The sequence below is a fragment of the Borostomias antarcticus genome (assembly GCF_949987555.1).
Source record: "Borostomias antarcticus genome assembly, chromosome: 10".
Lineage (NCBI taxonomy): Eukaryota > Metazoa > Chordata > Actinopteri > Stomiiformes > Stomiidae > Borostomias > Borostomias antarcticus.
Window position 1 is genome coordinate 19,579,675 of NC_140243.1, and position 71,449 is coordinate 19,651,123.

Genomic DNA, 71,449 nt, shown 5'->3' on the forward strand with positions numbered 1-71,449 from the left:
AACCCCCAGCCCCTGCACTTTCCCCTACATGTGTGCCTGTCCAGACCCCAAAACCCTCCAAAGTTGCCCCCTCCCAGACCTCAAAACCCTCCCAAGTTTCCCCTTCCCAGGCCCCAAAACTCACCGCACCCTTAAACACTGTTCAAACCTCTCCCTCCTCCAGCCCTCCACCCCCTGAGCCAGCCACAGCTGCCCCCTTCACCCCGACCCCCTACCCTGCACCCCCACCCGCCCACTCTGCCTCCCCCACGGGGGACAAGAATGACCCACAACTGCCCCTGGCCAGCAGAGACTCAGAGGGACTGAGACATAAACTGCCTGCCAACATGTGAGGAGAGGAAGATCTTATTGGACGATGGACTTGTTGAGGGGAGGGGCTATGAGCAGAACCAATGGACACGCAGCGATAACTGCATCTGTCCACGTTGGTACCAAACATTCCATGGCGGCGACATCCGTTTAGCTTTCAGAGTAGAATGTGATTATCTTATAACCTTCGGTGTCAGCTTGATGCTCATTTAAGATCATACATCTCAAGTGAGTTTGGCCGACGACTCCTCTCTCTTTGTGTATAAAGTAGCACTGTTGATTAGAGCAGACCAGGGTAGAAATCACGGTCGGCAGGTCAAAATATAAACATCTGTGTCAGTGATTGTCGGAGCAGGCCAGGGAGCTGTAGTGGAAAGATCCAATCACAGGGAGGGGTGTGAGAACCAGGGAGAGATGACAGCCACGTGGGGAACATAATGTCAGGTATTTGAATAAATATGTAAATACTGGATGTCAGGTATTTGCTGTCACCTGCCCCGGGTTTTCACATCAGAGAGCGGGAGTGAAGAGGAGCAAAACGACGACACGCTGATAGGACAATGTATGATCATGTTGGAAGCATCCTGCTGCTGATTGGAGGAGGGTCGTAGCCAATAGAGCAGGCACTTCCTGGCTTTCAGCTCCACCCCCCCCCCCCCCTGGCTCCTGCTCCTCACCGAAGTGTAATATTTTGTCATCTGAACTTCAGTCATGAAGATAATGAGATTAATCATTAATGTAAAGTTGATAATCATATTGATCAGAGTAATTAGGTGCATCCACCCATAGTTTTCTTGTCCCAGGTGTGCAGTGTTTAGCTTTGGACAAATACAAACTCTTAAAAGTAAATGTTCACACTGGCAACTAGTGAAACTGAATTGTTTTCTTGTGTGTGTGTGACTTAAACTCCTCCCTTGTACACCGTGGTTACCGGTTTATTTGTCCCACTTTGCTCCCTGTAAATATGTGCCTCTCTCTCTCTCTTTTTCTCTCGTTTGCTGCTCTCACTCCTCTGCTTCTCAGTCTTTTATCTCTGTCCGTTTGATCATCTTTCATCTTCTCACAGAGACACTAACACTAACTAATTTCTCTCCATTTCTCACCATGAATTACATCTGTCTGCCATTGTGATCTCTTACTTTCTCTCTCTCTCTCTCTCTCTCTCTCTCTCTCTCTCCCTGCCCCTCTCCTCTCATCCTGGTGTTCTGTCCAGTGATGTTAGATGTTTCGTGTGGGTAGCGACTCAAGAGTTCCTGTTTTAAACACTGATACCATGTTGCCTAGATTGTATATTTAAGGACCAAGGACCAAGTTTTATTTTCTATTTATCACAGCTTAAGCTTTTGAGCAAAATAAATAAATATGAGATGTTGTTGAGGATGATCACAGTGTTGACGATGATGCTGATGACAACCATGATGGTGTGTACATGTGATTGCAAGAATAAAGCAGATTTAGATATCAGTTTGTTGAGCTTTAATTACTTACTTGAGTGTGTTCATGTGAACTTGTGTGTGTCTCTTTATCCATTAGTCTGGGGCTGTAGCTTAGGAGGTAGAGCGGGTCGCCCAATGATCGTAGGGTCGGCGGTTCGAATCCCGGCTCCTCCTGACATGTTGAAGCGTCCAAAGACACTGAACCCCAAACTGCTCCCAATGAGCATGCTGGCACTTTGCATGGCAGCTGGTGTGTGAATGGGTGAATGAGAGGCCTTCATTGTAAAATGATTTGGATATAAGTGCTATACGTATAAGTGCAGTCCATTTACCATGCTAGTCTCTGGCTCTGTTCTGTCCTGCTATGCAATTATTTCCACTGCTCTGTCCTGTGACCCCTGGATCTCAGTGTTCTGTACAATCCTGTTCCTCTCAGCCGAGGTGAAGCAGGTCTCTGCCCAAGGTTAAGCCTCTGAATGGGGGACTCCTGGATCACTCCTCCTCCTGACTCATGAATATCCTGCATGCGTGGGGATTAAATGCTATCTAATACTGTACACAGCCCGCACCCCTGCCTCGCCCTCTCCGCATCTCATCGCTGTTCAAGGGGCTTCCGCAGTCATCCTGCCTGCATGGTTGATGTACTGTTATAATTATAGTTACCTTTGAAGGATTGAGAAGGCATTGCGGTGCCTGGTTTTCTCCCATAATCATTTGCTTCCCCACTACCTAACCAGCCTCTAGCTTCTCCCTAGTCGCCGTGAGACTCCATCTGTGTTGAATGTACTAGAGCCCGCCGGTGCGAGAAAGCGATCGGCGCGCCGACAACCCCTCGGGAACGAAGGATGAGACCAGCAGTCCACAACATTATCGAACCCAGAATCTGATCTTGGACTACTGTAAACTGTAGCCTAGACATAACGCTGCCTTATGAATTCTGATATACTGTGAGTGTGTAGATGCTATTTTAGGACAGATTCCCAACAACTACTCTTCATAGCAGCTGGTGTGTTCCCTTCGCCTGAACTGACAAAAACGTCCTAGTTTAAACAAACAAAATGCTTTGTTGTCAACCTTAAAATTAGTTTACTCGTTTTATATAGGCTACTACTTCCACATGGGTGCAGATTAAGTTGCAACCGCCTCTGTACCTACTGAGCTGCACCCATAGACATGATAGGACATAGCTTACCAAGAGAGCTAGGCCAAGGAGGTATTACAGTAGGAGGGCCAGGCAGGCCCATCACGAAGTATAGGCCTACATGGTGAAGTCCACATCTACCACCACTAGATGGCGCTCAACACCCAAACCTTGACGGGTCTCTCAAAGAAACGTTCCAGGAAGAGGTAGCAGTTTAGATAACCACACAGTTGATGTCATTACAGCGTTTATTACCTGATAGCCAAGTGAGCTGGGGGGTTTGTCAATAAACAAGATAATGGCTGAGCTGACTGGGCTAGCTGGCAGATATCTGGAGCGCGTTACAGCATGTAAGAGGTTAATGATGACAGCCTGGCGGATTAGCGCTCGTGAGGTGGGAATAAATAGTGCTGTAATTGCTGCCTGTCACTCTGACTCTGAAATGGCCTCCCAGGGAAGCCCTATTCTGGGGACCACGGGCTTGCTTGGAGATCCTCCTAGGGTTAGCACGGCACCGGGAGCATAAGAGGAAATACGTGATCTTCTCCTTGTGTGGTGTTATTGTTCATACATTAACAGTTGCTACTGTAACACATACTGTAGGCCCACGTGTGGTCTATGAATAATGTCACTAAACAAATTGTCATGTTGAGACTGTGAACTGAAGATTTTCTCTTCCCGACACTAGGTCTACATTCTTGAAGTTAGGCCTACGGAAAAGACTCCTGATTATACTGTTGCCAGGAGGGCGTGTGTTTGTGTTAATGTTGGCCTTTGACCTTAGTGTTTTATGTGAGTTACACACACACAGACACACACACACACAGTAGCCAGACAGGTAGCCAGACCGCAGAGCATCTAGGCTACAGAGTTTAGGGGGTAACAGCAGCAGGTGGGCTGGGTGGCCAAACCACAACGTGTTATATTTAGACTTCCTTTGCCTTCAAACCCCACCATCTCCTGCTTTCAAAACACTTGCAGGGGGAGAGGATCAAACACTACAAAGTATGAGATTCAAATTCAGAGTGTGTGAGGTGATTCCTAGGTCTGCTATGTAAACCACTTCAAACAGGAAGCGCGTGTGTGTGTGTTACGTAGCTTGCTTGGGGGAGGGGGGGGGGGGGGTAGTGCTTGCGTATGTACTTCTCTGTGTGTGTGTTTCTGTGTGCACCTCTAACCGTCCTCTCCCTGTTGTGAGTCTCTCTCAGGAAGATCTTGCCCACAAGCACTAGTTCTTGTGCGGAACTACAGTGTTTTCTCCAATTCCTTGAAAAGAGACAGTCTCTGAGGCTTTCATCTCATAATTCTGGGGCAAGTCTGTAATTTATCCATTACAACCTATTTTGCAGCACAGAAACTCAGTAATTTGACATTACTGCCAAGGCACGAGTTAACTGTAAGAAGCTGCTGCAGATGGAATAGCTATAAAATTGCACTCAAATCGGATTCTTCTGTTCTAATCGGGCTGTAGTACTCAGAACTGGCTAGGATTTTTTTTAAGTGTCATGTAGTTTGCTGATACCTCTCTCCTTCCATGGTCTGGTCACCTCTAGATGGCCATGTGTGTCATTTGGAACTGCTGAGTCACGTGTGAGAGCTGAGCGCATGAGAGAGAGAGAGAGAGAGAGAGAGAGAGAGAGAGAATGGAGGAAGAGACTAATCATCTTTGAAGAACAGCCCAGTCAGGCAGTGTTGGGCTACGTCGCCTTCCAAGAAAATGTTCCTGTGCAATTGCAGTATCCTCACACAGTCGCATCTCTCTCTCTCTCTCTCTCTCTCTCTCTCTCTCTCTCTCTCTCTCTCTCTCTCTCTCTCTCTCTCTCTCCCTCCCTCTCTCTCTCTCTCTCTGCCTGTGCCCGATGTACCCACCCAAGACCCGCAGTGATGCCCAGACACGCGGCTTACCCTGGGAGTCACACCTGCCCACCCTAGCCTCCCACCCTGTCCCTCCCCCAGTGGAGCGACAGACAACGCAACTGGCCTATCGCACCGGGCCCGAACCCCCCAACCCCCCCCCCCTCCATCCCCCTCCAGTGCCCTGCCCACCCCAGCGGTCCCTCTCCAGCCCCGCCAGAGCCAATCCGCGGCTGGGTGTAAGTAGGGCAAGCCGCTTCCTGGTTGTCAGTGAAGGAGGAGCTGGGAGTTGAGTGGGCCAGCGGAGTCAGAAAAGGGGGGAGAGCAGCCCAGTGAGCCGGCGGTCTGCGGGAAGAGAGTCAAGAGAGGGGATCAAAACGCGCGGTCGGTAAGATACGGAGGAGCCGGATAAATAAAGACGAATCCGGTGTTACTCGGTTGGTCGGGAAATAGTTCGAGCTTCTGGACGAGGACTAGAGAGCGGTGACCCCCGGGGAGCGACGGGGGGGCAGGCAGGGTGGGAGGAATATAGAACAGTTCCAGGAAGCACAGACGCCGGTCAGGTGGGAGGCGACGCGACAACACAGGTGACACCGGCGCTCAGGTAACTGCACTCTATCGCCATTCTCTTGTTTGCAGGAAAACTTTAGAATATAGCCTAGAGAACGATTTTTTCCGCTTGTATTCTCCCGTATTCTCTATCCTGCCCATCGGTTCGACACACTCCCTCTCGCCCTCCCTTTCGCGTCTAATCGGGGTCACGGGAGGACTAACCACGTCATGGGTATTCGGTAACTCCCGTGTGACGTGTCGACTGTTTTATACCCTATAATTTCCGTGTTATATTGTGTCCAGTAGAGCGCTTTTGCCGGTCGCACGCGGTGTTATGCTCCTGCGTTTTGGAACGGGAGTTTTATTTTAGTGCAGGTGCTGCTAGCGCAGTGTGCGAGGGCTACCTGGGCGCTGTGGCCAGGTGAGCGAGCAGGGTCGACGGGTACGCTTCTGGAGGCTTGGCTGCTAATTATAGCCGTGAACACCGGCTGATATCCAAAACCTAACCTGCTCTCACGCACATCACCGATCTACCTCTGTCGTCCAGCTACATGTCAGTGTTCGATCATTAGCCTATTAGAACGCGGTTGTTCGCGCGTGCAGAAGGCTACTCGAAAGACCCCGCGACATGCCTCTCATTAGGCTAATCATAGGCTATATTCGACTGTTCAGTTCTGTCATTACAGTGTAGTTTATATTCTGTTAAGAGTGATGTAGATGTGTTGAAAGTAGCCTATATTGTTTAACGCTTTAGTCATTTATTGAGAGGGGGGCTGTCACGTCAGTCGTGTGTGTGTGTGTGTGTGTGTGTGTGTTTGTGTGTGTGTGTGTGTGTGTGTGTGTGACTTAGCAGAGGTGTGGGCTGCTGACTCGCCCCTCTGTGGTTTAGGTATAGACCGGCTGAACTCGCTCAACTGGCTTGGGATAGGTCTGCAGTCTGGGACATAGTTTGTTTGGTTTAGATACTTAGCCTACTGTCCACGAAAGCAGTTATTAATAATCCTGAAGCTTCCAGGCACATTGATTTTGGTAGCCTACTATGAAACCTTTCACACACACACCTCTCTGGACTTTGTAGGCCTACTGTTGTTGTCATAAGCCATATGCCATCTGCAGGCTGTGTAGGGAACACTTTTCTCTCACACACTTCACACACACACATTCTGGCTCCTAAATCGAAGCGGCAGCATCACCCAAACTGACTCGGTGACACCTGAAAGTCAGTATGATGCCGCCTTTGTCTGTGGAACCGGATCCATCCCGCCTCTTTCTCACCTGACTCCCTCTCACTCCTAGTGTCATGGTTACTTAATTACCACTGTCATTTACGTGATTGGACTGCCCCCCCCCCCGCCCCGTGCCCCCCCCCCCCCCATCTGCACCTGGGTTGCCGTCCCGAGGCGCCGCTGACGTCAGCGTCCTCCACACGCACGTCACAGCGGATGGTGAAGACATATTCGTGCGGTTGCAATAAATATCTTTTGTGTTGGTGTGTGCGTGCGTGTGTGTGTGTGTGCAAGCTTATGTTTAGACTGTCTACAGGTATGTGCTCTTACACAGGTGTGTGTGACCACCTCAGTTGATTGTTAGTGTACTTCTGCTCTGAGCCAGGCTGAGATGGGATGTGGTCTCTCGTTGATCCCCTCTTCATTCTGCTCTCTTCCCAGATCCTGTGTGTGTGTATTGTTTATTGTTTATTATGGATCCCCATTAGTCAACGCACAAGCGACAGACTAATGAAAATTAAAATCAGTACAAACAAATATGGTAAAAACATTAACAACAGGTTAATTCATATGTGTGTATGTATGTGCGTGTGTCTGTGGCGTTTTTGTGTGTTCCCCTCATGTCCCCTACACACTGTGGCAATCTGAATGCAGCATCTGTCTCACTAAATGAAGTAATTCAGTTTAATCTAATTCAAACGGTTCTAACTTTCTAAACCTGTCATCCCTTCAGCTTTATACTGCTGCCGACCTGTGGTCTCTCGTCTGGCGAAGAACCGAAGCCGAGGACAGAGACGAGTCAGGAGTGGGAGAGAGAAGCCACCCATTTTCTCCGGAGTTTATGGACTGGAGGTGAGAACCGGGACATCCACACTGTACCTGTGATGCCTCAAAGCCACACCGCATGCGGTTCTAGCCCATCTCATTAGAAACACAGACTCGTTGGTTCGGCCCACTGCCATAACTGGACGCCAGGCTGGTTTAGTCAGCGAAGGCGTGTGTGGAGATCGTAGACTGTGACACACAGAGAATTGCACAACTCTGTATGTGTTACTTTCTTGTTTATGTGTGTGTGTGCGAGAGACGAATCATGTGATGGGTACTGTACATACAGTAAGTGTGCGTGAGGACTGGATCGAGGGGGTGGGGGGGGCAGTCAGCGAGTGGTCTCTCTGGGGAAGAGGACTCCTACCCCCCCCCCCTCGTCCTACCCTTCCTCCCACACATACTTGCTTCCAGTAAGTGTGTGAATTAGGGCATGTGAGCCCATACAAATTCCCCCTGTTTACACATTGGGGGTTTCAGTTTCTGATACATCGTCTGAGTAGGAGGCAGGGGCTGAGAGAGAGGGAGGGAGGGAGGGAGGGAGGGGAGAGAGCACAAAGTTAGCAGTTGGATTTTGCAAATTTTGTGCCCCCCCCTTTCTATAATACGTTTATATCTCCTAACTCTCTTTCTATAATACGTTTATATCTCCTAACTCTCTCCTATAATTTTCTCGTCATTCCCTGCGTCCGCCCTTCTCCTTCGTCGTCCGTTTATTCCTTCCCCTCATCCCTCCAACCGTCCGTTTATTCCTTCCCCTCATCCCTCCAACCGTCCGTTTATTCCTTCCCCTCATCCCTCCCTCCCTCCGTCGCCGGTAGCGGCGTTGCCGTCAGTCAACCGACGAGGTCCCAGCGCGCGACGGCTCTGTCGAGTTCGCCCCTCGTCTGTCTGTGTCAATAGAGGAAGTTAGGAGTTGAACCGTTTCCCCATTTTCAGTCTTGAGTTTCTGTGGTGTTTGACAGCCCTCCCCCAGTCTCGACCACCAGCCTACCGCCCCCACGCTGCCCGCCACCAACTAGAGGGGGGATGGGATAAAAGGAAGTGGTCATACTTTACTTCCTGTAAAGAGAGACAGCAAAAAGAAGAAGAGTCAGAGAAGGGAGTGAGAGTAATCATGATTCAGCCTTTCTGGTAAAGTTCTTAATGTTACTGTACGCATTGGGGAGGCGTTGTTCATAAGCAGGTACAGTAAGCAAGCGCTTCAGGGAAAAACAGACCACACAGTACACACTCTCTCTCTCTCTCTCTCACAAACACACACACACACACACACACAAACAGAAGCATTTAGTCTGACAGTGTCCCTGTATCCCCAGGTCTCTGAAGGGGAGTTCCATCAGCAAGTGAATAATGAATTCCGTTTTGATCATACTCTTGGATCTCTTCATCATCGAGTGCTCGGCTATCAATGTGCTCTGATACTCTTGACGGTCACATTTCTCCAGTGAACGGCAAGAACTAGACAACCTTTTTTTGTTGGTATTAATTAGATTGCATGCCTAACGCTGCCTCTGCCCAGGGTACAGGATTGTCAATTGGTCCATCCCCCTGTCAATCAAGATACTCCGTGTCTTAGTCCCCCCCCCCCCCCCCCAGACAGCAGAACCGATCAGATAGACACGGTGACGGACCAATCAGCAGCGCCGGAAGTAAGGTTATGGTCTTTGACACCCTCAGAAACACTGTTGTTTTTTTGGTTTACTTAAATAGTGGTTAAAAATATACGATGTCCTGTCGAGTAAAAACTGCCACGGTATCGTTCTGTTAGTCTTGTTTTTGTAGGAATCAGTGACACGTTAGAGAATCCACTGAGTCACAAGCTCTCAACAGACCTAGAGAAACATCTCGGCTGTGTTTCTCATGTAGCTACTCTGCATCAAGGCTGCTTCTCTCCCTGTCCCCCATCACGTTGTGAAGGATCTAGACTTTTTTCCCTTTGGTTTTCTGAACATCGTTTTAATGCCTCCTTTTTGATTCCTTCTCTTGGTGCTTTCTGTCTCTATCAGCTCGCTCAGCTCCACCATTTTGTCTGGTCCTGTTCTGCACCGCCTGCTTTATCAAGGGTCCATCTCAGCTTGTGGTCGTACGTCCTTATAGAGCAGAGGAAGAGGAAGCTGATCAGGATCAGTTAGCTTTGCGACATTTCTGTGTGTGTGTGTGCGTGTGTGTGTGTGTGTGTTTTGCGACATTCTTCTCTGAATTGGGAGGTTGTGTGTAACGAGCGGCTGCCGAGACCCTCCCTCTGATGTAGCAACTCAGCCCAAGCAGACACGCCCTAATCCTCAACACACACACACACACACACACACACACACTGACAAGCTAAACACACGTGTGCAATGCTGAACAGTGCTACCACCCGCCCCTCACTCACACACACACACACACCGTCCGTGTTTTCCCACTCACTCAAATACCTAATCTCACAAGTTTACTATTGAAGTCGCCCACACAGTCACACACTCCAGCTTTCTCACACACACACACACACACACACACACACACACACACACACACACACACACAGATGCACATGGTCTTGGGGGTAGACTGAAACTGCTGACCAGATGAAGAGGCAAAGAGAGGGCGACCAATGTGTGAAACCACTTTGTCAGCATGCCTTTGAACAAGTGGAGCCCTGTGTGTGTGTGTGTGTGTGTGTGTGTGTGTGCACGCGTGTGTGTTCTCCGTCTTCGCGCATGAAACTCCCTTTCACTGATGCTAATGATAGAGCCACCACATCTCCCCCTCAGACATCTGCAGACACACACACACACACACACACACACACACACACCTGCAAGGACTCTGTTACTTCCTGTCTCTTTCTCTCTCTTATCTTTCTCTCTCCTTCTCTCTCTTTCTCTCTCTCTTTCTCTCTCTTTCTCTCTTTCTTTCTCTCTCTCTTTCTTTCTCTCTCTCTTTCTTTCTCTCTCTTTCTCTCTCACTCTTTCTCATTCTCTCTCTCTCAATCTTCACATTGCTGCACCTCTACCTCTCCCCTCTTTTTCTGCCCCCCCCCCCTCCTCCCCACCTCTGTAACTTAACCCCCTCCTCTCTTCTCCTCTTTCATTTCTTCTTGCTGACACAGATTGTTAGAGGTGAAGACTAGATTTTCCTGTTAGATTAACCCCCCTTCTTTATCTCTCTATCTCTTCATCGCTACACCCACCCTTCACTCGCTCGCTCACTGACACTCGTTTTTACACCACGTTACTCCCACTCTCTCTCTCTCTCTCTCTGTCTTGTTTGTTTTCGAAGAACACAGAGTGTTTTTAGAAATCCAACCTCCCTCGCCTTCCCCGTCTCGCTCATCTCTCCTCAAATCTCAGACCCCCTTCCTCTTTCCAACCTCAGATTTCTTTGTTCTTTCTCCCACCTCCTCCTCCCCCCTCTCCCCAGAAATCACGACTAAAACTGGGGTCTGTGTGCACCTGTCGAAAATGATTTGACGACGCGGTCGGAAGCTGACTGATGTGTGCTGAGCAGTAAACGGGTCCGTATGACGTCGGGTCTGCCGGTCTCTCCGCGTCTGTCTCTCCGTCTCTCGGTATACGTCTCTCTCTTTGTCTCCCTGTGTCCCGTGGCCGCTCGTCAGATCCAGATGACCCCCTGAGCCCTGTAGCAGATAAGCCCTGCGCCCCGAGGAGGGTTGGGAGTTAAGATGGCCGATGTGCAGCGTGAGTCGGTGTGTGTGTGTGTGTGTGTGTGTGTGTGTGTGTGTGTGTGTGTGTGTGTGTGTGTGTGTGTGTGTGTGTGTGTGTGTGGCGTGGGAGGGCTTGGATAAGGGCCTCCGCTCTGCCAGTCAAATGAATAATGTAATGTTCTTGGAACCAAGACCTCAACGCACACACATACACACACATACACACACACACACACGCACACACACACCGAACGCACACAAAGACGCCGCTGCCCCAGTTAGGCACAACAGCAGAAGGTTGGTTGCAGGGGCCTAGAGTTGTATAGTCAGACAGGACCCCATTTCCCCTGCTCTGCTCTGCTGTGTGTTTTTCTCACCACAGGAACTTTACAGTGATAATAGTTCCTCTAGCTCAGCGCAGCACTTAAACATACGTCCAAGCATTGTTACTCTCTGTTCTGGGCAGGTCTTTATTGCATGGTTAGCTACAACCTGGGGCTTCTCTGTCCCTTTCTCAGAGGTTGATATTACTGTACGGGTGAAATGTGTGCATCTCCTGCAGAAGGATTACAGCCACCTCCTGGACGCGAACGTCCTTATTACCATGCTGTTGTCTTTAGTCTTGTCTTTTAACGAATTCAAATGACGATTCAAATTCTCTCGCACTGTGTCTGTTTTTATATCTCTTGGTAAGATGCAAATGCTTTGTCCGGTGGGAATTATCAGTGGAGGGAGTGGACAGGCTTTGCCTTTCACAGCACAGTAGAAACTGCAACGCAGAGTACTGAGGCGATGGTGGTGGTCATGATGATGATGATGATGATGATGATGATGATGATGATGATGATGATGATGATGGCCTGCCAAAATTGTTGTCAAGTCATTGCCCCAGTTTCTTGTTGGAGCTTTTGTATTTCAATGCGAGGCAATTACACCCAGGTGATCCAGAGGGCCCCGCCGGCCTAGACAGAGAGCGCGTTTGGCTGAACAGGGTTCTATGAGGGTAGGAAACGGTTTGCTCCTCGCATCTCATCCCATCCCCCTTTTTTCCTCTCCTCATCGTGTCCTGGCGTGGTTATTTCAGCCCCCACAGAGAGGTAAAAGCACGTGTGAACGAGGGAGAACAGAGAGAGAAAGGAACGCAGAGAAGCGATGAGGGGAAGACGAGCGCGTGGAGGAGAAACGGTACGCGCGCTTGACTCTAACTTTCCGCCGCTTCGCTGTTGCTGTTCTTGGGAACAGCTGCGGTTCAGTTTTCAGTGTGCTGATTTCATTTTTAGAACATCATATAGGCTACATTTCATATATTTTCAGTCAGTGCGCTGTTTTCAAATTCGGTTGGTTTATTTTTTTCTGTAGCTAAGGTGCAGTAAATGTTGAAATGCCGTATTCTGTCAAGTAGCCTAGTCCTAGTTTACACTTAACAACATTTCTATAGTGTATTTCGTTAAATAGGTGGTGTGTAGAATTAAAAGTAGAACTGAAGGCTTGTAGAATTTAAGATAATGGCTGGGACCTTTAAAGGCACTAGGAGTGAACTTAATTTAAATGTAGTAGCCTATGAATGAACACACACACATACTCTGGAAAATAACTGACATCAGAATTCATAAAAGCATTTTCTCCTTTGCTTCTGGGCCACGGTTTTCTGTGAGTAGTGAAAAGTCATATTTTCCCTCCTGACTCCGAGGAACTGATATAATTGAGGTGGATTGGGAAAAGTTACAGACCTTAACGGAAAATAAGACCCAGAATAATAATAATAACACACATTTCACATCTGAGGGGGAACTCTGGCGATGACTGGGCCCTCTCGCTCTCTTCCAGCGGATCCAGATGAGTAAACTCAGAGTTGAAGTCAAAGGCTGTGACAAAGCGAGGGTATTAAGCTTTTATTGTAAATGTGAGTAGCCTACGTCTTAACTATTCATTCAACCTTGACGTTTCTCTGAGATGGCTTGCCAGCTGGAGTGGCGTAGTAAGGTCAGATTAGGCTCTCCTGTCTGAACAGTCTGAAACCTTATCAAACTGTGCCCCTTGGACGAGTTGAACACATCTCTTGGCGTGATTAGTGTGAATAGCTTAAACGAGAGTGAAGTACAGAATGAAAGCGAGGGGTGAGGAAACTGTATTGTCGCAGGGGAGGAAAGGTACTCAACTGTCGACAGAGTGGGAGGTGAGAGGATGAGGGAGAGAGAGAGAGAGAGAGAGAGAGGGAGGGAGAGAGAGAGAGCGAGAGGGGGGGGGATAAAGCAGAATGAAACCTTTAAAAGAACAAAGACTGCAAGTTGAGCAAATTAAGATTTTTCTTTACTGGATCTTTCTGGCAGTCTTCTTATATGTTTTAATGGTATACATTGATACAACAATGATGCTACTGTAAGTCAGCTGTTGCAAGTTTGGATGTTCTAGCACACATTGGTTTGTCAGAGCTCTCACTTGGCTGATGAAATGTTTTCTTTTTCCAGAAAGCTTTAGCAATGTGTTTATCTACATGTTTTCTGAACATGGCAGTATGACATCTTTTCCACAATTACTTTGCCGTTTTTGGTTTGAGTTTTTTCCCTAGTGCTGCTAGGAAACATTTTCTTCCATTCTATTTCCATTTGTTTTATTAGTTGTTTTTTTTCACGCTGTGTACACAGTGTGCTTTTTGAGTGTGACATTAGCTGAAAAGTGTTACAGGAGTCAGCAACTTGTCCTGCAAGTTGGCGGCAAAACCATCTAGAAACAGGGTGACGAAGACAGACCGAAAAAACAGCATGAGAGGAGGGGAGGGAGAGAGAAACAGACAAAGAGTAGGAGACATGTGGTGGAGGAAAGGGTCTCTTACTGTAACCACTGCTACTTGTACCAATTTAACATTAACCATTTTCCGTCTTGGTCTTTGTGTGCAAGTGTGTGTGTTTCAGGGTGTGCCACTATTAAGTGACTCACGGTTCGATTAACAACAATATGTGCTTATTTCCAAAGAGCATGCCCCCTTCCCTCCAACCCTTTCCGAGGAATCGGCATGAAATGACAGCAAGCTAAAACACCAACCACCCGTGACAGATTTTTTTCACTTGCGCCGGAAACATCATGCAAGTTGAAGTGCTTTGTTCTTAACCTCCACTCTACATGTGTCTTTGCCCTGTTATAGCTTCTCTCTTTCTCAGCTACTGTATGTATTTTTCCACAACAAAGACATTTGTACTGTTTCATACAGTTCTTAGTCCATTTCTCGGTACTGTGATATGACCATGTCGAGTTCTTTTTTTAATGAGGTGTTATAACACATTTATAAACAGTACACCTGTTCGTGCCTGAGGTAACAGCCCTCCAGGCCCTGTCCTGTCCGGCCACCTGGCAGGCCACACTGTGACTCTCCTCCTGTTCTCTCAGAGGGCATATGACCTTTCTTTTAGCCTCCGCTCTGTCCTCTCGTACTTTTTTCCGTCTTTTAAATGGTGCGTACGCGCGTAGGAGACGCCTCAGACAAATACCCCTGAACACTTCACTTCCTCCCTCGCTGGCAGCTCCTACGCTCCCGCGCCAGTCGACGGCTTAAGGTTGAGATCTTTCTGTCTACAATATGCAACTGGGATCACATTTAAACGGTCATATGGCTTGTCCTGATTCAAGTTAATTTGTCAACCCCTTGTCTTCATGACCAGTCGCCACAGACGAGCTAGTAGTTCAGGTTTTACTACTGTTCGGTGCAATATGGCGCTCTGGTTGAGCCTTTCATATAGAGCCTACCTGGATGTCTGTGTATGGGTTCATTATGACTCAGCCGACCAATACGAAGTTTGCATTTGTGCGTATTTGAAATAAGGTGCATGGTGAATATATTCAGACAAAGGTGCGCCCCGAATGCTCCTGTCCTTACGTCTGTACTGAGAGTGAAGAGCTGGAGAGGAAGTCACAGGAAGGTCATCGTCACTATTAACGTCAACCTCGGTGTGTTTTTCAGATCATTTGGATCTTGCGAGATCATAGTCAGACCACCGCGACACCCCCTAGATACGGCCGTCCCTACGACAGGTCAGAGGTCACGGCAGAGCTATGCAGAGGGGGGACAAGAAGGCCAGGAAATCGTGTTTATCGGAAAATATCTTCCGGAAAAGCAAAAAAACGGCCCGATGCATTTTGGAGAGAGGGGCGCGTAGGCGAGAAGAAGGGAGGGGTATCTCTGAGTCTCTCTCCACTGCCGTGCACCCTCTTTTCATACAACAGGAAGAGAGCGGGCGAATGAACGAACGACAAAGAGAGAACGAGAGAACGAGGTAGACGTCCCCAAAGATGAACACCTAACCCCGACCTGCGAGCGAGAGATCAGTCGAATCTCTTCCCTTTCAAGTTTACCTGTCTGAGAGTCAGAGGTTGGAGGAGAGAGGGAGAGACAAAAGGAAGAAGAGGTTGGAGGAGAGAGGGAGAGACAGAAGGAAGAAAAGGTTGCGAGGGAGAGAGAGAGAGACGTACAGGAAGACGGATGCCATGACACACTCACAGAGTCGCCTCCCGCTGACGGCGCCGCTGTCGGCCATGAGGGCTGGAAAGGTAGGATCGCGACTGGTACTATGAACCTCGGGGTTCTCTTGCTCGGGTGGGATGTGGGGTTGTGTGTGTGTGTGTGTGTGAGTGGTGGGGGTGCAGGGTGCAGAGGTTGAAAGTGTTGACCCTGGGTCTGACTGAGATTTCGGTTGTATAAATGCAGTTGTAGCATAAATATGAGTTTAGAGATACAAAAATTCTGTTTCTTTGTTTTATTTGTACTGGTGTGTTTGCGCACGTGCGTGTGCGTGTGTGTGTGTGTGCGTGTGTGTGTGCGTACTCGCTGGCATGAAGATCAAGAGACCACAGGCTGAATTCAACAATGGGGGGTGGAGAAGCCAAGCAGGTGGCACACAAAGTTCGTATGTGCGTGCGCGGCTGATGTGTGTTCAATTGGGTGTGTTTTAGAGCAGGTTCGTCAAGTGGATGTGCTGTCGTTGGAGAGAGCCCTCTAGGCACTATGTGGAAATTATGGGATGGCAAGGGGGCTGCTGGTTGCTAAGGGAGGGACACAAGGGGGGAGCGACCGGGCGAGCGAGTTGTTTGTGGAAAATCTGGACTGCTCAGGTGTGTGACAGTTATTGTTTTACAGGTACGGTGCAGTGGGGGCGAGCTGAGAGAACTCTGGGAAGTCGTCACGACTTAAAGGAAAAGATTGTGGATTTCCTCTGTAGACGGGTTAAGAATATATACTCGGTAGGCCGAAACCTGACTGAATCGTCCATCAACGTGCAGTTGTGGGGAATCGCTGCACGTTTCGTACGATGGTACGAATTGGATTTGGCCGATGGCGAGCAGCTAAATCCGTAGCCTGTGTCTCTATCTCATCCTCTCTTTCCTAATTGAATCGGTCTTATCTCTCTCCACCTTTCATTCTCCCCCTCTTATCTTTTGTCTCTCCTCCAGGTCTCACTCTCAGTCACCTACCGTCCTCTGCTCTCTCCCAACCCAACCCCCCCATCTCTACACTTCTCTTAACAGTTTATTTTCTCATACGGTTTCCTTTTACCTCACTTCTCTCAAGCTCTTTTTCTCAATCCTTCGTTCCATTTGCAAGGTGGGAGGAGAAAGAGTGTGAGTGAGTGGAGAGTGAAGGGGAGAAGATATCGGGCTCATCAACTTTTTCCAAATCGTCCCTCACATGAAAAAGAACTGCTTCTGCAAGTCTCGCTAATGATAGTGGGTATTATAGGCTACCAACTGAAATAACCTTTTGGCCCCATCTACACGAAGGCGAGAAACGGTTGTGCGCTCGTTCTTGAGCTACAGGGAGCGTCCACTAAGATATTTTAGGTATTGATGCACCTGCTTCCTGGTATCAAAAGCACGGAAACCAATGTGATCCGTATGAAAAGCAGACCTGGTATTGTTGTGGCATTCTTTGGTAACCGACTGCGTAGGCAGGCAGCTGTATTGTGGGATTATATTCAATAAGCACAGATTGCCTCAGACGTGGGAGGGGTAGGTATGCGTCTATGACGATGATGAAATGACTTATTATTACCAGCACAGTACCTAGCTTATAAATCCATGTTGGGTTTGCCACTGAATCAAGATCCTTGCTCTTGGACTTAGCTGTTTCGTCTACAGAACTCTGAGCCGCTGTTCTCCTCCACTCCTGTAGGTGGCGATGTCTCCAGGAGAGGACGGTCTGATCGGGATCCCCTTCCCGGAGCACAGCAGCGAGCTCCTGTCCCGCCTCAATGCCCAGCGGAGGGCGGGGCTGCTGTGTGACCTCACCCTGACCTCCCGGGGGGCGCGCTACCCCACCCACCGCTCCGTCATGGCCGCCGTCAGCCTGTACTTCCGGCGGTTGTTCGGGGCCGAGGAGGGTGGCGGGGGGGGCCAGGCGGGGGAGGTCCCGGGGGGGGGGGGAGGAGGAGTCGGAGTCGGCGGGGGGTTCAGCGTGTGCCAGCTGGACTGCGTGGCGCCCGACGCGCTGGACGCCCTGCTAGAGTTCGCCTACACCGCCACGCTGACCATCCGCAGCTCGGGCATGAGGGATGTCCTGAGGGGGGCGCAGCTCCTGGGGATCCAGTGCGTGGCGGACGCCTGCAGAGACATCCTGGGGGAGCCGGTGGAGCCGGAGGGGGAGGCGGCGGAGGACGAGAGGGCCTACCACTCGGAGAGGGAGAGGGGGGCGGAGAGGGGGGCGGAGAAAGGCTCCCGGAGGAGGAAAGACAGGAGGAAGGCGGCGAGAGTCGGGTCGGAGCAGCACCGGCCGATGCCTCAGCACGCCGGCCCGAACGCGAGGCACTCCCCCTCGCCCCTCCCCCACGACCACGCCCGCTCCCTCCCATCCACCCAGCCCCCCAGCCCCGAGGCGGAGGAGCCCCGCCCCCCCAAGGCGGGGCAGAACGGGCAGCAGAGGGGTGGTGGCGGCGACCCGGGGAGGTTGGGGGCGGCGGTGAACGGCGGCCACTGGCCCCGGGACCGCGTCCTCGTGCCCAACCCCGCCTCCCACCCCGACGACCGCCTGTCGGAGGAGGAGGAGATAGAGGAGGGGCTTGGCAACGGGGCGGGCTCTCTGGGGGTGTCGGCCGCCGCCCCCGCATCTCTGGCCGACCGGGGTGGAGCCGGAGGCGTGGGCAGGAAGAGGAAGTCCCAGACGCCCCAGCAGTGCCCCGTCTGTCAGAAGATCATCCACGGGGCGGGAAAGCTGCCCAGGCACATGAGGACTCACACCGGAGAAAAACCCTTCCAGTGCTCCGCCTGTGGCGTCCGTTTCACCCGGTGTGTGTGTGTGTGTGTGTGTGTGTGTGTGTGTGTGTGTGTGTGTGTGTGTTGCCATAGTGTAACGCCAGTCATCTTCTGCTCAGCACACTGTTCTTTTATTATTTCTCCTCATCTCTCCCCCCCTGTCTCCCTCCTTGTCTCTCTTTCTCTCTCTCACTCTCTCTCTCTCTCCATCAGGAATGACAAGCTGAAGATCCACATGAGGAAGCACACGGGGGAACGGCCATACCCCTGCCCCCACTGCCCCGCCCGCTTCCTGCACTCCTACGACCTCAAGAACCACCTGTCGCTCCACAGCGGGGCGCGCCCCTTCGAGTGCCCGCTCTGCCACAAGGCCTTCGCCCGCGAGGACCACCTCCAGCGCCACCGCAAGGGCCACAGCTGCCTGGAGCTGCGCACCCGGAGGCCCCGGCGCGGGACCGGCCACGGGGAGGAGGGCAGCGAGGGTGGAGGGGAGGGCAGAGGGCACGCGGCCGACCACCTCGACCCGCGCGAGCCCCTGACCGCCCCGCAGGCCTCCGCCTTCCTGCCCCGCGGGGCCGTGGGCATCGGGGACGGCGGCCCCGGGGTCGGGGCCTCGCTGCTGGAGGCTGAACGGGAGAGGGTTCTGACCCTGCAGGCGCTCTCTCTCCTGGGGCCTCACCGGCTGCCCGCGGGCCTGCCCTGGAGGGGGCTGGACCTCCGGGGGGTCAGAGGGGTGGGACCGGAGGGGGAGGAGCCAGAGGGGACCCGCTCGCCCACGGCTCCGCACGAAAGGTGGGAGGAGGAAGACGAAGACGAGATGGGAGAGGAGGAGGAAGAGGAAGAGGAGGAGGAGGAGTGAGAGGAGGGGACTCTGCTCGGCTGGGAGTGTGGGTGTGTGCGTGTGCATGTTTGTGTGCGTGCGCTTGTGTGTTTGAGATTTAAAAGAAAAAAAAAGATTAAAAAAAGAGCGCTTACAGAAAAAAAGCAAACAAACAAAAAAAGGAAAACGGGTTTTCTGATGTTATTGTTCCATGGCTCTTGACATTTTATTTCTGTTGTCTTTTATATCTATTTCAGTTTCATTTTAATTATTTGACTTTATGTTCAAATTATTTTATTTCCTGTTCTTTTATTTTTGCTGTACATAAGCATGTTGAGAGCGTATGGTTCAGGGATGCTTTTCTGTCACTATGCAAACTCAAGCCTCAGTGACTTAAAAGTCAGGAGCTGAAACGATCAGATGAATGCTTGAGGGGAAAAAAATGAATTCTATCAAATAGATTATTTGGGGAACAGGTGAGGTGACTGTTGTAAAGAAGATTACTTTGCAGTAATATTATGGTGCGTAGATTCAGGTGCAATGATCATCAGGTAGGGTTTGAGATTCTTCTTCTCCACTTTGTGTGTTCTTACAGCCCTCCTGTGGGTGGGACTGCTGGGTCACCTCTAACTCTTTAGACAGGTTGACCCCTGTAGATACTTGTCTTACAGAAGCTGTCCTCCTTTCTGTTGGGCACTAAATACCAAAGATTTTAGTTGATTTCATTATTAAATCAGTTTGATTGAACACAGGTGGAAAGATGTGTGTAAGGGATACGGTTTGGTTTCAAAGGACCTTTTGTTGGAACAATTCTTCCAACTGCTTTATTAGTTTAGGGGGAGTTTGGGGACTGCTTCCACATGTGAGAGACTATCAAGCTTAAACACTTGATAAATATTGCCTGACCAAAAAAAAAAAAAGACCAAGTCTGGGTCTTTGGACGATTGTTGATGAGTTGACTTGTGTTGTTTCTAAGTTTACTTTTTATTTTGTCGATGATCCTTCCTTTCTAAAGTCTGTGTCTTCCAAAGCGCTCAGTTGATTTCCCACGCTTTCATTAAAAAAAAAAAAAGAGAAGAAAAAATCGAGAGGATAGGATGAATGAGAGGGCTTTCTGTATTTATTTATTTATTGTTATTTATTGTGGCTTTCCAGATGAAACTGTTAGTGAGATTGACCCCAGGGCCGGTCATGCTGCTCCAGGCCACTGGGGGTCTCACCAGAAGCTGTGCTGTGCTGAAAGTGAAGGTTGTAAAGGCTGCCCGTGCACCCTGCCCGTTAGTCTACGTCAGTCTACGTGTCTTCTATTGGCTATTCTTCCTCTTCTGCATTTTTGCACATTTAACCCCGTCAGGTACTGCAATAACACAGCCACATCCCATCCTCTGGGGCAGAGAGAAGGGAATAGATGGAGGGAAGGAGAGGGGAGAGGAAGAGTGAAAGCACCCTCCCTCTCTCTCTCTCTCGCTCTCTCTTTTTGAAGATGACTACTGCATCTTAGCCGTTCTGACAGACATCTTCAGTTGAATTGTAGACTCCATTGCACATAATAAAAGGACTACTTTCAGTTGTGAACACCACATGCACAGTACTGTACATTTCAATGCATGAGTTGTCAAGGTAGTTCTTTTACATCGCAGGCAGGCCTGTAGTCACTGTAGTGTCTACGAGGCCATTGGTGTCTAGTTTGTTAACAAGCTAGACTTGCATATCTTGCGTCTTGTTTAACTAAACCATCTTAGTTTCATGGCCTCAGTTACTCTGGAAAAAAACAAGCAGGAATTTAGGAGACCAGCAACCGCTTTGCGGTCCATCGTGGTCCATCGCAGGGAATAATGCTCTGCTTTGCTTGCAGATAATCAATCCTTTCTTTTGTTGTCAGTCATTCTTTCATTGGCAATGAGTTGTGTTTTATTTGCTACTCTTCTGTAACCCTTGTAGCCTAAACCTACTGTAGCAGTAGTCAACTGGACCTGTGCAGTCCACTCCTTGCTGTGTAGAAGAACTTTTACGTTCCTCATTTATTTGCACTATAAAATTGAGAACCTTTGGCTTTTTAGTGTCACCTCCCCTGAGATTCATTCCACAACTTCACTCGGTTTTGTTTATGACTGTAAGAATGAAATAGAAGATATTTATCAATCATCTCAACTCAACTAACATTGAATCTCTTTCTATTACAAAGCTGTATAGAGTTATGATAAATATGTAATGGGGTGAAGTTGCCTTGGATTTTGTTTTTGTTTCGTTTTTTTGTGCTAACTCTTCTCAGGAAATCTTGAGCAATGCACTAAGTGATTATGCAAAGTTGTGGGGATAAATGATATGTATAAGACATGTATAACATGTTTGTGGGGTACAGACATCCTTCATTGAAAAGTACAGTTTCAGATATACAATTTTATATGTACTTTTTGAAGTGGGCAAAGAACGCTTGTGGAATCCAAACATCAGACCTATTAGGAAAACTTGAAACGGTGCATAATATAATATCTGAACCCTCTCACGTATATTGTGGTGTGAGGCTCTTGTACATGAAGGGTGTTTCTGCCTCTTGCCTGAGCTTCCTGAATGAATGAGAGTTACCCTGATGCCAGCGGTGAAACCTGTGTTTCTTTGAGCTGATTGTTTTCTTTAGCTTTGGTGATGGGACCTGGGGTCTGGTTTGGAGAGAGACCCCGCTATCAGGGATACATTTTTGTCTTTCCGTTTTTAGTGGACCTTTTCTCAGAGATAAGAATTCATTTTCCCATAATTTGTTTCAGATAATGTAAAGAAAACGAATAAATAAACAAAGATATATATCACTGTCTCTTTGTGGTTTGATTGTTAGATAGGCCTACAGTATGACCACTGCGTTGTTAGTTTTTCGAATAATTATGGGTTGAATTATAGCCTATAGCATAACTTTAACAACACTTTTTTATATAGGCCTACCAAATAGCTTTCTTATCAATTCACATTCAATAGCCTAGCCGTAGGCTATGTGCCCTAATAGGAAATAGAATTGAAAGGGGCCACAGGAAGTTTGGCCTAGCCTACTTTGATCACAAATGTCTGTGCGTGAGCTAGCCTACTATTTTATTCAATAAAACACGGTGTCCTATAGGCTTAACAATAGTTGTTTCATTATATTGTCCTAGATGCTGACGAGGAAATGATTTGACTGCCGCAGCGTTTTCGCGGCGCACTGGAAGCGTCATAATCCGATTAGTTTAGAGAAGGCCACTCAACCAGACTTGAGCCAATTTGTCAAATAGGGCAACAGCAACGTATTTATTGTATTTTATTTTATTTTGCATTTGTGAATACAGAAGTGATAAGGTCAAGCGGACACGTCTGAAAGAACCAAAGGTTCCCAAGAACATCACCTGCCATCTAATTTCCGTGTCAGGAAGGTGAGTGGAGGTGAGATTAGCTGTTGCTAGGTTGCCAGAGGACCATGTATCTGAGCACTTCACTGACATGTTTATTGCACATCAACTAATAACAACCCATGTTCTGCTGTGCTATTAATGTATCTGCACATTGCCCAAACCAATAACGTCAACCAACATCCAGGAAACACCAGTTTTGGATTGGTGTGGTGTGATTTGTTTGCTGGTGGATGGATTTTGCTGCCTATTTTTAAACTTCCAACATTCTAATAACTGCCAACTTTAGAATGTTGGAAGTTGGTTGGCGTTGGTTGGGGGGGGGGGGGTTGGGGGAGTGTAGTTAGGCCTAATTATTAGGCTATTAATTTAACTAACCGTTAAACGGGTTTCTCTTTCGTAAAATTACGCGCAGCCAGACCCTAAAGCCCCTTTGAATGAACCGTAGGCTAATTATTGAAATAGGCCTACTAACGTGACATGTTGACAGTTTAGCCAATGTTATTTATTTAGCGTGGCTAGTCTAGTAAATTAATATAGTTAATCTAATAAAATAATAAAATGCCTGGCCTACCTGTTTTTAGATGCTGACGTTGCGTCGAGTGTTTTGGAGCGCAGGAGCGGCGCGTCAATGCTGTGACTCACGAGCTCTGTGTTACAGCACTGCAGCAAAACAACAGGTTGGCTATTCTGACTCTGAACCTAGGCCTCTTCGTCAATGTTGTGATTCAGCAAAGTTCACAATCTTTCTGTCTAGAGCTCTCATCCTTTCCTGCCCCCTATCCCGTGTGTGTTACCAGGAGAAGCCAAAGAAGACCAAATTTGGTCCATTAAGTGATCAAGACCGGATTTTCACAAACTTATTTGGCCGTCATGACTGGAGGTAGAACCACAACAAAACATGAATCATATCATCAAGCATGTCTGATCCCAGCTTGGTTCTTTGGGTCTAGTGATCCAAAAGTATTTTCTTTTCTCTTTTTCACTGCAATTCATCTCACCTGATCTAATGTTTCCTATTTCTCCTGACCTCCCTGTTCCAGTCTGAAGGGGGCACTCCGGCGTGGTGACTGGTACAAGACTAAAGAGATCTTGCTGAAGGGGACAGACTGGATCCTGAATGAGGTGAAGATCTCTGGGCTCAGGGGCCGGGGCGGAGCGGGCTTCCCCACCGGGATGAAGTGGGGCTTCATGAACAAACCCAGCGACGGCAGGTGAGGATCACAGCGCTCCGACCGGAACCATACTCAGCCGTACGGATGTCGGCCACCTTCAGCGGCCCCTGTGTCCCGTGTCCCAGGCCCAAGTACCTGGTGGTGAACGCGGACGAGGGCGAGCCGGGGACGTGTAAGGACCGGGAGATCATGCGCCACGACCCCCACAAGCTGGTGGAGGGCTGCCTGGTGGCCGGCCGAGCCATGGGGGCCCGCGCCGCCTACATCTACATCAGAGGGGAGTTCTACAACGAGTCGTCCAACCTGCAGGTAGCCTACACTCACTCACCAAGGAAGAGGGGATGGATGGATGGATGGGATGGATGGGATGGATGGATGGATGGATGGGATGGATGGGATGGATGGATGGATGGATGGATGGATGGATGGATGGATGGATGGATGGATGGATGGATGGATGGATGGATGGATGGATGGATGAAGATGAAGATGAAGATGAAGATGAAGATGAAGATGAAGATATGGATGGATGGATGGGATGTGTGAACGCATGGGTACAGAACAATCATAGCTTACCAGTCCTTATCCCGTTCTTAAGCTGTCCTCGTCTTGTTGTGTGAGGCTCTTGTACATGAAGGGTGTTTCTGCCTCTTGCCTGAGCTTCCTGAATGTATGAGTGTTACCCAGATGCCAGCAGTGAAACCTGTGTTTCTTTGAGCTGATTGTTTTCTTTAGCTTTGGTGATGGGACCTGGGGTCTGGTTTGGAGAGAGACCCCGCTATCAGGGATACATTTTTGTCTTTCCGTTTTTAGTGGACCTTTTCTCAGAGATAAGAATTCATTTTCCCATAATTTGTTTCAGATAATGTAAAGAAAGCGAATAAATAAACATTTGTTTTTCATGATTTTTTAAATATTTTCTGCTCTGATCCCCTCCGCCAGGTTGCCATTAACCAGGCCTATGAAGCAGGACTGATCGGGAGGAACGCGTGCGGCTCTGGGTACGACTTCGACGTGTTCGTGATGCGGGGGGCGGGTGCCTACATCTGTGGGGAGGAGACGGCCCTCATCGAGTCCCTGGAGGGCAAGCAGGGGAAGCCCCGCCTTAAACCCCCATTCCCCGCTGACATCGGTGAGGGGGCTGGCCCTGTGACCTTCGACCCCTTAGCTCTTCCACCCTCTGTTCCATCACCACTTGATTATTCAGTGAACTTCTGTCCTCCTTCTAGGGGTATTCGGATGCCCGACGACAGTAGCTAACGTGGAGACAGTTGCCGTGGCACCCACTATTTGCCGTCGAGGTGGGGAATGGTTTGCGAGCTTTGGGAGAGAGAGGAATTCTGGGACGAAGCTGTTTAACATCTCCGGTCATGTGAACACACCGTGCACTGTGGAGGAGGAGATGTCTATACCCCTGAAAGAACTGATAGAGAGACATGCAGGTGTGTGCGAGTGTGTGTAATAGTGTATTTATGAAAATGTCTTTGCGTGTGTGTGTTTAGCGTACAGAATTATTTGATATCCCTTCCCCCACTGATTGGTGCAGGGGGAGTCAGTGGTGGCTGGGACAACCTACTGGGCGTCATCCCTGGAGGTTCGTCAACTCCCATAATTCCTCGCTCAGTGTGTGATGACGTCCTAATGGACTTTGATGACCTGGTCCGGGCGGAGACCGCTCTGGGCACTGCCGCCATCATTGTCATGGATAAATCTGTAAGTCGTGCCTAGAGATCATTCGGGCCGAACTATTTGCAACTTTATTTACATTAGTATACAAATACATAAATAGAAAACTGTGAAGAATGCATGTTGTTGGATCCCATCCTTCCAGACTGATGTGATCAAAGCCATCGCCCGCTTGGTTGAGTTCTACAAGCATGAGAGCTGTGGCCAGTGCACCCCCTGCAGGGAAGGTGAGGAACTGCAGTCTCTCAGGTTTCAGTCCAGTTTGCGCTTAGACAATGCATCGTGATTCAAATTCAGTCAAATCGGGGGTATTTCCCTGTCTCCTTCCCAGGCGTGGACTGGATGGATAAGATGATGTGGCGGTTCGTGCGCGGCGACGCGGCGTCCTCGGAGATCGATATGATCTGGGAGCTGAGCAAGCAGATCGAGGGTCATACCATCTGTGCCCTGGGGGACGGGGCCGCCTGGCCCGTACAGGTGAGACTCCCGGGGGTCAGACAGACGCCAGACTGGGCGCTGGACCAGGTAGGAGAATGACAGGTGACCGAGACAAAGGACAGGTAGAACCGCACTTGTCCTGACTTCTACCGTGCCTCATCCGGTTCCTCAGGGTCTGATCCGTCACTTCCGTCCGGCCATGGAGAACCGCATCGCTGAGTACAACAGGAAGAACCCTCCGCGAGAGCCTGAAGTTGAGATGGTCTGAGGACTGACCTCTGACCTCTACATGCTGGTTTCCTCCCTCCTCTCTTCCTGTCATTGCAGTCAGGTTCATAAAACTGCCGTTATGGACCAGATATTTCCTTTATGTATCCTTAATTTAAACAGGGTTTAGTCTATTGAGGTATGGGTCTTGTTTACAAAGACGCCCGGTCAAGAAAGATAAGTAAATATCTTCTACATCACTCTTTGATGATGGTGTATGTTTACTTATTTCAATGTACAGTATTTCTGTGTACAGTATTCCATCATTCATTCATCCCTTCACCAGTGTATCATATTATAATAAAAAAATAAGTTCCATTAAACTGGCCTTGATGTCATTTCTATTTTAATCACTGCAACAATCCCACTGTATTTATCAACCAATGCTTTAGAAGACACACACAATCATAAATAATGCTCATTTATTTCACAAAACCATTGAGAACATTTCAGTCAGATTGCCTTAAAGCAGGTTAAAGACAAAAAAAGCCTGTTTGTAAGATCTGTACTACAAGGAAGGAGGGTAACTCTCATTTAGACAAAGAACAGAAGGAGTGCAGGAAAGGTGGAAGAGGGTAGACTAACCCTATTTCTTTTTACAAAGTCATTAATTATTTGCTATTATGTGCATGTCCTTCCCTGCAGCTTTTTGCTACCCTAGTAAATCTAAAGCTGGCCTGGCACCATACCAACAAAAACACAATGAAATCTTTCACCACCAAAGCATCCGCTTCTTTCTAAGTGCCTCCACTTGATAGCATGTAAACGCCCGGGGAACCTTACCGCTGCTCACCAGTCCACTTAAACCAAACCAAACGCTCACATGCTTGGCTTTTGAGTCTTTTCTCCCGTTTATGAGTCTGTTTACATCAGTTTACTGTACAAATAAAAACACCCTCGTCACTGATGGGAGCATAAGAAAACGTTTTCAAAGGGAAATCCAGTTCATCAGCGAAAGGGACCCTGTCCACAGAGGAGGTCCAGGCAGGGGTGAGGCGGTCAGGACAGGGGAGGAGCGGAGGGGGTCTGGGGGGTCTGAAGGGGAGGTCGGGGGGAGTGTGAGGCGCCGTCTCAGGGCGCCATCCAGAACGGCATGGCCGGTTGCTGCTGCTGCTGCTGTTGTTGTTGTTGTTGTTGTTGTGTCTGTGTTTTGGTTCGAGGTGGTGGCGGAGGGGGGCAGCGGTACCCCAGCATCCAGCCTGAGGAGATGGGGGGAGGGGCCCCGGGGTTACCTGGCCCCGAGGGTTTGGGGGCGGAGTGATCCTCCTCTTCATCGGAGGAGTCGCCTGCGTACGCCACAAGCCCCGCCTTCATGCGTTTCGCTGAGGGCTCTGCAAGGGGGGAGGAAGGGGAGGAGCCGGGGGGGAAGGGGAGGAGTCGGGGAGGGGAGATAAGGAAAAAGAGGGCGGGGGGGAAGAGAGACACACAGCAAACCAGACGGAGAGACACATACACAGAGAGAGAGAACAACCGAAGACCAGAGCACATATTTCAGAAACGACAGTTCAAAGTTAATTGTTTACCAGCACGTTTTTTTTTAGGGAGAGACAAACAGTTAACAGTGACATTGTTTGGCAGCAGTGGTGAGTTAAGTAGAGGAGAGCAGGAGGGGCATGGGTCGGCGGCAGCAATTGGTCAGTGGGTAGAGGCAGCGGTTGAGCCGTCCAATCACAAGGCAGGAACAGGGAAGAGCCGTACCCACCCCCCAATCAGCATCCAGCGTCACCCCAGAGACACATGGAAGAGAAGAAAAACACAGAGAGAAAGAGAAAACACAAGAAGAGAGAGAGTCTCGTTAGTGAGGGGGGCACGCGTGATACAGGCGCTCCCGTCTGATGACGCGATCACAAAGGGACGGTTGGCATGGAGGTTCGGGCGGAGTCCGACCCAAAAACGACCCTAGGCCCCTAGCCCCGAGATCGCAAAGACTTGGATTGGTATAGGCAGTATGGTGATAGATCTACCTTGCCCTCTGACCTTGGAGCACAGTGCTCAAATCTATCCAACCCTCTGAGATCTCGACAAGTACCCATGGGTTAGGGGCTAGGGGTCACTTTGGGAATGGGTACTGCTTTGTTCCTCCCACATGACGTTCCTAAGCCGTTCACGGTCACAGCGACGTGCCAACAGCATGTCAGGCTGCATGCAAAATAACCCCAAAACTTGATGTAGAAGATTCTCCTAACCTCTGAGACCTCTAGGATGGGACGGCCAAACCTGAGATCCAAACCATGACCTGACTGTGGACCAGTAGATCAGGGCCCCCCACATCTACCTAGTGTCCTGTGGAGCGAGGACTGGGGTGGGCGGTGCGCTCTCTAGCTACCGGACTATGAACGCGCGGGGGGCGGGGGGTGGTGAAGGAAGCACAGGACACAGAGAGACTTCCAGGCCAGGGGGGGGGGGGGGGGTTTGGAACTCTGTTTTGGGGTCAGAGGTTCGCTGGGGGTCAGGACCTTACCCAGGGGGCCTTGGAGGGGCCTCCTCTCCTCCACCTTGGGGCGTGCTCCTCCGTTCACGGGCATGGGGGGAGGTGGCATTAGCTGCCGACTGGAGAACAGAGAGGGAGAGAGGGAGGGAGGAAGGGAGGGAGGGAGAGAGAGAGGGAGGGAGGAGGAAGAATAGAAAATAATAAGCTCAGCATAGGACCGACCAATCAGGTTTTTCAATCAACGGTTGCAAAGCTCTCGACGGAAACCTCTAGGATCAGGTCAGCCCTTTTCCACTGACATAGTAGCTGTGACACTAGGATATCTGCGCCAGAACCTCCTGGTCAGAACCCCCTGGTCAGAACCGGGTTTGGGCCTTTACCTGTCCCTCTCCCTCGGCGGGCCGGAGGAACTCGGTGTCGGGGGTCCAGAAGCCTCGGGGCTGCCCACGGGGAAGCCTGCACCTAAATTAGTCATATGAATGGGTCCATGCTATGAGCAGAAAAACACACAGGCGCATTAGCAGACATACTCTCCTGTGTGACCTCTCCCCTAACCATGCTCCCCAGGGTTACATGAAGATCATCACACACACTATGGAATCATGGTTACAATATAGTTTGTCATAGGATCAAACAAAATGAGATACTGTAGGCTGAGCATGTGTATATAATGATATTTATGTTTTTTAAGCAAAAAATACCTTTTTTCTGTACCTCCATATTGCAATTAGAAAGGCATAGTGAGATATGATGTTCATACTATGTTTCAAACAATCAAGTCAGGTATTCACACTGGTGGGGAAATTGGATTATGTAGTTTCAACAAGCACAAATATGAGTAAACAAACAGACAAACACCACAAAAGTATTTCTAACTGAAATTCGTGATTATTCTGATCACAAAACAAATAGACAAATATGGGAGAACTTTGAAACAAGAATAACAGGCAGAGGGAAACAGATGACAGGAGAGAGAGAGAGAGAGAGAGAGAGAGAGAGAGAGAGAGAGAGAGAGATGATCACCTGGTATCCCAGCAGGCCACTGTCTGCCTCGTCTGGCACCTCCTCCGTGAAGCGTCTCTTCTGCGGAGGATTGGCTGAGACCACGGGGGGCGGAGCTTTGGGCAGAGCAGGAGCAGGCGGAGAGAATGGAGCTGGAGGAAGAGTCTGGGGAGAGAGAGAGAGAGAGAGAGAGAGAGAGACAGAGAGAGAGTAAATAGGGACATGTCTCGACAGACACGAAAAACAAACCTCTTTTTCTTGTGCGTTTGCGGCCTGCAAATCCCTTCGCTGAGGCGCGATGACTCTCACCTGCGGCATGGAGACCGGCGCCGGGGGAAGGGCGTACTGAGGGCCCGGGGGGGGGATGCCGGAGGGCGCCCCTGGGGGGATGGGGGGGGGCACCGTGTAGGGGGGAGGGAGGGGCTGGGGCTGGGGGGGGGGCACCGGCATGGGGTAGCCCGGCTGGAAGCCCGCCGGCGGGTAGTAGGAGGGCTGGGGGGGCATCCCGTTCACCACCGGGGGCTGGAGGAAGCCTGGAGGAGGGAGGAGGAGGCACACGTTAGGGCAGTGTTTTTCAACCGGTGTTCCGCGGCACACTAGTGTACCGTGAGAGATTGTCAGGTGTGCCGTGGAAAATTGTCAAATGTCATGTGAAATGTCAGTAATAATATAAAAATTATAATAATTATTATTTTGAGAATATGACTGACTTTTTTGACTGTTTTTATTTTTCCAAATGACAACTGTCTTCAAATTTCAACGGTTGTAATTTCTGTCGGCCTATCATACGTCATTTAGGCTATGCAATCAAGCAGAAATCGCTTGGCATGTTCCTTCTCACTCAGGAATGTCACGGACATGCAGCGTTGTACGAGATAATAGGGGAACATTTGGAAAGCCTCGAGGAGAAGATGTCATTTTATTTCCCCTTAGCCTCCACTGACTCATTGGACTGGGTGAGGAACCCATACAGCTCATCTGTTCTTTTCGGAAAGAACATGACTTTGCAGGAGCAAGAAGAACTAATTGAACTGAGACAGGACCGCGGTTTAATACTGCGCTATGCGGATTTAACTTTGGACAGTTTTTGGCTTACTGCTGCCAAGGAGTTTCCTATCGTGGCAAATAAAGCCATTTCAACTCTGCTCCCCTTTTCCACAACATATCTTAACGAGCTCAGCTTCTCAAGCCTAACTGCAATTAAAACAAAAAACAGAGAGACAGAGCTGTTGAACAAGAGCTGCGCATGTGCCTATCATCTATTCCTGACAGGATATCAATGTTGTGCTCGAACAAACAGGCCCAGATTTCACACTGAGTAAGAAGAAACGAGGCTCCGAGCCTGTGTAAGATAAGTAGTAGAATCGAATTCAGAGACTTAAGACTAAATAATGATCAAACTCAGGTTTTGTAATAATAGTAGGCTATTTATAATTATAGGGAGAATTGAACTCAGAGCCATTGTAAATAAATTAATGAAATAAAAAATGTTTATTAAAAATTTTAAATGCTCTTTGTTTACGTGTAGGCCTAAATGGTGACAAGTTTCATATGCGCTCCATTTAATTAAAGTGCCTAAATCTGACTGTGTGTACCAGTTACTGTATATACATCTTTCCATGTTAATTATTCGTTTTGGGATGGTGGTGTGCCGTCAGATTTTTTTTAATGTCAAAAATGTGCCGTAGCTCAAAAAAGGTTGAAAAACACTGCGTTAGGGAACGTCCACCGCCATTGAGAAGCACTCGTTTTTTGTAGTTGGCGATGGGTGTGCGCTCGGCTACCCCGTCAGACCCTGCGGGGAGGAGAGGAGGGAGGAGAGGAGGAGGAGGAGGAGAGGAGGAGGGGGAGGAGAGAAGGAGAAGTAGCTGGAGGAGAGAGGTCTGGCGGGGCTGGTTCTGTACCTTGAGTCGGCATCATGGCACTCATCTGGTTAAGGAAGCGTGAGTACTCTGCATGTACCTGGAGAGAGAGAGAGAGAGAGAGAGAGAGAGAGAGAGAGAGAGAGAGAGAGAAAAACAGAATTATTTTATTGCTATTGTACTTGACATACATAGGATTTTTTTTCAACACCGTGGAGCCAACAACAACACAACAATGCATCAGTGCAGGGACAGGACAAGACAGGACAGGACAGGACAAGACAGGACAGGACAGCAGGACAGGACAGCAGGACAGGACAGTGCAAAAATACAAATATAGTGCAAAAACTAGCAGTGCATTTGGCCTACAAAAAAGACAAGTGCAATAGTCAGTACAGTAATCTATAGCATAGTATGTAGCAGCCTGTATGTCCAAGACAAATTTCCCTCGGGACAAATAAATGAATGTTGAATCTTAGTCAGAGAGTGCAGTAGTCAGACAGAGAGTAGGGGGGGTTAAGTTGTTTCTACCATTATGAGGCAGATTCTAGCCTCTGACTCTGAGCCCTATTGAAAGAGATCCAATCCCAGATATTCATGTAAAGGAAAAATCTTACTTGGTTTAGTTTAGATTTCAAAGAACACGCTGAGTGGTCGTTCAAGCTGGTTTCAAACAAAGACAATAGTTTATTCTATGTTACAATTTGCAATTCGGAATCCGGGGCTCGAGTGAGTCAGATGTGGACGAGGTCGATAGGTCATAACGTGAATAAGGAAGTGACATAGTTTCAGGATGAAGAGGACAGGGAAGTGATGTCACACAGGAAGAGTTTGTAGTTTTAACAGACTGATCTATGAGAACGAACTACAAATTTAGAACAACAGTCAAGTAGGAAAACAAAACACTTTGGTGAGACTTGAATTTCATTCACACTCACCGTCTGCAAAAGGTTCTCACACAGGGTCTTAGCTGCTGCAAGCCCCTCTGGTTTGGGATGACTGGTAAAGAGGAGGAGAGGGAGAGAGGGTTTAGACACCCCCCCTACTGGTACAGCCTCCAAATCCACCCCACCACCCCCATCTGCTAGCATAGAAGTCCGCTCGCTCTTTCTCCGGGTCACTATAGAACCTGACAGAACCCGGGAGCTATTCTCTGCGTGGGTCTGAGCCCCTATCAGCGCAAAGTCTGGCATTCACCCGATAACATTACATTTACTTTACAGTCATTTAGCTGAGGTTTTTATCCAAAGCGACTTACGCTAATTGTATTAAACATAGGAAAAGCCAGTGTACTGCTACTTGCCAGAACTCACAAGTGCATCTCCTTTCTAAAACAAGTGACTAAGAACATAATCTAGTGCTGAAGGCAAAGTGCAAGAGTAGCAATCTAAAATACAATAGGTGCTTAAGAGGGAGAATTGTGGTAGTATCACGCCTTAGCACCATGGGTATATATATAATAAAGTGTATTATTATTATTAGTAGTAGTATTTACCTGATGTAGATGTACATGGGTTCGAAGGCTTCTCGTCCGGAGGCGGGCTCCAGGCATCCCGAGCCGCGGCCCCTGAGGAAGACTTTGGCCCCTGTCTCGATCTGGATGTGCTGCAGGTAGGAGCAGCCGGGGCCCTCCACCCTCTCCTTCACCGTGAAGCCCTGGATGGCGTGTTCCAGGCCCACGAACAGCTTGTCCTGCACGTAGTGCATCTGGGGGGGGCAGTTCCAGGTAGGGTTGCAAATGTCAAGGAATTTCATTAATTGATAACTGTTAACCTTAACAAACGATAGTCGATTAACTGATAAGAACGTCCCACGCCGGACTGCGCTTTGCTCGCTTAATTTTTGTGTCTTCTTCCGCTGTGTCGTTGAAATTTCCCGGCATCCCAATTAGCCTTCACTACATGGCGTGGCGCCCTCATGTGCATTCAGACCTTAAATCATGATTACATTTCACACAACTCCCGTTGATAAGGTTCATTCCCCCAAAAAAGTTATGTTCCATTAACAAGCAATTAATCCGAGTAACCAAATCTTACTCGAGTAAATTCGCTAGTCGATTAACGATTAACATCCCTAGTTCCATTGTGTATTAACATCCCTAGTTCCAGAGTGTATTAACATCCTTAGTTCCAGAGTGTATTAACATCCCTAGTTCCAGAGTGTATTAACATCCCTAGTTCCAGAGTGTATTAACATCCCTAGTTCCAGAGTGTATTAACATCCCTAGTTCCAGAGTGTATTAACATCCCTAGTTCCAGAGTGTATTAACATCCCTAGTTCCAGAGTGTATTAACATCCCTAGTTCCATAGTGTATTAACATCCCTAGTTCCAGAGTGTATTAACATCCCTAGTTCCAGAGTGTATTAACATCCCTAGTTCCAGAGTGTATTAACATCCCTAGTTCCAGAGTGTATTAACATCCCTAGTTCCAGAGTGTATTAACATCCCTAGTTCCAGAGTGTATTAACATCCCTAGTTCCAGAGTGTATTAACATCCCTAGTTCCAGAGTGTATTAACATCCCTAGTTACAGAGTGTATTAACATCCCTAGTTCCAGAGTGTATTAACATCCCTAGTTCCAGAGTGTATTAACATCCCTAGTTCCAGAGTGTATTAACATCCCTAGTTCTAGAGTGTATTAACATCCCTAGTTCCAGAGTGTATTAACATCCCTAGTTCCAGAGTGTATTAACATCCCTAGTTCCAGAGTGTATTAACATCCCTAGTTCCAGAGTGTATTAACATCCCTAGTTCCAGAGTGTCCTAGCGGACGGGGGTCCGTCCAGAGCGGCCATGCTTAAAGACTCTTACCCCGGACTGGTAATGTGGCTTGTGGTGGGGCATGGGGGGTAGTGAGGGGGGCGGGGGGTGGTGCTGGTGGTAGACCACCGTGGCTGGGCTGTAGGAGGACGAGGGGGCGGAGGAGGTGGCCGTGGCAGCTTTCACCACCCCGTTGGTGATGATCTCCTTGATCCTGTTCACCGCTCCTGGAGGGGGGGGCAGTATTATATGACCCACATCACATAACCAATCGAGTGCATTTCTCACCCATTGATTTATATCTATTATAATGCAATTCTTTTTGCGCAAATAAACATTGCTCGATGTGCCTTAAGAGAATCCTATCTGGACTTTCAGAGAAACTGAGAGTCCAGATAAGAAGATATGTACAATCATGTCTCTCTCATGAAGTATCTAGCCCATGTTTACTGCTCTTCTTCGTTCTTAGCCAATAGACAAACATTTTCCGGGAGCTTGTTCGATCGTCTCGTTGATTGTGGTCAGGGAATCATTTTTACAGCTCACTTTTCTGGCCCCCGGGTGAAATAGTTTTTTGGCTTCCCTCTGGAATATGTAGGGGTGGGACCTATACCCTCCCATTGCTCTCTGTAAAGCACATTGTGTTGCCTCTGTGTATGAAATGTGCTATACAAATAAAGTTTGATTTGATACTGACTGTCGACGAGCTCCCTGGTCTGTCCCTGGACATGCAGGTAGAGCGGCCGGTCCCTGGGGGGGGGGAAGAGGAGGGAGAGGAGGGGGGAGAGGAGGGGGAGAGGAGGGGGAGAGGAGGGGGGAGAGGAGGGGGGAGAGGAGGGGGGAGAGGAGAGGGAGAGGAGGGGAGAGGAGAGGGAGAGGAGGGGGGAGAGGAGGGGGAGAGGAGGGGGAGAGGAGAGGGAGAGGAGGGGGAGAGGAGGGGGGAGAGGAGAGGGAGACAGCGTTACACCGCGAGTCACGGTCCCTCAGAACGGCCCGTCAGACCCGACAGGAGCAGACAAAAGCTGGGAGAGTCACCGGGAGTGACAGTGGCTGAAGGAAGCAGCACTCACCCAGGCAGAGCCTTGCCCTTCTCCTCTGCTGCCATGTAGCGCCCCCTAGTGGAGACGGCAGCGCCGCTCACTCTGCTGATCTGGAGGCGGGTCAGATTGATTGATTTTATTTATGGATTGAGTAAAAACAGTAATCCAAGGGATGACATGAAAGTGTAAACACTTATTTCCAACATGGTCAGTGGTGAACAACGTAAACATCCAGGTAGAGGATAGAAAAAATATATTATCTTTGACTTACAGTTAAGATTATAACGGTATGGATGATTGGCCATGCCATCTAAAATTAATCAATACATTAACTAATTAAGTCTTTGTTTGTTGGCTCTGACCTCATCCTGCGTCTGTCCTCGGGTTAGAAGGTTCCGACAGGTGAGAGGAACGTCGTTAATCTCTACCTCCGCCACCACCAGGTCGTCCTTGGCTTTCATGGGCAGCTGAGGCTTCCCAAGACCTACAACCTGAACGGAGGGTAGTGACATAGTATAGTCGAGGTTAGTGTTAGTGTCACAATGCCAACATTATGACTTTGATACGATACCTGTCTAAAATATATCGATACCAATACTGAAACAATACCAGGGGAAAAAACCTAAAACATCAGGGAAAGTAATGGAATATTAGATGACAACTTCCCTTCTCCGTTCCCTACACTGGCTCCCTGTAGCAGCTCGCATCTAGTTTAAAACTCAGGTACTAGCCTACAGGGCAATGAAAGGAACAACCCCCTCCTACCTCTAGGTCATGATCAAACCCTACATACACCCCCCCCCAGCTATGCTCTGCTACCTCGGGGCGAGTGGTTGCCCCGTCACTCTGAGGCCCCTGCGGTCGATCGACACGGTCACGGCTCTTCTCTGTCCTGGCCGCGAGTCGCTGCCCATCTTTCGCCACAGGCTCAAAATTGATCTCTTCAAGAAGTACTATCACGATCCTCCCTCTTAAGCACCTAAAGTATTTTTAGATTGCTATTCTTGCACTTTGCCTTCAGCACTAGAATATCCTCTTAGTCACTTGTTTATGTTTTGTCATCAGTCAGACGCCAGCAGCTAAATGCTAATAGCCTGATGCTATATGGTGTAAATCCATGGTGTTACGGTTCTGTTTGCAGATAGATAGATAGACAGATAGACAGATATAATAGATAGATAGATAGATAGATAGATAGATAGATAGATAGATAGATAGATAGATAGATATACTGGGTATTTGACGACAGGTTATCACAGTACTTTTCTAGTATTGGTATACCGTGCAACACTAGTCGAGGTATATGTAACATACCATAGGACAGTTAAGGGAGAGGGAAAGGATGGGAGAAGTGAAATAAGAATAAAGGAAAGATAGAGGAGGAATATGTGTGAGAACAGTACCCTATAATGTTGAACCTTTACAGGAAGTTGCACTACACACATACACACAGAATACCCTACACAACCTCTACTCAGTGTAGCTGGCTACCACAAACAGATTATGGCTAGAACACTTCAGTAGTCCAATGCATACCCTATCAGGGGGTCCCGAGGGGCCGATCTGGGAGGGTTTGAGCTTGCCCTTAGCCACCAGCATGGCATTAATTTTGGCTGCCACAGCAGCAGCTGCGTCCAGAGCCCCGGTGGGCGCAGCCTCAGCGTCCCCCATCCCACCTGCACCAGGCCCTGGACCGGGCTGGTCCCATTTGCTACGGCGGCTAGGGAGAGAGAGAGAGAGAGACGGGGGCAGGCGGGGAAGGATTGGGATAAATTATACTGGACCGGGATTGAGAGAGTAATATTTCCTCCAATCCTCCCACTTTTAGTAGTACTGTTTAACCGTAAATGTGATAGCTAGCTGTAGACTGCATTATGCACCGTTGTGGCTAATGTTGGCTAACTAGCACAATCTTAACTAAGAGTTAGCTACCTAGCTTGTCTAGCTAGCTTGCGTTACTCTTGGCATTGGCATCACTTCAACCAGCTCACTTACTTTACAGCGGCAGGGTAACGTTATGCCAGCACAACAACAACACTCCGCCATTATTATACGAGCTGCTGCTGCTAGTTCAGGCTAATGTTAGCTAGCTAGGCTTCTTTACATATCACGTTATATTTTACGACCTATACACAACAGACAGCATTTGCTCACTCACCCGCCGTTTTGTGTTCCACCAAATGACATCAATATCCCGTTTTATAAAGTTATACTGAATGTAAAACGCTGCAAACTCCAGACAACCAGAGCAGAGACAACCTCGGCCAGACAGTGGTGTTGTGCACTATGTTGCTTGCTTGATGATAGTGTGTTATTTCCGTTTCCGGCTTTGATAAGGTAATGGAAAATGGTGTTATGGCGATTTTAGCTCTTGAAATTCAAAATCGATACGTCAGTGTTTCCATCAATTTATTTGATATAACGTCCCATGTGACATCTGGAAATTTTCATTAAACTAGAAGCAAAACGACAAGGCATTTCCCCTGTCTATACAGTATAAACGTCCTCCTGCAGGCCTAATGTTAGTGTTTACAGTATGCTAGTACCGAAGAGTGCCGCGGAGGGGCGCTCAACACCATCGTTTCACCTAACGACTGCTACCAGGGTACTGTAAGCTACCTGCTTCTTTCATCACCTGCCTGCCATCCTAGAATTCTCAGAGGTGGCACATCGGGCCGCTAACTACGTCGGTTGAAAGTTTTCAAGCCACAGTGGGAACCTCATGAATTTGGCGACGAGATTTCGTAAACTGGGTGCGTGCATGACTCGACAGGTAAGGTCGTTGAATGTTCTAGCCTATGTTTATGCACGTGAGACTTAAGTGATGTCGCATTGTTTGAATGTCGCCACTGTTGTTTACATATGCCCGCTAGCTACACACAAGCCCGTTTTATTTTGTTTTATTAGGAAAATGAGCTTTGTTTTGTAAATGGTGTGTTGGCCTTTTAGACCTTGCTTGCGTCATGATTGGCCTGCGCCGTTCAAAAGCATATCCATCATCTCATGAAAACCTGTAAACGAGTCAGTCATGTCAGTGATTACTGCGCTTTGTAAGTATATTTTTGATAACACTACTGTTTGATTCAACTGACCTGGAAAACTTTATTCCACTCTTTTAAAAACGGAAATGGGTAGGCTACCTTAAAGGACAATGCTCGTTTTTGACAACCTGGACCTTATTTACGACATATTATAAGACGTTTGACTCACCGAGATCACTTTGGTGTAGTTCGGAGGCATGTAGAAGAAATTTAAAATCCAGCGCAAGCCAGTATATCCATGTAATGGCGGTGGTCGGGGCACTTAGAATCCAGTTCTAAAAATCTATTTTCTGCTGCGAAACGGTTGTTTTCATCAATCTGTCTTTATGAATCGCTAGTTCTTACATAGAGCGTAGGCCTGTTGTGGTTGTTCACATGCCTCTGTAATATGATCTTTAGAAACATCTTTAGACACGAAATAGCTTCCTCACTTGCTCCAGCAGGCATGCGCACAGCGTGCTGGAGCAACGATTGCGCGCTGTGCGCATGCGTGCTGGAGCAAGTGGGGAAGCTATTTCGTTTCTAAAGATCATATTACAAAGGCATGTGAACAACCACAACATGCCTACACTCTATGTAAGCACAACTAGCGATTCATAAAGACAGATTGATGAAAACAACCGTTTCGCGGTAGAAAATAGATTTTTAGAAACTGCATTCTTGGTGCCCCCACCACCGCCATTACATGGATATACTGGATCGCGCTGGATTTAACATTTCTTCTACATGCCTCCGAACTACACCAAAGTTATCTCAGTGAGTCAAACGTCTTATAATATGTCGTAAATAAGGTCCAGGTTGTCAAAAACGAGCATTGTCCTTTAATCCATAGCCGAGTTGTCTAACTAGTTGTCTCCTAACTAGGTATATTGAGCACGCTGATTTTTCTATGGCCAGGTTCAGGTGAGACAAATTCCTTTAGACAAGTCCCAAGATTTCATTGCAGTGCCCGCCATAGTGATGTATGACTCTCGTCTGTCTCAGGCCAGACCAAACTTCCCTCAGTTGTGCTGAGGGTTAACCCAGGCCTAGTTCTGGTGGAGGGAGAGTCCCTGAGCCTAACCTGCCAGTCCTCTCTGCCTGCCCCTGCGCTGGCCTACAACATAACGAGAGACAACCTGACTGTGTCCACTGGATCCCAGCCTCTCTTGATAAACACGGTTACTAAGAGCAACTCTGGCAGGTACAGGTGTTCAGTTACCGACCACACAGGTGCAGTGAGGCACAGCCGTGAGGTGCAGGTTACTGTGGAAGGTGAGAACGTCGTGGGGGGGGTTGCCGCATCTGAATCAATATCTCCTTGGTCTATATACACTATCACTTCCTCTCATTCACACTGGTTGGATAATCAGGGATGAGAGATATAAACATGACAGAAGTGAATCAGTCCTGTTTTTAACACAGCGGAGCTACTGGAAAGGAAGGAAAGCTGTAGGAAGCCACTTTAGACTATTGTGATTCACCCTCTGTTTTGATTCTGGGGAAATTAGATATATAGAAGTTGTAGAGTTGCTAAGCACATCGACCATCCACTGGTGCCGGACAATATGGTTAGAAAGAATGCAAAAAATGTAGGTCCGCACTCACAGCTTTGTCAAGACCTGACAAAGACCCACCTTGGGTCGAAACGTTTTTTTGTCCTCTAGTAATAAAAATACCTTGGAGCAGCTGTCAGTGCGGGCGACAGTAGATATAGTAACAGTAGTTTGCAAGAGAATTTAGCTATTCTTTCTTACAAGTGCAGCAGAAATGCTTTACCTGTCATGTGTTGTGTGACAGAGGGTGTGCCCCGGCCCACTCTGTCTGTCGAGCCCTCTGGGGGGGAGGTGCTCTCTGGGGACACTGTCACCCTGACGTGTCAGTTACCCAGCCACCCAGGCTGGACCTTCTACTGGCACAAAGACAGGCTGGGGACAAAGCCTGTCACCCAGGTCAGTCACACTCACACAGACAGAGATTAGACAGTTTTGCACTGCTGCTTTCCACTTAACAAACATTAAAGGGGTAGTTCAGAATTTTCGACACAGCTTCATTTACGACTTAGCCATTGTGTTGTTGATTGATTGAGCGATACTTCACCTCCACCCATGAATGCATTTTGTGGCTCTGTGCGCGCACACCTGCATGCAAGCAGGACATGTTTGGTATTGCTGCATTCGTTAGGTCGAGACTGAGAGATTTTTGCGCTGAGGCTCTGTGTCCAAAACTCCCCCTCCCCAGAACTACCCCTTCAAGAATATACAACTTCCCCTTGTTAAGAATGTACAATCTATTTTGGGCCTTTAAGGCACTCTTGACCAAATCTGACTCATTATCAAACATAATTTCTTTGACTTTGAATTAACAGAGCGTTATTAAACCAAGATAATAATGACTCCAAATGATCCACTCTCTTTCTATTTGAGGTTCTCAGATTATTCCTCAATGTGTGTGTGTGTGTGTATGTATGTGTGTGTGTGTGTGTGTGTGTGTGTGTGTGTGTGTGTGTGTGTGTATGCATGCGTGCGCGTGTGTGCGCGTGTGTGTGTGTATGCCTGTGTGTGTGTGTGTGTGTGTGAAACTAGTGCAGGTGTGGGCCAGTGCCGGAGGAGGAAGCAGGGCGGTCTACAGACTGTGGAGGGCGTCTCTGACACACTCAGGCCAGTACTGGTGCAGAGCAGGCAGGGGGAAGCCAGTCTTCCACACAGACTACAGCCAGGCAGTCTATGTGAATGTTACTGCTGGTGAGAGAGAAAACGCTGTTGATTATTTATTTATTTGTATTTTATTTAGTTTATTTTTACAGGGACAATGCACACCAATCAACATTACTGTAAACGTGCCAGTTTTAGCTGGGTAGCTAGCAGTCCCTAGGCAAGGGGTTAAGTGCCATTTGTATAAACAACACAGTTAAAAGGCGCATTACGCATATTAAAGTAAAAAGTGCAGGCACAATACATCCTGTGTGGTGTGCGAGTGTGGCGCCGAGGAACAAACCGCAGACCTCGTCATCCAGGACTGTCTGACATACCGGACACCCAACGGAACGCGTGGCCTGACGGTCGTGGATAACGAAACGGTGACATGGCTCCTGGAGGTGTCCCCGGATATATAGCCAGGGTGACCCCCCAACCAGGCTCGGGGGGGGGGGGGGGGGGGAGGATAGCCCCTCGGCCCCGAGCCTGGGGGGAAAGGACCGCACCAACTAACCCAAACGATGAAGAAGAAGAACAGACAAGCAGACAGACATCCAGACAGCACACGGGCGAGCAAGCGAGCAGGCAGACGGTCATACGACAGGGAATGTGACAGGGGCTAATTGTGTTCACATGCATTATGAGTATCCAATCACTTTGATCGAACCGCTCCCCAGAGCTCTTCGCCTCCGTGACTCTGCTGGCGTCTCCCTCTGCCATGGTCAAAGAGGGCGGGGCTCTGAACCTCACCTGCCACGCCCGGCTCAGCGCCCCCCACCGCCGCAATCGGACCGGCGCGGTCGTGACGTTCTCCTTCCTGAAGGACGGCTGGCCCGTGGTCAGGGACTCTGGCGTCGGAGTGTACAGCGTAGCCAAGGCTCGCCCCCGTCATGAGGGCAGGTACAGCTGTGTGGCCAAGACCAGCAGGGCCAGGGGGCGCAGTCTGGAGATCCTCATCAGCCTCGTCAGTGAGTAGACAGACAGATCGTACAGATACGATCCAGATAACCAACGACGCTATTGCACTTTTATGCTGAATCGTTTTTGAGAATTTCATATCTGTAGGCTAAAATAGCAAGGAAAGTTTGCGCTCTCATCTGCTCGGGCTTACAAGCGTTTGAGAAGGTGCGTTAAGCCAGAGGAGCAGTCCCAACGTAGAAGCGATGAGGCATTCGGATGCAAAAAGATAGGGTTTATTATTCTACATAAGTGCAAAAATAAAGTGATAAGGTGATATCACCTTATCACTTTATTTTTGCACTTATGTAGAATAATAAACCCTATCTTTTTGCATCCGAATGCCATATCAGAAGGCTGCCCAGAGAGTTTTGAGAGTAGTTTGAGAGTCGTTTGAGAGTTGTTTGAGTCGTTTGAGAGTCGTTTGCCGTGTTGTGTGGTCAGAGCTGGATCTCTGACCGGTTTAACCCTGGCTCCTCAGACCCCTCTCTCCTGCTGGTCAACTGCGTCGGCAGCGTCCTCGTCGTCTGTGTGGCTCCGCTGGCGTTCGTCCTGAGGCACTATGGGGTCAGACGTAAGGGCGCAGCGTCGGAGAAAGTCTCAGCTTGACCACTTCAACCTGGAGAGGAACCATGGTTGTTCGACACCTATCTGTTGACGTCTGTTTGATTGTACAGTATGGCAGGGCAGAGGCAGCGGTCAGCCAGAGACGAGAGGGAGAGACGGAGAGTGCAGTGTGCTCGGCGGGATACGGCGGCCATGATGAGGAGTTAGGTGAGGCTAGCGCTGTGAGAGGCGCAACCGATTTTCTTGACTGTTTCGCTCTGCTACACTTTTGAGCAAAGTATTTTATTCTTTTTTCTCCACTAGATGGTTCTCAGTATTTATTATTCTTCAACCGCATGACATCAAGGTGACAATAGTGATGGAAAAATCACCATGCGCCTGATAACAGGAAGGAACCCTCCGCCTCATCACCCCAGGACGTATGAAGTGATATAAAGCTGTATTTGAACCTATGAGAGCTGGATGTGTAGCGTGTTCCTTGCTTCCCAAGAACAGGGTCCCCTCGACCCTGCCTAGGTTCAGGAATGACGCTCCGACGAGTGTCACAGGGTCAGAGGTCAGGGGAGCTTTGACGCCCGACTTGACGGGGATGGCTGTTTATGGTCAGTACGCTGAGAGAGAGGGAGGGAGGGAGGGAGACAGGGAAGGAGGGAGCAGCAGAGTGATAGAAAGAGAGGGAGAGAGAGGGGGGGGGTACAGACAGGCCGTATTTACTGTCTTCCCTGGTCAGAGCCCATGTGTGAACTGCAGCGCCTGTGTAGGTTTATGTAACCTCCGGCCTTCAAGGCACGCAAGCCTGGGTCTCGCCTGATCCTGGCGGCTGACACGGACGTGCGAAGACAGGGGACTTGGCGGGGAGGGGGCAGCCTCACAGCGGGGGGGGCTGCGGGGGGAACAAAGACACACTGTCTGTCGCCTGGTTTGAATGTTTAACGTCAAACCAGATATTATGAGTAGAGGTTTTGAACTTTTTTTTTTATTTTTTTAACTGTGTTCTTCACATCGGTGGGTAGTATAAACCTCAACCAGAGTCTTTGATTCGGTAGTCATGGTATTAAATAGTGGTGTAAGTAATGATGTGTCGGATGTTGTGGCCGTGTTGCTACAGATTCCAAAGTGGCCGGGGTTTCCCCAACGAGTTAGGAAGCACTTAACTCCAAAGTACACTTCTTAACTCCCATACAAAGGGTTTCTTAAGAAGGGTTCCTTAAGAAGGTTCTTTATCGGGAAACGCGGCCAATGTCTGTTTGACCTGCGTCACTCGAGTAACAGTAATGTGAATGTGGGCCTATTGTGACTAATTAGTTAATGGGTTTGACTTTTCTTATTACCTGATTTAGATGAATTCTGTTGGTCTACATGATGTAAAATGAGGTGAGAATAGACAAAGAGGCAGAGAAAATACGGCAGAAAGAGAAGAGAAGAGAAAGAGTGATTGAGAGAGGGAAAACAGATGGGAAGATTGAATTTTGGAGGAGGGAAGGAGGAGGAGTGCAAAAGGAATCTTTTTTGTGGACGTCTGGAGAGAAAGGGAGCCTCTTATACACCTCCCAGCGTGAGCTTGGCCCAGGCTGCGGCCTAGTCTCGTCTGCACAGCAGGGGCCTTTCCTGAGCGGGCTGCCCAGGGGAGGGGCACCTGCTTCAGCCCCAAACACTGGTGGAGAGGAAGGTGGGTCTGGTCGGAGCGGGGGGGGGTTGGGGTTCGCTGGGATGGAAAGACACTCAGAGGTTCCAGGAAACGGACATGTGCTGGATTTATGAAACGCTCAGGTAACAGAAAGCGACGCCCCCAAAAGAAAATATTTGTCTTCTCACCATCTCCATGGACCAGAGAAGGGAAGGGGGATGCAGCCATCTTGGGGTGAAATGAAAAGTTTTTGTGGAGCAGGAGACAGACGTTATGGTTGGATCAGGTCTGCCCGCGCTGGTAACTACCAACACAAACCAACAGTTTATGGATTGGCCAGCCCTCTGGCTGAGACAATATTTTCCACCGGTTTGGTTGGGTTGAACAAACACGACGTGTTTGAAGTTTATCAAACACTCAGTCATCCACGCAGACCTGAGGGAGAACTTAATCATCTGATATATGGAGTATTAGAATACACTGACATCCCCCCAGGCCAGTCCTGCAGGGAAGTGGCCAGTATTAAACGGCTACTGTCACTACTTTAATATCCCAACTGTAGCAAAATGTCTTTTTTGGATGAGCTATGTCTTTACATAAGTTAAGCCCTCAGTCTTCTGTCGTTTTGGTATGGGCCAGTGCTCCAAAAATCACCCAACTCCCAAGGAAACGTCACCTTCAGCAGCACACAGATATGTGTGTTCTGTCCTGGCTAGCTAGACGCCTGGTCCTTGTATGTGAATGTTCCTGAAAGTGCTGCAGAACACGCAAGAGTTGACCGGGCGAGTATACAGCATAGTGGTCTGTGAACGGAGAACGGCTGCTACGTTCATTTAAACAACAGAGGCCGCCCCCCCACGGTGCGTCCTGGGTAATAACTGCGGTGGGAACGTCACGCTCGGAGGGAGCCCAGGTAAATGGAAACACATGGAGGCGTGTAGCGCACAAAAGGCCTCCACAGACCTGGAGACTGGGTGGGCAGAACGGACGCGCGCGGCGCTTGTAGGTGGGCCGGCTGTGGCTCAGGAGGTAGAGCGGATCATCCGGCGATCGTACTGTAGGGTTGGCGGTTCGAATCCCGGCTCCTCCTGACGACTTGTGGAAGTGTCCTTGGGCAAGACACTGAACCCCAAATTGCTCCCAATTAGCAGGCTTGCACTATGCATTACAGCTGCCGCCATTGGTGTGTGGATGTGTGAGTGAATGGGTGAATGAGAGGCCTTCATTGTAAAGTGCTTTGGATAAAAGCGCTATATAAGTGCAGTCTATTTGCCATTTACCATTATGCACAGGCCTTGGTGCCTGTTTCTGTCTGATGGCCCTGTTGGTGTTGCTGGGCGGATTTAGGCATGATTTACGTCTGCACTGTTTTCATGTTGCGCACATGCCCTTATTAAATGATTGTATTGAAGACCTGTAATGTCCCAACTAGATTTGGATACTTGATTGATGAGCGCAGTCAGTGAGAATAACTATTAGATATGAAAGACCCCCCTAATTCACTGTCAAGCTGCTGAAAAGAGAACGTTAACGACCCCTTTAGATGTGATCTAAACAAATAAAATAAAAAACATTGCTCATAAATGTAATATCAGACAAGCCTTTTACCTTCCAAGATTATATTACAAATCTGACTTGATGAATCTGTGTTATGCTGACCTCGTCCATCTGAAAGAAAATATCTTCTCTAGGAGGCCTGGAGTTGAATACAGAGTGTCTCTGTTTCTTCAACTCTTGAGAAGAATTGGCAGGTCAATCTGCAGACATGGCCATTGGATATGGAAATACCTTTCTTAAAACTTTTTTTTTTTCAATCAAAAAAGTCTTCAAACTGACCAGTACAGCTCTCAGCAGGTGGTCCTCATCGGCAGGTGCTCCGTTAATCTAAAACCTGTCATGAAGGCCAATTTATACTTTGTCGTACACACTTTTGAAAGTGTCGGACAGGGGTGTCTTGCACCTACCAAACTTTCTTATGTCGCAGACGCCGTCACTTTCGTCTCACAGCTGTGATTGGATAGCTAGATAGAAGGCACGTTCGTTGCCATGGATATGCTTTGGCTTCCTTGGTTAGCGGACATCCTGAAATAACCAAAGTGCATTTCCTCATCCATCTCTCGCATCTGTTGAACAAGCAGGTGTCCTCTTGAATTTCTCTTGTTCTGTTGAGTGGACGAACCGACCACCTTCTCTTTCTTTTCCCCCTCTCTCTCAACAAAATCAAATTTAAAATCTCCTCCTCTATAATCTCGTCTGTTTCAGCCACTGGCGCCGGTACAGCGGCCATCATCCATTGTTCTCTCTCACCTATAGGCTATGTACCCCCACCATATTTCTGACCAAAACTCCTGTTCAAACTAAGCACCCTCTCAACCAAACCACCACCCTCAGCTCCCCACACCGCCCCCAACCCCACTCCTCTCTCTCAAACAACAATATTTGCTCATCTGCGTCAAAGAGCAGCAGGGTCCGCAATACAGTACAACACAGCCTTTGAGCCAGACCAAGATGGGAGACAGAGACACAGAGACAGGCCGCCGCTACAGGGAGACAGAGAGAGAGAGACTGCCCAACGACACACAGAGGGCTGGAGAAGACCTGCTAGTCACAGACACGCTGACACAGACACACAAATAAAAGTATTAATGCACACTCTAGGACCCCCCCCCTCAGTACTTTCACGTTCTCTACTGTGTTCACGACCCTCACTCTCTCTTCTCCTCCTCCCTTCAACTTTATCAACATCTGTTTCTTTCTCCTTCTCTCCACCACTCAGGCTGCTTTGCCAACTACTGTAAGAGTCTCTCCCTGTCTCTCTCTCGCTCTCTCTGTCTCTGGACACCTGTTGATGTAATTTGTAATTTCCCTGTTCCGTTACGGTGTGTTCTTTTCTAAGAGTTCAGGGAGGAACACATGCTGCAGAGAACAGAGCTCACCATGAAAGTCTCTGTATACAAAGCACAGTCTTTATTCAAGGTTATATATTATAAAATATCACACACATCAGACACGATACAAACAGTGTTGTCATTGAGGCCATGCAGAATATTGTATAGTTCATAACAAAACCCAACATGCAGGTAGTGATAATAAAAAGGTCTTGTCTTAAGGTGGGGGGGAGGGCATGAGGAGTACTCCACACCCATCAAATATCACTCATTGTGTCAACAAACGACTGTTTCTCCATGTCCCCAACCAGTGTCGACCAGTTGTTCAAAAGCAAACATTTTCTTTGATGATATTCCAAACTGTAATAGAGAAAGCCAAATGCTTGTGAACACTGAAGCCTAAAGAAGGCTAAAGCTAAGATAACACACAAACTCTGCTCCTCTGTCGTCAGACCAGTCTCATTTATCGAATGTCTCAAGTATGACATTCATTTTATTTCAACCCTGTAATTAGAATAGATGAAAAATTACTGTGAATGACTTCACTCACACAGTTCTTGAAATCAGTGGAATTTCCTACCGATAACATTACAGGCGATGACTGATAACTTCTATATTGTTGTTTGTTTAGTTGTTCACCGTGAGTCTAAAGCAGGGGTGTCAAACTCAAACTGGCTTGGGGCCACTGCTGGTATTATCATATCATAGGAGGGCCACTTCAACATTTCAGTACAACAAGAATATGCAATATTTCTGGTGTTTTTCATTTCCATTACTAACATCCATATTTCAAACCTCTAATATTATAGAACTGTTTTTTTTATTTGTATATCAATTGAATATTAATAGGTAGTTTGAATAGGTATGAAACAACTAGAAAACATAATTACATTTTTTTTTAAAGAATTTGGCGGGCTGGATTAAATTATATATTTGTCATCATGTTTGGGCCTGAGGGAGAGGGGAGGAGGGCCGGAAATGGCCCCGGGCCTTGAGTTTGATACCCCTGGTCTAAAGGGTTGCGTTGAGTTCAAGCTCTGGCGAGCGATCGTCTTTACGCTCTGTCAGAATTCAAATACGGCAAAGTCATTCCCAATTTCTTAACAGGAAATATGGTCCAATCACAAAACATGAGTACAAAAGTGCTATCACTGGCCTATAATCAGCATTAGCCAGCTCCTCTTGGGTCACGGCCAAGCGCAGGCTACTTCAGCCACCCATACGCTGCGCTCGTACGGCAAACTGTCCCAACGCACGCGGGGGCGCGCTACTGTAACGGACTGCTCTTGCGGCAGAGCTGATTGGCCGACGTCAGCGTCTGCCGGTTCCGCCTGCGTTTCCCGGTCAGCAGCGTGTAGAAGAACGGGTTGACGCATGAGTTCCCGTACGTCAGCCCCGTTAGGATCCGGTTGACCGTCACCTCCGTCCCCACCGGCACCGTGCGCAGCATGTCCGGCTGGTAGAGAGGCAGCAGCTGCCACACCCAGAAGGGCAGCAGGCAGGCCCAGAAGGTCAGAACAATCCCCAGGATCAGCAGCAGGACCTTGGGCCGGGGGGCCCGGGGGGGGTAGGCGGCACTGCCCCCGCTGGCCCAAGCGGGCTTGGTCTGGGACACCCAGTACAGTCGACCCAGCGTGGCGTACAGAGCGCCGATGGCGAGCCCGGGACCCAGGATGCTGGTGCAGAAGAGCACGCTGAGATACGCCTTGGAGCTCTGCTCGTCCCAGGCCGGCACGCACAGACGGCCCTTCTGGTTCTCCCCGTCCTCCAGGTGCAGGGTGATCATCATGGGCAGGCTGAGGGCCACCGCCAGGCCCCAGGCCACGCCCACGCGCAGCAGGCCGGACGACCTGGACGAGGAGGCGTGGAGCGGATGGGCCACGGCGCGGTAGCGGTCCAGGCTCATGGCGGTCAGGGTGAAGATGGAGGCGTGCATGGTGAGCAGGTCCAGGCTCAGGATGAGGCGACAGCCCAGATCCCCGAACGCCCAGTCGGACGCCAGGCTGTCGTACACGATGAAGGGCGCGGTGAAGAGGTAGAGGAGGTCGGCCAGGGCCAGGCTCAGCACCTGCAGGTGGAGGGAGGAGGAGGAGGCGGGGGAGGTCGGAGACGAGGAAGGGGAGGAGGAGCCGGCCAGGCAGGACGGTAGGGGGAGTCTCCCTCCCAGACAGCAGGCTGCGCCTCCCGTAGGGCGTCTCCTCCTGCCTCTCCTCCGCTGGAGGAGGAGCCCCAGGGTGTACAGGTTCCCCGCGATGCCCAGGAGGGAGAGCAGGGACAGCAGGGAGCAGAACAGAGCGGTAGAGGCCAGGCTCGGGGACGGGGAGATGGAGGGAGAGGAGGAGGAGGGGGCTGAGAAGTTGGGGGTTAACGTGAGGGTGTATGGAGAGGAGGAGGGAGGCGGGGAGCTCTGATCCATGGTTTTATGTCGGGTCCGTAAAGTGGTTTTGAAAGCTGTGAGGACTGGGGAGTTGTATGAATGCTTGAGGGTCAGAAAGGATGAGTAATTATTTTGGTAAATGTTATGGATAATTTGGTGTCTTTAGGAGGGAGGGGGATGAAGAAGAAGGTTGAAAGAGGGAAGAGTTGTGGACATGGGAGAGCAAAAAAATCAATCAATATCAATAATTCTTAATCTATAACATGTTTCTTGTATAGCCTTCAACTTTGATTAGCTCTGAGAATTCCCCCCCCCACTCCCTAAATAGCCTACATTATAGAAATTAAGTGGACCAGCTGCCGATATTTATCTTCTGTAGGCTTAATCATTCACGAGTCTATCCTCATTCATTGGAATCAATGCTAGTGTTAAAGAAAACTTTGTAGGCTACACTAGGCCAACAAGGATCTCGAATTTGATTGTCAGTCATGCTTTTCTCTTTGATAGATAATTGGATTTTAGGTCTGAACCTGCAGAAGGTCATAATTGCAGAGTAAACTCCCCTTAGGGCTGCTCCGTACGTGTTAAGGTCGCTCGCTTGGGCAGCAATTCCATGGCACGAAAAGAAGAGGGGGGACCGTCTAACCGGCGGTCAAACATTATTTTCTCCATTCTTGAGGTTGGGGGGGCTTTTTGGGGAGACTGTAGATTTATGTCTTCGAGCGCCAGTGCGCACCGGGGCACGAGAATGCGGAGGCTCGAGCGTCACTCAGTCACAACATTTTTTACGTAAGAAGAGAACATTTTGCTCACCGGTATATGAAATTCCAACCGCTCTTTGGCTGCGGGAGTAGATGGAGACAAATCTACACACAGCTACTGTAGCCTATAGGATGCATCTCCTAGTGTTTATTACTGAGATTCATTTTAATTATAGGAACAGCCTATCAATATGTGGGGAAAAGCCACTATCAAAAGCTTTGAAATTAGGCCCCAGACTTCTAGATCTATGGGAGACATCGATTTAGCCCACCGTGGTAGGCTAGTTCGCCGTCAGTCTAGCTGCGCTATGCTGTAATTTAATATGCAGGCAGGGGACATCAAAGCAGACACGGGGGGTAAAGCTCGCGGTGTGCAGAAAAGCATATATATGACACATGGTGACCTGCCCAGCATCGGGGTTAAGAGCTACTGTTGAACTGTGGAGGGACAGCCGAACCCCCGCCGTGGATCTCGCGCCACCTGGGTTAAACGCGCGCGGGTCCCTTTAAATAACTTGTTAATTGTTAATATCTTGTTAATATCTCAAATAGCCTATTTTATTCAGACATGGTATCATATGAGAAAACAGTTTCCATTCGCCACTTTAGCAAGTTATTCTTTTGTCTACATATTAAGTAGGACCTATAATTGGCCTAGCCTATAGGCTACCTTTTTCCAATAGCCTAAAAATAAAATGAGACATTATGCGCTTAAAATAATTTGACCTGAAAAACAAGGCAGATTATATTTCCTTTAGTAGGCCAATACATTTATATTTTATAATTGTTTCTCCACGCTACATGTAGGTATTGTATTGAATTTGAATTGGCCGTATGGTGGTTGAATCGAGGAAATAAATAAGATAACCTACGGCAAAAGGAATCTCTAAATTCCACAGACATGTTATGAAAATGACGTTAGACCTACATCAGGCGTTTAAGTAGCTGATGGCCCTGTTATTCTTTCAGATACTCAAAATGTACAAACTCAGCATGCTCACATGTAGGCTAGCCTAGCCTTTAATTATTTTGATAGTTTCATTACCTTCAATCCTAATTCCAGAGTTTGTGAAAGTCATTATAATCCATCTATTAATCAATCGGTGACATTCCATCTCAAAATCAACGTACTACATCTCCTGTCTTGGTCGTCTATGAACATGTCTTTATCCCGTCTGGTCTCGTCTTATACTCGCAGTTTAACAGAGCAGCAGGCCGGTGACGAGCCCGTGAGATGTTTCCCAAACTTGGACCGGTCTCTTCTCCTCCTGCCAGTGTGCTGCTCGGTCCAGTCTCTGATGTGTCTACGAATCAACGGGAGAGGAGTGAGAGTATGTACGTATGTCTGGGGGAGTGGACTGTGTGTGTGTGTGTGTGTGTGTGTGTGTGTGTGTGTGTGTGTGTGTGTGTGTGTGTGTGTGTGTGTGCGCGTGCGCGTGTGTGTGTGTGAGAGTGTGTGAGAGTGAGTGAGGGGGGGGGGGGTCTCAGTCTAGTGGGATAGAATATTTTCCTCTGTATAGACTGTCAGTCAAGGGTTGAATACTGAATCACTTCATGCTCAGTTGATGATTAGGCCTATTCTTGGGAATGTAGTGCGTTTGTTCTACATTGTTTTGGTTAATGTTGTGCGTTTGTGTTTGTAGCCTAATAGCTAAATAAATTGCTCATTTTCGCTTTTGCAAGGTCAGGTGGTGTAGTGGAGGTAGGCTACTCCCTTCTCTAACCACCACTATTGTAAAAACGGTAACATTCCTGCAATTTAGCCATTAGAGAAGCCTCCTGTAGTCACCGCTACACCCTGGCAAGGGCGCGTGCTCTGCATTAGTTTATTTTATAGACAATGTAGTTGAACGAATCCATGCTTCATCATGCACATAAAATGTTGGATCTGATTTAATCATTGGATGAACAGTAAAGGTTCAATACTGTTGAGCTTGGTCCAGGTCTTCCAAGTTACTGGAATAGTTTCTCTCAGAATTCAAGGATTCTACCATAAATGGTCTGTTTAACCCATATTGTGGTAAATATCTAATAACAGGGAGTAAGAGATATATTACCGTGAGGTCTGAATTTTGAAAACCTCTCGTAGATCATGATACATCTACACAGCTGGATGCTTTGCTCTGTGATATAATGAGGAGGAACGAGGTTATGGTACAATGACTCAGATCAAGAGAATTGGGGGTGAAAACAAAAAACCCACAAAAATGACTGAGGAGAATTGATCAAGAGACCAACTTAGATCTAGATCATCTTTATGGTTTGCAGGATTAATTATGGTCTTATTTCTTCCAGCAAAACAATGACTTATATAGCTTAGTTGGGTTCGAGGCTCTCTGGTGGTATTTACAGACACTAATGTGTTTCTCTAATTATGGAGTCAGCTGCTGGGTTAGGACTGAGTCAGCCACTGGGTTAGGACTGAGTCAGCCACTGGGTTAGGACTGAGTTAGCCGCTGGGTTAGGACTGAGTTAGCCGCTGGGTTAGGACTGAGTTAGCCGCTGGGTTAGGACTGAGTTAGCCGCTGGGTTAGGACTGAGTTAGCCGTTGGGTTAGGAGGACTGAGTTAGCCGTTGGGTTAGGACTGAGTTAGCCGCTGGGTTAGGACTGAGTTATCAGTCAGCTGGCATGGCATCTGGCTATCAGCTGGCACGGCACACAGGCTCCTTCCAGTAAGATCGAGTGACTCATGCAAGTCGAGGCTGTCCAGTGGAAACAGGCAGACAGACAGACAGACAGGCAGGCAGACAGACAGACAGGCAGGCAGACAGACAGACAGACAGACAGACAGACAGACAGACAGACAGACAGACAGACAGACAGACAGACGTGCTGACACACCAGCGAGACGTCGCTGTTTGCTGTCATTTCATGGAGCACTGCAATAACTAACACACTTCAACTTCGGCCCAATGTCAATACCACATCTACTCTCTCTCTCTCTCTCTCTCTCTCTCTCTCTCTCTCACTCTCTCTCTCTTCTCTCTCTGTCACACACACAGACCCTTTTAACACTCTCACACACAGACCTTTATATGGTGATGTGATGTATGAATGATGAAAGATCAACTACTGCAGCTTAATACTTCCCTCAAACTGCATTTTTCTATGTCATTCGCCTTATTCACCTGGCAGCCATATTGGTCAGTCTGGGGTGCGGCAGCCATATTGGTCAGTCTGGGGTGCGGATGCGGAAGTGCCCGTTCAATGTTAAATGTTCGCTGTAAAAACACCACTTCAAGAACCGAAATAGTCAAAATAACAGGCTGAATACACTATCGGGGTTACAAACTCATCATTACCAGACTCTGATTGTTTTTCACTGCCGTTGTTTTCGCATTTGGAAATACATGGAGGTGAATGAGCCATAGTTAGCCGTCAGCTGCATTCACTCCGATGTATTTCCAAATGCGAAAACAACGGCAGTGAAAAACAATCGGAGTCTGGTAATGATGAGTTTGTAACCCCGATAGTGTATTCAGCCTGTTATTTTGACTATTTTGGTTCTTGAAATTGTGTTTTTACAGCGAACTTTTAACATTGAAGACAACGGGCACTTCCGCATCCGCACCCCTCATTACGTCAGACTGACCAATATGGCAGCTGAGATGAATAAGGCGAATTGAAAGGTACACATAGTGCCTAATGATTGGTCATCTCAGCGTTCCCGGGTATCCAAAGTGATTTCCATCTGGCCACATCTGTGAGAGCACTAAGGGCATAGAACCCACAACCTGAGGCTTGCCAGCCCCATGTTCACAGTAGGGTTGTGCAATAAAATTGATACAGCAATACATTGCGATATTTCTTTCAGGGATACTGTATCGATATTATGCAGTACAGTGTCGATACATAAAAAAAGGAAAATATACAGAACAGAAGACACAGAATAGATTAAAATTAAGGATACAAGTCTTAGATACATTATTCATGTAAATTGATTTAAAATGTTTTATGCTTTCATTCACTCCACCCTCAGGATCCCCTTCAGGGAGCGGGGGATGGAGTTGTATTTTCAGCTGTATTTTAAAAAAAAAATCAGTAAATCATGTAGATTCATGTAGATATATCGCAATATTTGTTGCATCATATCGCAACGAATCGTGATACGCATCATATCGTGACCCATGTATCGCGATACGTGTCGTATTGCGACGATACCCAGCCCCAGTTCAAGGCCTGAGTCAGAACCGGTGAATCACAGGTCTGTCGGGGTGGTGAGCCTGAGGCCCGTGTTGGCGGCGTGGCCCATACATGTGTTAGCGCACGCTGAAGACAGACAAGGACAGGCAGTAAAGAACAGGGGGGAGGGAGAGAGGGGGGGAGGACATACCTATCCCTGCAGGGTGTGAGGAATTTGAACAAATACCTGGCACAGGCACGCCAAAATAGGCAAGAGGGGGGACAGAGAGATGCGGAGTGGAGATGAAGGGGTGTAAGGCTCAGACAGAGAGAGAGACGCGGAGGGGAGATGATGGGGTATAAGGCTCACTCAGACAGACAGACAGAGAGAGAGAGAGACTCGGAGGGGAGATGATGGGGCATAAGGCTCACTCAGACAGACGGACAGACAGAGAGAGAGACGCGTTACCCAGGGAGGTACAGACAGAGGGAATGGGGAAGTTTAAAGGCTGATGGCAGCAGTGTTGAGATGAGGAAAAAGAAAACAAAAGGAAAAAGAGAGATAAAAGCATGTTGGTCTGACATATTAGTGGTAGCCAAGTTTTACTCACACAAACAGAGAAGAACGGAGAGATGAAGAGACTGTGATCCTTCTTTAGTTCGCCCCATTAATCTATGTACCAGTAAAGCACTTTATATCTGATGGCATACTGAGCGATGACGACCGCATGGACACTTTAACCTCTCCGAGATCTGTTTCCAATATATAAATGAGCTCAAAATACATATTACGCGAGAACCTCTTTACATGACTGACGGTATTTGCTAATGGCAGAGAACAAATGCATCACAAAGTATGCATAACTGTCATGATGAACTAAACTCATTAGGGCCTGAATGAAAACGATCAATCAGTTAATTGAAAATTGGTCATGAAACTCAGCATTCATGAACCCAGTGAATGAAGACATGGTCATTTAAGATCCACTAGTGCATCTTACAGTATGACTCAGGGGTATTGTAAGGATAGCTAACGCCAAAGGGGGTAAAAGGGGGAATGATTATAAAATCAGCCACCACTGATCAAAATACAGTAGCCTACTGTAGGCCTACAAAGCCTACTGTATATCAAAAGGGGCCCAGTAGGGGCCCCCAATGGGGCCCAAATAACAGCCACCGTATCAACTCGGCTTTATGCCCATCATGTCATACACGTTTGATCTGTCATTCATTTTTACAGCGGCGATATGTTGGGCTATCAGTGACTGTGCTGCTGGGAGTTCACCGAGGTCAAAGACGTTAGGGTTGTAAAAACAACAACAACAAGCTTGAAATCACACTTGTCAAAAGAAAAAAAAAAAGTTGTATTATTCTTTCATCAGCAGTCGGGAGAGCTCTCAGTGGGCGGTCACATTTTGACAAATGAATTCCCAAGAATAATCACTAACAGCTCCCTAACCTGCCCCTCTCTGTCCTTGTTCTCTTCATTCATTATGCTAATTAATTTCTGCAATTTCTTGACGAACCGGCTGACAAATTCTCCTTGGTAGACCATCCTCGGTCCCATAGCCTTGATTAAATGGGTGGACGTTTTCCTGCACATGACAAACGGTTGTTAAGCCTGGCTTGATTAGCAGCTTGCGATGAGTTATTGATCTCCGTCAGCCCCTGTCGCTGTTTACAGTCTGCCGATACAAGGCAGGGCTCGTTTGGCCTTGATTTAGATTTTTACTACGTTTTTCCTTTTTGAGGGTCTAAACACAGGAAACAATGGCAACCCCTAAGTTTCCAAACTGTCTATTTTCTCACTGAAAGCAATTATTTGACATTTTATTATTGGTCTGTTTGATTGCTTATATAGACTAGTCCTGCAGAATATAGTCTACTTCTGCCTATAAGCATGACTTCCACCAAGAGACCTGCTTATTCGCTATAGGTCGTAAGTTCAAGACCAACCCATTGCCCAACATTAGGTTTATATAGCAGTGAAGACTAGCATGAAACATGACCGTGAAGGCCTGTCCTGGTGCCATATTCTCTGTAGGAGGCCCAGGGTTTGCACTCGGTGCCTGCGAGGGTGTGTGGTACAGTTTCCTCTCCACCAGACATCAAAGAGGAAATACAGATGAAGTCTATACAACGACGGCCCCCGATGCCACACACTGAACCAATATGCTCTTCTCCTGAGACGTGAAGCGTTGCATTTGGACATTCTGTGACCGTGACAGAATCTGGAAGCTGTTATTCTGAGGTGCCTGAGTCGGCACCATCTGCAGAAATCAAGATCAAGCATGAGCCCCCGCAGAATCTTATCACAGCAGCCAAAGTCTTTCCACCGTGATGAGCACACCAGTGGACCCACCTTGTATACTGTGTTATAGCAATGTAATACTTTATTACAGGACATAAATGATAATGTAAGCACAGTGGCATACCCTTAGCAGGTCAAAGCCCTTAAAGGAGTGGCATGACAATTATTGCTCCTACTGTACTGTTAAAGGATTAACATGGTGATTTTCACTTTTTTTGAGTTTGAACGTGCTATTTGCACAATAGGACATTGAAGAAACACAATAAAAACATTAAATATATACGTTTTGTCGTTTTTGAGAAACTGGAAGCGTAACATTTTCAGTCCAATTTGACTCGGGGTAAAAATACTCCGAATTCGTGACGTTTTTCCCATTCTTGGCGTCACCCTAAAGTTTGAAAATCCCGCCTCCACTCCCCTGCACCGCCTCCAACAGAAACCTGTCTGCCTGCTGTCTGCGCCGTTTCACCATCTATCCAACATGGTAAGGCAGCTCTGAACCCTTTCTCATCTTGAGAACAATTGAATAGTTGCAGTCTCTTAATTTTATATAATTTGTACGTTTTATAGGCCTAATTGTATTTGTGGTTGTCATACATATTGGGAAGTTTTCACCATGATCTCCGTGTCTGAGTAGCCAACCTAGCTACTGTTAGATAAACGAACCATAACGTTAGCTGTAATTGGCAACAGTTTTTAAAAAGCTGTCTGATCCAGCTAGCTATCTGTCTTTATCCAGCATGTTGACGTTAGCTAGCCTAATGTTTGGAATGTCAGCTAGCTGTGTTAATTATCCTAGCATGCTAACGTTAGCTCTCAATGCATTTGCTTTTGGTAACGTTAGCCCTCCAGTGCAATGGCAGAAACACAGCGCACCATACTGTACTCTTCCCTGGCATAAACACAGCGCACCATACTGTACTCTTCCCTGGCATAAACACAGTGCACCATACTGTACTCTTCCCTGGCATAAACACAGTGCACCATACTGTACTCTTCCCTGGCATAAACACAGTGCACCATACTGTACTCTTCCCTGGCATAAACACAGTGCACCATACTGTACTCTTCCCTGGCATAAACACAGTGCACCATACTGTACTCTTCCCTGGCATAAACACAGTGCACCATACTGTACTCTTCCCTGGCATAAACACAGTGCACCATACTGTACTCTTCCCTGGCATAAACACAGTGCACCATACTGTACTCTTCCCTGGCATAAAATCTACTTGCACCAGGTGCAAACTGTGCTGTAAGGTTTCCGAAGCGATAGCCTACCATAACTGTTGTGAGCGTGCTTTGTTGTATAGGCCAATAGTTATCCAAGTCAAAGTTGGATATAAGTCAGTTTGTCTCCACAAGAATCTCCCGATTATCTCTCGCTCAAACTTAATTCGATATAATGTAGACTTACTGATAAATAGCCTATTGTTGTAATGTATGCTGTTTTGCATATGCAAAATAACGATGCTATTACTAATCGCTTTTATAATTTGCCCCCTTTTCTTGTAGCCAGATCACTACATTTCCAATACTGGGACTCGGGAGGTCCAGGTCCCGCGCTTCAGGGCTCTGGGGGTGTGCAGGTCCTGGAGGACAGGTTGCAGCCAATGTCACCTAATGATATTATAAATGTTACAACACCGCCCTGTTTTATGAGAAAGTAGCCTATGTCTTAATTTAATGTCATGTTGTATGCGCAACAATTACCTCGGAAAATAAAGACGTAGTCCTACAGCACCCGTGCGGGTTTTTGTCATTTATTTATTCTCACATTGAGATCTTAACTTGATCAAACACACCTGCTGTGTACTGAATCGTTTGTCCTAAGGTCTTGTATTGCAGCGTTGTGATGCGCATATAGAGGCTACTGTGCTAAAATTATGACTACATTTCAGGGTGGGTGGAGGTGAAGATGTTAAGTCAAGTTATGTTCCTTTCATAATTTACAACTCCAAATAATTGTAATTCTGCAAAACATTCTGAAAGTTGTGTAAGGCTTATCATCACTGTGGCATCTGCTCCACATAATGTTGATCATCCCAGCACCTCGATCCGACCCAACTTCAGGAAGCATTGCGCATTTTGGGATTAAACAGCTCCAGTAGCGATATTCTATTATAACCAGAAGGCATTACAATAACATTCAAAACGAGATCTATTGACTGCATGACCTGTTAGTCTCCAGACTCCGGAGTAGGCTATACCCCTTGACCGCTGCGCTCACGGAGTCGTGGTGCACGGCCCTCTGTCTCCAAACTCATCGATTATGTTGAATCGCTGCGCTACGCATGCAGTCTTACACATATTAGTAGGATCAGTAGGCTAGCCTATATGTAGGCTACATCCCCAGCCCCTTTCTGCAAAATGTATTGTGTTGCCTTTGTATGTGAAATGAGCTATAATGATTTAATTGATCTGACCAATAATCAGTTATTGCAGTGGTATTCCGCTCGATTCCTTTATATCACCACAACTGACAGATGTTGAACCCAGAACAGTAACGTTTCAGTGTTCAACTGGCTTTGTTGGACACCTACTAAGATAAATAACGTAAGACTGGTGAACAATGCGGATGTTATGTCGGTTTCACAGCGCAAATGATCTGTCTTCTGGCAAGACCCACAATTGCAATTATTTGACTAAATAGGTACTGTTCGTAGCTGGCTGAAAGCTATCACGTTAGTCTAATAGCCCAAGGCTTGCGTGGCCGGCTGCAGGGTGCTTTTTCCTCTGTGTCGTGGGGGAGACGTGTCGTCGTTATACTTTTATCGTACTTTTCCCAAATAGGCCTAATGCAAATTCGAGGATACGGCCTGTTAGGTAGCGTGTATCTTTATAATGTTTGGGGGTTAATATAATATTAAGGACTTTGTAAATGCCCCTGGTAAGCAGCTAGAAAAATGGCTATTGATCTGGCTGTTGTGCGATCTAGCTCGTGTTGTCTAGCTCGGAGCGGTGGTAGCTATGGTAACGGGGCACACGCCTGTCAATCAGAATGATTCCAGTTGGTCATTTGCTCAGAGAACTGTCAATCAGTTGTTAATAATCACGCCCAGTTTTGAGTGAGTGAACTTTTTGAGTGGCAGATTCAGACCTCTAAAAACATGTTTTAAAAGAATTTGTATGGATGAATTCTGAAATAGTTAAACACATGTGTTTTGTTGTTGCCTAAAGATACCTGGAAAGTGTTATATTGAACCACCATGTTAATCCTTTAATGACATTGACACAAGGCTGAATGATGCCTAACATTCAACACTGGGTAGTTGATGTGTCCACAAGTAGAATGATCAGCCCTGGCATTAACAGTAGGGATTGTCCGGTCTAAAATGTCCGCTCTTGGCTCGCTTTGCAGGCTATCTGCTGCTCTCTGGCTGATTAGGGCCTTGTAAACTAGGTGTCTGGCTTCCAGCCAGCCCTCCGAATCTGACTTTTTAATCAATGAAATGAAGCCACTGACTGCCAGAGTGAATTCAACTGGCAAGGGCATTGTTCCTCTAAAGACTACAACTGACACCCTTGCCCAGTTACAGCAAACTCTCTGTGGATCCAAGAACAGGTCACATCTGCCTCCTAGTGGTGTATGATTAGTACTGCACTTTACCTCATTCAACCCAAAGGCTGGGAAAATGCTTATAGATTTGATATGTGATTAGATATATCACTTAGGCCCTGGTATTTTAATGACATTCTTTTATCTTAAGCATAATCAAAACAGCATAAATGATCTGTTTCTTGACTGGAACTCATAGTATGGGTTCTTCATCTAAAAGTGCCTTAAATGTGAAAACTTGATCTACTCTGATTTCACTGTTTTGGGTAGACCTATCTATCTATCTATCTATCTATCTATCTATCTATCAATACCGTCAATATATCCTATATATTATTACTTGTATGTGTGTGTGTGTGTGTGTGTGTGTGTGTGTATTTGAAAGGAAACATCATGCTGAGTATTGGTGTTATACATTGATGACACTTTTGAAGTGTGTCAGAACATTCAGAAAACCCTTCCAGTCTGATCATAATTCAACTCTCACCTTTCATGGTCCCATGCTATCACTCTCTCTCTATCTCTATCTCCCTTTCTCTCTCTCTCTCTCTCTCTCTCTCTCTCTCCCTCTCTCTCTCTCTCTCTCTCTCTCTCTCTCTCTCTCTGTCCCTCACCACTGGAGAGAAATTTCCATTAATCAATTACAATCTGTCTTTTTTTCTCACACTTATGCAAGCTAAAGGACAGCCAGCTAGAAAGAGCTACATGCAAAACTAGACGCCAGAAACCATTGAAGTTTCACCCACCATTCTAGTTAAATTCAACCAAGTAGTCCTAGCCTACTGATTTACCAATTAAACTGTATTCTTCAAGACTCAGTATCTGTTTATTGCCATGCATATGGTTCACACATGCTAGGAATGTGACTAGGGTTGAGGCATAGGCTGCTGTAGATGACATAGGACAGGGTGCAGGACTGGACAGGACAGTGCAAAACTACAAAAAACATAGCAAATACAAAATACTAGTTTGTGAGTAGAAACATGGTACAGTCTATAAACTCACAGTCTGAGTCTATAGACTCAGACTGTGAGTAGAAACATGGTAGACTGAATAGAAAAATACTGCGAGTAGAAACATACTAGACTTGGAGTAGAAACAGCCTACTAGACTGAGTAGAAACATACTAGACTGGGAGTAGAAACATGGTAGACTGTGAGTAGAAACATAGGCTACTAAAATAGTGCAACCAAATCCATTGCAATGTACAAATTATGAATTACTGTTAAATAATAAAAGGAGAGGCACCATTTCAGTAGGCTATACGTACTCTATACAGAATGGGGTGTGGTGTGTGTTTTCAGAGTGTGGTGAGTGAGCGGTGTTATAGGTAGGTAATTGTAGCTGTCATGTAGCCTACGTCTGTGTTTGGGAACTGTTGTCGGTGAGCGGCACCCCACCGCAGTCGTGCGCACAACGCAACCAAACGACATTTGTCTGGATTGACAGAACCTATGACATCACAGGCCGCTGCTTGGGCGAGTGGACCGAGAATAAAACGGATTCAATGTCTGTCAACGCACACTGACACGTAGGCTCACACTCGCTCTCTCTTTCATGCACGCATTACACATAGCCCCCCCCCCGTGATTTTTATACGAAATCACAACCGACTTTTTTTTTTTGTAGAGTTTTAGTTTAGTTAGGCCCGTGTTTTGGTTTGTCAGAGTCCACCTATCTGGCTTCACCAGATTCCTCACCATGGTAAAACACAAACAAAATAATGGTATTAAAATTGAGTGGTCTGATCATGAACAAAATATGAGTAGGACGATTTGTGACACAGGAGCTGTCCGATAGAGGAGGAGAGGTTGGAGTAGAGAATGAGTGAAAGCGCACGCGAGAGGTGGTCAGTGGAGAGAGATCCTCGTGCGAGCGAGCGCGCGGCAGTGTGATCATGGATAGGGCATCGGTCCAGTGAATTGTTCCTGCCGCGCCACGCATTTAATAGGTTAAGCCTATTTCTAAAACGAATCTGGGTTTTATTTTTAAGAGGAACAACACGGGGGATTTCTTGATAGCATATTGTGTATGCCGTAACGGGAAAGCCATTGGGTAAGTGTAAATTACTCACCTTAAAATATCAAGAAACATGTTGCCAGTTTCGCATGCAAAAAGTGTTTGATCTTGTACATTACAAAAAACGACATAACATTACTAAAATACTAGGAAGATAGTATATACAGAAATATGCAAAAGCTGAGACACCTGCAAATGCAATACACCAGTGTCTGTAAATTACTTTGAAAGCACTGTGCTGTGATCTCTAATGTTAAATAATGGACAGTTTGCAAACATGAAAAGACCAAGATACTTTTGGAAACTGCTCCGTGACAGTTTAGTCCTTATAGACGACCTGCGAGAGTCATGTGGCAATTTCCAAAAGTATCTTGGTGATCTGGGTCTTTTCATGTTTGCAAACATATAATGCATGTGTAGTAACCCTTACAGAAGAAAAACATAATTGTCAAAAAAGCAAGGCATTTAAAGGGATATTGCAGGGATGGGGGTCGTCTGGGACCAGGAAGGACAGTGCTGATGCTGCTGGCTACAGTAGTGATGGTTCTGAGTTGTGATCAGGTTTAGCTGGACTATGTTTAGAAACAGTGTTTACGTTGGGTTACAAAAACTCTGTTGGAGTCACATAATAGTTGTGTCCACTCTGGCCTGCAGGTCAAACCTGCGCTGGTATTAGAGGACTTCTATTTGACCTCTGACTAGAAGCTGATTGCATAATCCTTAAAAGCACGGCTGCAGGGCCTGAATTGGACATTATACTCATTGGGAATAGACAGAGAAGAAGACTCATGTATTTTGTTTGATGCTCTTAGATTAGTTATAAACATTGGACCAAAACATGGACCCCCACTAAAATTACTGGAAGTAGGGTTAGTTACTGATATATCTAGCCTAAATAGTGTTCATCATCGTCATCATCATCATCAGAGTGTTACAGTATCATCAGGTTTTCTGTCAGTGGTTTGCCTGGACATTACTTATCTTTATTTCTCTTATATTTTGCCAAACACACCGAGAGATGAGAGGAGAAATGTTCCAGAGAAAGAATAATATTTTACTGTAGATGAGGTGACTGGAGATTTGTGGACTACGATGATCCTGAATTTAATCTGTTCTCATTTCAGATAGACAGATATAAATACGACATGAAAGAATGACTAGAGAGAGAGAATACAGAGACAGAGAAGGATCAAAGTTATTTAGTCCAGGGAACTCAATTCAGCACATACTGTAACTCTGGTCCTCTTGTTTCTCTTATGAAGGTTGTGGTATTTCACCTGTCTTATTTTCGTTTAGTGTATATGTTCTTTGTTGGAAACATGCCAGGTTGTTATCTGGCCTTGACCTTAGCGGTGCCACTAGGAGCTGCCATCACTCCGTGGACACATGGGGTGTGAGAGTTTCAGGAGAGAGCAGACACATGGGGGTGAGAGTTTCAGGAGAGAGCAGCAGACACATGGGGTGTGAGGGTTTCAGGAGAGAGCAGCAGACACATGGGGGGTGAGGGTTTCAGGAGAGAGCAGACACATGGGGTGTGAGGGTTTCAGGAGAGAGCAGACACATGGGGTGTGAGAGAGCAGACACATGGGGGTGAGGGTTTCAGGAGAGAGCAGCAGACACATGGGGTGTGAGGGTTTCAGGAGAGAGCAGCAAACACATGGGGGGTGAGGGTTTCAGGAGAGAGCAGACACATGGGGGTGAGGGTTTCAGGAGAGAGCAGCAAACACATGGGGGGTGAGGGTTTCAGGAGAGAGCAGACACATGGGGGTGAGGGTTTCAGGAGAGAGCAGACACAGGGGGGGTGAGGGTTTCAGGAGAGAGCAGACACATGGGGGTGAGGGTTTCAGGAGAGAGCAGACACATGGGGGTGAGGATTTCAGGATAGAGCAGCAGACACATGGGGGTGAGGGTTTCAGGAGAGAGCAGCAGACACATGGACGTTAGGAACACTGTGACAGTGGGGCTGGACAGGGGGAAGGAGAGAAACTTCCACCCTCTCCAACTTCAAGCACTCCTTTCCCACCCTAACTCTGACATCTGTTTGTAGTGAAAGCAAAGAAGGACATTTGAAAGAACCCCTATTTGTCGGTATGCGCTGATATCCTTCTACCACAGCAGTCACAACCCGTGTGAGGTTTCACCTGTTTTGTCATGAGCACAGTGACACGTGGAGGAAAGTAGGACAAGAGTAAAAACTACAACTCCCAGAAGTCCTCCTTAAAGTCATAATGTGCAGGATGGAATGTATCAGCTTGACACTGACACCAACTGCAGTTAAGGACTTTAAAGACAGATTTTGACCCTTGTTCTTGAACATTTTGTCGCCACACGATGACCCCGTCTCACTCTAACAGGAGGAGGAGGTCTGGGAGGAAAATGTTCAGTTAGAAGGAATGATATTAAGGCTAATAAGGCTTCATTCTGTGCGTGTGTGTGTAAGTGTGTGTAAGTGTGTGAGTGTTTGCACCTGTGCATGTGTGTGTGTTGCTTGTATATCTGTATCCTCTCAGCATGGGACCACTATAGCTACAGCACATGGCTCCCTGCCTGACATCACCATCGCTAAGTCCTAAAGACAGTCTGACTGTCTAGACTGTCAGATCAGCTGCTGGCCAGGTCTACTATGTTAGGATACAGGTTCCACTGGAGACCCATCAGTCTCTTTAGAGATTAGGCCTGACTAGGCGCATGTTGAGTAGAGGTTGATGTAACGGTTGAGATGTGTTTGTGCAAAAATAGCAATTCAAGTGTGAAGGATTTCGGCAGTGCATCGCTCCGTAACTACATTGTCGTACGCTTCAGTGCCATGTGATCTGTTTGCATTAATATAGTTTATGAATATGTATTTGCGGCAGAGACGGTTAAAGCAGGCCTGTATACTGTAGTGCTGGATCGTTCAGCCAGATCATTTCATATGAGAGCCTCTCTCTCTCTCTCTCTCTCTCTCTCTCTCTCTCTCTCTCTTTGTCTCCCTCTCTCTAGCCATTCCATTAGTGTGTGATGTTCTACACGCTGTGTTGTCCAGTAGTCCCAGGAAGCCCTGTAACTCACTCACACACACACACACAAAGACACACCTCACAGAGTGTAAACCAGGGGCCCTACTGTACTTGTGAATGGTGTGACTAGTGGAGGCGCGTCGCTAGATAGAGTGCTCTATTGATCGGTTAATGAGCACAGGAAGTTCATGCGCTGTTTGTCATATTCGTACAGTAGTCTGGGATATAAAGTTATCAATACATTGTTCTGAAATCAACATCCGTAAAAAGCAAAGTGGGTGGGAGACATAGAATGAGGATGAGAGAGAGAGAGAGAGAGGGAGAGAGAGAGAGAGAGGGGGGGGGGGCATGTGACACTAGCAGGAACCCAATCTGTGGCCTGGTTTCAAACCCACACTGATCAATGGGGGTATCGATCCCTGCATAACTGGGTTGACATGGCACAGCCAAGAAGCTTCATGGGGCCAGGCCAGCAGGCATTATTCTACACACAAACACACACACACACACACACACACACACACAAATGTTCACATTCCATCAGTATGACAGTATGGACGCACTTGCTGGAGGGGGTTGGAGAACAGAAGGGCAGAAGGTTTTTGTTGTTTCTGTAGCAAATTGACATTTAAGTTGTATTGTGATGTCATAGGTTCTGTCAATCCAGACAAATGTCACTTGGTCGCGTTGTGCGCACGACTGCGGTGGGGTGCTGCTCACCGACAACAGTTCCCAGATACAGATGTAGGCTACATGACGGCTACAATTACCTACCTAATTTTGGATTTGTTGGATGTTTTATATCATACCTGTCACTTCTAAGCTGTATATCATACCTGTCATCTGTAGCTTTTATAAGTGTCTCAGACCGACTATCCTTCTGAAGTTCTCTGTGTTTGTCATGAGTGAGTGATGGAGAGAGCATGAGTGATAGAGAGATGGAGAGAGCATGCACACATGGCGGAAATAGAGGTAGAGAGAGACAGAGGGTGCCGGAGAGGGAAGGGATATCTGCTGTCTGGCTTATTGAATGTCATTGAAATCATATTTCCGGTGAATCTTAATCTAGACACATAACACCTTAACATGGTCAGATAATCTGTGTGTGGAGAGGGAGGGGGAGAGGGCACAGATAGAGGTGGAGAGAGAGGAGAGAGCAGAGGAGAGAGGCGGGGCAGGTAGTAACACGGAGGTGTATAATATCAATCTACGTAGATCCAGTGTAACTGTATCACCTTCTCAAATAGTTATTTTAACAATTGCCACATTGATGGAGACCGTCTTTCCACAAACATGGAACTCTAAAACTGTCCGATAGTTTCCTTTGTTTTATCCCACGATCAGCAACGCGCCTGATCCACCATTTGTGGATGACGAAACGGTGACATGGCTCCTGGAGGTGTGCCCGGATGTATAGCCCGGGTGACCCCTCACCCAGGCTCGGGGTGGTAAAAGAGATATCCCCTCGGCCCCGAGCCTGGGGGGGGGGGGGGAGAGGAGAAACAAACAGCTAACCCATACGAAGAAGAACAACAACAATTAGTTGTGAGGTTTGGCACAGGTGTGGGGGCCGGATTGAGAGGCAGCTATCAATCACAAGTCGGCACACAGAACAACAAAAACAACCAAATATAAATAGAAGAAGGCGATAGTGTTGTCAGGGGATGAGAATAGCTCTGCCTGAATCCTTATCATGTCAGGCAGCGCTTTATCTGACACGGCCCAGGAGATCGTGGGAGTGCGAACCGACAGCTTCGTCCAGGCGCTGTCACCAGACGCCCCCGGCATTGGGGGCTCACCGGTTCGCCATTTCAAACATTTGCCACCTCAACATGGCTAAGGCTGAGGCAGACATACGCACACAGTAGAAGCAAACACGCGTGTGCGCGCACACATACACAAACACACATACACACACACAGCACACACAATACACACACAGTACACACGCACGCACACACACAGTAGAAGCAAACGCGTGTGTGTGTGCGCACACACACAGTACACACACACAGCACACACAATACATACACACAGTACACATGCACACACACATTACACACACACACACACACACACACACACACACACAGGACAAAATGGGGTGTTGGCCTTCAGAGGTTTTTATTTGTATTTTTGAAAGAGAGAGACTTACACGCACACATCACCACACACACATCACTGCTACATCCAGCGTCTGCCATGGGTTTTCCAGCACCTCTCAGCTCTGACATGTTGTTTACTGATGTCCAGTGGCAGGAGGCTCCTAGATATGAGTATGACCTCAGTGTGAGAAATGCATTTCCTCTTAGAATTATTACAGAATGCTAACATGACAAATCTGTTGATGTTAAACTAAGTTATGGTTGCAGGTTAAATCCTCTGGTTCTGTTTTTGTTGAGGAATGGAATGTTCCGGTGTCACACTCACAGTACACACACACACATTACACACACATAGTACACTTGCACGCACACACACAGTGCACTCACACAGTACACACACATAGTACGCACGCACACACACAGTAGAAGCAAACGCGTGTGTGTGCGCGCACATACACACAGTACACACAGTACACACACACACACAGCACACACAATACACACACAATACACACATGCACGCACGCACACACACACACACACACACACACACACACACACACACACACACACACAACCCACCACATAACCTCTTAGATGTTCTTCACACTAACATGCAGAGACAGCTATGCATGTCAGGCTGACACCTAGTACAAACGTTTCACATGTTCCAGAGCAGACCACACATACTTACACGCACACACACACACACACACACACATACGCATTTGCAGATAAGTTCACGCATATGAAGATAAGCTCAGATGGAGTTGGTCTTTCCTAACAGGTCTGCCTCCTCTACTGAATATGAACAAACAGTTTAACGACATGCAGACCTTTCTCTCTCTCTCTCTCTCTCTCTCTCTCTCTCTCTCTCTCTCCTGCTCTCTCTCTCACCCCCCCCCCCCCCACCCCAACACACACACACACAAATACAAACAAACACACACACTCGTGCCCAGATCTTGTTAGTTACCACTACTAGTTTTTAACAGTGCTTGTGTGGGTAGCTTTGCAGACCAGGTGACACACACCCTATATCGCTCACTCTACCTGTGTGTGTGTAGCTGGCTGTGGAGGTTCTTATGTAAAGACTTTAGAGGATTACCTGAGTCAGAAGCACATCTGTAATCTCCGAACTTCCGAAGCGCTCGGTCCCAGTCTCTGTCTCAATCCCAGTCTCAATCCCAGTCTCATTCTCAATCCCAGTCTCAATCCCAGTCTCATTCTCAATCCCAGTCTCAATCCCAGTCTCAATCCCAGTCTCAATCCCAGTTATTCATCCCAGGTCCAGTTCTAATCCAGTCTCCACTCAGCACCATGTCATCATAAGAGACCCTGCCTCAAATCATCCCTGACCCAGTCCTCATCCCAGCCCTCTGACGCTCTCTTCCAGTCAGTCCGCTTCCTTGACCGAGGGTGACCGAGCCTTTAGTGGAATGATTCCCCCAGGACTTGAGAGCCTCCACATCTGAGAAGTTTAAGTTTATTTCAAACAAACAAGAAGCACAAACTCAGCAGTCAAAAGGTACATGTTTGTGATGTCCGAAAGGGAATAGGAAGAAGCAATGCTTATCTAGTCCTATCCCCATTCACTCACACAGCTTGGTTACAGTTAATAATAGGAACATATTTCATTTCATTTCAGACAGGCGTTTGGTCGTCTGTAGCTCAGCTGCTGATTGCTCATTTGATGCTCGTTCTCTTTGCTCCTCTCCCATGTGTTCCTCTCCCCTAGGAGGTGTCTGAGGTCAACTACTGTAATAATAATAATAAAAATAATAATAATAATAATAATCATTATTATTATTATTATGCTATTATATAGCACCTTTCATACAAATAAATGTAGCTCAAAATGCTTTACATGCATGGAGTGCTTCACATAAAAATAGACATAAAATAAACAAAAAAGAGGAAAATAAGATGGAAGATAAAACAAAAAGATAAAGATTAGAGCCCACTAGCCCACAGTACCACGCTGCTCCTCTCCCTTGCAGGCCTCCCCCAGGCCTGTCTGTGTGACTCACTGCTGGTTCCACCCTATTACCTCTGAAACAGTCCTGCCAAGGCCTGTGGAGATAAACACTAGCCTCCCCAGACATCAGTATGGATGCACACCAGGCTGGCCTAACCAGGATCTACTAGCTTCTCCATTCTTTGGTGGTGTAGTGCAAGTGTGTGTGTGTGTGTGTGTGTGTGTGTGTGTGTGTGTGTGTTGAGGCTGTCATTCCTAGCTCCCTCTCCCGTACGAGTAGTGACCCTGTGGATAAAGGAAGATGGTCCTGACTCTCTCCCTCTCTTCTCTCTTCCTCTATTCTTCTGCTTATTTTCTCTGCAGGTCTCAGGTTTCTGTGGACGTCCGTCTGTAATCCCGGAGACCTTCCACCACAAGGACCAGGATGTGCAGCCCGGCAACAGCCGAGTCACCAAACTGACCAAATACCTCACCTCCAACACCGAAAACAGAAAAAGACACAGGAAGTTGGTTTATTTGATATTCATTTTCTATAGTAATATGATATCATTATTATGCGATGTGATGAGAACTTAGGAGAGCTATAGAGGAGGGTTTAGAGGAGACGCATCGGTGACCTCTGACCTGTGATCCATGCCGTCTAAGCAGGCGGATAGATCTGATTACATCACCACAGCGTCTGTTTGAAAACGCAGCTTTGAAATCCCGGCCCCGTCGTTGCTTTTGCTTATCTTTGATTTCATCATTTTTCACATCTCAAGTTTTTCTTTGCTTTGTTTTCCTCGTTTCAATCTTAGACTGCCGACTTTGCAGCATGGGAGGACCCGATCCACGGGACAAGCCTGAATAAATACAGCAAAGAAAACTACAAGAAGAACCACAACACAAAAAGAGGGGAAGCAGTTCTACCTTCCTCTCTCTAACCACCCCCCCCCCCCCCCGCGTGTCCCGCGCTGGTTCCTGAGAGAGAGGACGCCTGCGGACGCGTGAAGATGAACCCCTACGTCACCTCACACTTCAGGAGAGACCTCTTCCCTCACTTTCATTTGTTGTAGACTGCTGCTTGACCTCCGTTTGACCCCTCTGATGCCGTAGCTACCCGTGGCGGTGCTGTCCTGACCGAGTGAGCCCGTGACAGTAGGTACTGTTCGCCTGTAGTCTGCCGATCCTTTCAATCTGTTACTTCCCCCAGCGGGTCAGGGAGTTCAAAGTGTTGCGCTGTTTCTCAGGGGCCTTCTGGCTTCTCTGGCTCGCTACCCAGGGGTCAGAGGTCACTCCACAGGCTTGGAGGTAGGCTCTGGGAGGTAAAGACTAGAATCACATCCACGATTACATTTTGTTTTTGTGTTGGTGGGATTGACTCTTACTCAGCTATTTCAAGCTATTTTTCCCCTCTTGTTCCTCTTTATTCTGACGGGATTTTGCATGGACCAAAAATGTTTTTGTTCTCCCCTATGAATCGTTTTAATCTACCTTTCCTGCACGTCAGCCCAACCGACCTCCGATGCCTTTTCAAGGGGACATTACCCTGGGGTCACAAGTGGCCTTTGTGCATAAAGTGTGTGATTTCCGTCAAGCAGAGGTGCTGAGACACGCGGAGAGAACTGGAACCATCATCCCCGATCGAACCAAGTAAGCCCACAGCTCTTACTCTCCCGGGACTGGACGTGACCTCTCCCCTTTGACCCCTGACCTCTACGTTACTGTGGAGGTCTTCACACCTGCCTGCTACCTGCTAGCTACCTCAGTGCGACAGCGTCCTTCCATTGTTGTACATCTACTTTGACTAAAGAGTTTGTATTGAAAGCAAAGTGTAATTTGAAAGAATCTTGTACATGCCCTGCAACTTCTCTATAGTTTAGTGTTCTCTCTCGCTCTCTCTCTCTCTTTCTCTCTCTCTCTCTCTCTCTCTCTCTCTCTCTCTCTCTCTCTCTCTCTCTCTCTCTCTTTCACCCATGATATTCTGACTTCTCTGGTTCTTTACAACTCTCTCTCTCTCCCTCGTCCTCCTCCGCTGTTGTAGAGATACTTCCCTTGTTTGATGCTGATGTAAGCCTCTGCAAGTGCAGTACATCTTTATTTTGTTTTACATCGACAGTGACATCAGCCCACATCCAGATCTGATCCATTTAGTTGGTCCTCTCACTGGTCGTTGAAGGCGTGAGTTACAGTGGATTGACGATACCTTTAACAAAGATACGCACGCTCTTAGGGTCAGGAAGTCCAATTATAAAAGCAGTCACCTGAGAGAACTGTCCAAATCCAGATGGAGATGGGAGTTTGAGCTCTGATCCCTTGGTCAGCTCTACTTGGATTAAAGGGGGGATGCTGCTCCAGATCTTTTCAGACAGGAGGCACCCAGTGAGTATCAACACAAT

The 71,449-nt window shown here is 47.6% G+C and overlaps 4 protein-coding genes across 4 annotated transcripts in view; 2 read left to right on the forward strand and 2 right to left on the reverse strand.

The window, feature by feature from the left end:
• LOC311314241 (potassium/sodium hyperpolarization-activated cyclic nucleotide-gated channel 4) overlaps nt 1-332 on the forward strand; it is a gene marked incomplete at both ends in the record, with an annotated part of 20,362 nt that extends 20,030 nt beyond the window's left edge. The window contains one exon of the mRNA XM_084444578.1: nt 111-332. Within this exon, the coding sequence (XP_084300704.1) occupies nt 111-332 (222 nt within the window). The remainder of the gene's footprint in view (nt 1-110) is intronic.
• A 15,139-nt stretch (nt 333-15,471) lies between these two features.
• Nucleotides 15,472-25,989, forward strand: zbtb7b (zinc finger and BTB domain containing 7B; the record flags this gene model as incomplete). Its single annotated transcript, XM_084444579.1, has 13 exons — nt 15,472-15,534; nt 17,153-18,261; nt 18,442-19,020; nt 23,084-23,102; nt 23,223-23,305; nt 23,466-23,636; nt 23,723-23,906; nt 24,540-24,729; nt 24,827-25,039; nt 25,144-25,310; nt 25,429-25,510; nt 25,615-25,760; nt 25,894-25,989. 13 exons carry the CDS (start codon nt 15,472-15,474, stop codon nt 25,987-25,989), a joined length of 3,102 nt encoding a protein of 1,033 aa, XP_084300705.1.
• A 413-nt stretch (nt 25,990-26,402) lies between these two features.
• khdc4 (KH domain containing 4, pre-mRNA splicing factor) lies at nt 26,403-37,361 on the reverse strand. Its single transcript, XM_084444148.1, has 14 exons — nt 37,243-37,361; nt 36,621-36,804; nt 35,447-35,575; nt 35,115-35,194; nt 34,742-34,794; nt 34,096-34,271; nt 32,779-32,990; nt 32,222-32,282; nt 31,326-31,383; nt 29,731-29,954; nt 29,443-29,586; nt 28,800-28,909; nt 28,450-28,538; nt 26,403-27,319 (listed from the first exon to the last, which is right to left on the reverse strand). The coding sequence occupies exons 1-14, from the start codon at nt 37,269-37,271 to the stop codon at nt 27,060-27,062; spliced, it is 1,809 nt and encodes a 602-aa protein (XP_084300274.1). The 5' UTR covers nt 37,272-37,361; the 3' UTR covers nt 26,403-27,059.
• A 10,745-nt stretch (nt 37,362-48,106) lies between these two features.
• Nucleotides 48,107-49,255, reverse strand: uts2r3 (urotensin-2 receptor 3; the record flags this gene model as incomplete). Its single annotated transcript, XM_084444151.1, has 1 exon — nt 48,107-49,255. The coding sequence occupies one exon, from the start codon at nt 49,253-49,255 to the stop codon at nt 48,107-48,109; it is 1,149 nt and encodes a 382-aa protein (XP_084300277.1).
• Between the last annotated feature and the right edge of the window lie 22,194 nt (nt 49,256-71,449).

Bases quoted from the DNA above. Each gene is read 5' to 3' on its own strand.
- khdc4 (XM_084444148.1), bottom strand. From the start codon at position 37,271: ATGTCATTTGGTGGAACACAAAACGGCGG. The intron at 35,195-35,446 runs GTCAGAGCCAAC...ACCCGCCTCCAG, and splicing joins GAGGACAGACGCAGGATGAG to ATCAGCAGAGTGAGCGGCGC. The intron at 32,991-34,095 runs GTAAGAGTCTTT...TGCCCCCCCCAG, and splicing joins AGCCACATTACCAGTCCGGG to ATGCACTACGTGCAGGACAA.